The following is a 72,089-nucleotide window of genomic DNA, read 5'->3' on the forward strand; positions in this document are numbered from 1 at the left end:
AGTCAAAGATATCTGTAAAGATATGTTGAGATTATTTGTTTGACATTTTTATCTGTTGAATACAGCTAATTGTGACATGTCTCTCTAGATTACTTTATACTGATTAGTCATTTGCAGTATTGAGTGATGAAATATGTTTTGAATCATGACGTTGACCATGCCAACATATTTGTGCCAATAAGGCCCTGTCCCAAATACGTATAGACAACCAGATAGTGGACTGAGGTGAAGAGTGCTTGTCGCAAATTTAACCCCTTGTTTAATGTGATACAAGACTCTCTATACGTGTCTTTTTCACCCTGTCATGGTTTATTCAGCAAATGACGCCAAAAGCAACAATTCCTTCAACATTCGGTAACTGGATATTATTTTTATTGATTTTTAATGGATTAATGTTGTTTCCTAACATGTCTCTTTGCTGTTAGATTATTCATCCATGACATCTTGAATCTTTAACAAAGCTGGTTTCAAATTTCATTCACATTTACAATCTTATTCAGTATTTTTACACTCCTATTGAAACTCGTAAAATTTGAAAAAAACTGAAAAAAATGATTTTTTTTTTTAGTCAGACCACCATGTATCAATTCTGTACTTGTATTATAATTTGTGTCCTCACTTTCACAGAAATGGAATAATCAATAAACATATCAGGAGTTTGATTATTATGCCTGGATGTTTTCTGGCAATGATAAACAAGGTGTCACTAAAACGTTAAAGGGATAGTTCACACAAAATGAAAATTCTGTCATCATTTACTCTCATGTCATTTCTATCCTAACCTGTATGACTTTCTTTCTTCTGTGGAACACAAAAGATGATGAATAATGTTGGTAACCAAACAGTTTTGGTTCCCATTTTCTCCCATTATGTTATATACATATACATATACACATACATATACATATACAGACACACACATACATATAAATAAATACTAAACACTTGACACTTTTGAGCTTTTGAGTTTGAACAGGATCAGGGTTTTTTTTTTTTATGTGTAAAAGTTTGTAACACCACAGATGTTATTTTTAAAGCAGACTAGACCACATGTGTTTGAGGAACCTGCAATGTCCAGTCTGTTATTACTTGAATCCTTTCCCATGCAAATGAAACATATACACACACACACACACACATATACGCATCTTCCCCTCATTGAGCCATGCTTCCTTCCTATTCCCAGATGCTTTTGTATGGAGAGCCACCCAGTTATTTAAAAAGTCCATTAGGCCCTTGTTTAGAAAGCCTGAGATTAAAAATAACAAGAAACAGGCGCATGGAATATGCCAGCGTCACATGTTGTGTGCTGAAGATGTTTGGGCATTTGCACGAAATTTGAAATAAAGAAAAATAACACAAATTAAAAAATACTCACAAAGACATTTCCAACGTCTAGTTCAAAGTTATTATCTAAAAAGGTCAAATTCACTTGGAAATGGAAAGAAGACTAGTCTAAGCATATGGCCCTCCTCAAGGGACATTTTTATCGTCAAGGTTGTCATTTTAATCAGAGCTGAATTTGACAAACACCAGGACTGTTGTTTTTTCTTCGCTGTTTTCCTTTCTTTTACCACAACCCAAAAGAAATACAAAATGACATTATTTGTATAACCTTTGTCACTGACAATAACATATTTAAGAAAATGCATACATTTGGTCTCTCTGTGTGTATGCACAAGTTCGGCTTTTAAAAACAACGGGCTGCATATGTTTTTATTTCCATTTTTGGTTTTTCTAAGTCGAATCTTCTTGATGTTAGAACTAACAAAACAATGTTAGTGTTATTGCATCCTTTCCCACAATCACTGTAGAGTTCAAGTCACCTTTATTTATATAGCGCTTTATACAATAGAGCTTGTTTTAACAGTAATAAGAGGAAAATTATGCATTTCGGCTGTTTTTAGGCTCAAGTCAGTTCAGTGTTGATTCAGTTCTGATGTAAAGATCATCAATTATTAAATTAGTTCATTTCATCTATAAAGCAGTTCTATGATGTCATTGTCCAGCTCAGATCAGTTCTCATACAACCCCGGCATTACATTGTTGCATATCTCATCCCATGTACTTCTTTACACTGTTGTCGCCCACCACTCTGAGTGAAGGTCCCTCAGTTGCCTGGGATCATAGATGCTGGCAGGCTGAAAATGGGAAGCATGACATAGTCCAAGAAGCATGAAACTGTCTCACCCACGCGCTCCTGTCTGATGTAGCCCACGGAGACCATGTTCATATTGAGACTTGAAACTACCTCTAAGCTCAAACGTCTTCCTCTATTTGTGCATTGGTTTGGTCACTTTGTTAAATCCTTCTAAATGTGAGATCACCACTTGTGTACTGCTGAACAGGCTGTAATTTTTCATGTCTTTTATGCTTTTGTTAACCACAAGCTGTTATTTCTTTCTATTAAAACATGAAACACCTCATTCGTTGTCTTCGTTATGTGCGCAGGGCTTATTGCGTGGTGATTTATGCGATGAATATGTAAAGCCATGCATTAAAAGAATTCTCTCCTGATTAATCACTGTTATACTGTCATAATTCATTTGCAATAACAACTGCCAGTTTGCTTATGTTGCTGTCTGTGCTGTAATATAGAACGGTCTCATATTGCATGGCAAAGAACAGATGTGTTCCCCATTGCTGAAAACGTTATACAACAACGTCTTTCAAATTATGTCTGAAAAAGACACTGCAAATGTTGATCTTTTAAGAAAGGATTTGTTTAAAAAAAAAAAAAAATTAAGTACCAGATCCATTTTGTATGCAATTCCGTATGAAACTTGTGTATGGCACTTGCTTAGATTTTTTTTTTTTGGACATTTTCAAATAATGGTACTTGAACTTTCAAATTGACCTTTAATGCAGTGTGTAATATATATGTTTGTGAATGTAAAAAGTATCAAAGATCAAAGTGGACAACAGATCAAAATTATCCTGTTACATACCTAACACCAGCCTATAGTGTTCATTGGCTGCCCGCGAATGTCATTTACTTTGACCCGCCCTCAAACCCAGACAGCAACATAGTGTCGGCCCAGATCTGCCCCACATCTGATATGCTGTGGGCCGGATCTGGGTCGACACTATGTTGCTGTCTACTGGAAGTCTGGTTTGTGTTGTCGACATGTCTCTTTGAGACTGTGTTTTATGAGAAAATTAAAATGTTTTTTGACCTTGGATGCATGTAAACCTGTTGTTGGAGACCTCCAAAAAAACAATTAGGAACCTTTTAAAATAGCATAATAGGGACTTTAATGAACATTTTAATATTTAAAATAAATGCTGTTCTTTTGAGCTTTCTATTTATCAGAGAATCCTGAAATGTATCCACAAAAATATTAACTTTTTTAAAAATGGATAATAATACGAAACTTTTCTTGACCACCAAATCAGCATTTTAGAATGATTTCTGAAGCTTTGCCATCACAGAAATAAATACATTTTAGTAGTTATTTGAATTGTTATTTTAAATTGTAATAATATTCTACGGTATTAGTGTTTTTAATGTCTTTTTGATTAAATAAAATCTAAATTAGTGAGCATTAAAGACTTCTTTAAAAAACATTAAAACATCTTACTGACCCCAAATGTACTTACTAATAGTTAAAAAAAAATGGATTTTTAAACAATAGCTTGAATCCAAAACCTGACATTTCAAGTAATGTTGCATTTGCAATTTATTGTTTTTTCTTAATGGTAACTTTGGTGTTCACAGTTTTAAACTGGTAAAATAGGACACATATATTTAATCTATAATTTGTTGACAAAGTGTACCAAAAATCTTCAACTAATTATATATGATGACATGAGGATGTACAAATACACAGTACATGCAAAATAAAATGTGTATGTTTGATAAATTCTTTATGTTGGGACCAGCATGACTAACTGACAACAAAACAGAAAAATGATATAGTTTTGAACCTTTTCCCAAATAAACAGACATTTTTTTTAGTTCTCTTTCAGTAAAGTAACTTTACATTAAACAGTAAGCAATACAAACAATGTGCTCATTGCATGCAAACCCATTAGCCTAAATAATGAAGACAAGGCTTTTCCTATTTAATGTGCACAATTGTCTACATGTTTACACCACATTCGTTCCCCCACCAAAGTTTGTAAATGGTACTAAATCATAAACGTCTGCCATGTCATGGGTATTTGGTGCATATGGCAATCACCTGTTTACAGAGTATTGTTCGAACCCATTAAAGCAGTGTTTTTGTGTTTTTGAGAACTGTACAACACAAAGAAAAATCGCTTGTTTTTTTCTAACATGAGAACCCTCCAAAGGTTTGGCTCGATGCCGGCAGCTTGATTTGTGTACCTTGTTACAGCCCACAGCTAGATTGACAAATTCCCTCTCCCCGTCCTGGCTCTGTATTAAACACAATACATTATGGGGCAGGACTTCCCCTATTGTCTGAGCCCGGGTGTGGACCAGAGCGCTCTGTCGCCACATTGTGCTCTTTTCCTCTCCTCCAACTCTGCCTTGAGGAGCAGCTGAAGAAAGTGACTACACCAGAGAAAGACTTCTGGTCCCTTCACTTCTTATCTATGGACAATATTTGTTGTTGAGTTAAATACAGAACTCTGAACCAGGGGCGTCATGCAAGCCAAAATTCTGGGGGGGCACAATCTGAGACGTTGCAATTGTTTTCTGACGGGTGATATGGATCATGTTAGGAGGGGTCAGGGGGTTTCTCCCCCTGAAAATTTTTTAATTCTGGCTGCGAAACATTAGCCTCGTGAGACCATCCTGATCTCGCGAGCTTTCAAGGTTTCACTCGCAGATCAGTCTGGATACTTTCCGTTAAAGAAAATTTGGGAGCAGTTCACCAAACGAACGTCCAATCAGCGTTGGCTTTGAGGCGGGTTGAGGTGTGACGCAACGAGAAGCGCGTCAGTTCAGTCTAAAGAACATGTCGGCTTCAGCGGATGAAACTAGCATCAGCGTGGCTATCGAGCAAGTTTTATCGGAATTACAGAGTATTTCTTCACTGAAAGAAGAGCAAAACACTGCTCTGGAGGCTTTTCTCAGAGGAAAAGATACGCTCTGTTAGTACGTCATATGCTTCGTTGATCTGATTGGTTGATTTGGCCCGTCTATCACCAACATAGGCCAATCAGCTAACCAGTATTTTCGCCCCTTACCAAAACTACTTCAACGGAAGGTTTCCAGATGGATATGCGGAGCAAATCCATCTGGCGGAGTCAGGTTAGCGAAACATACTATTTCAATGCAGTTTGGGAGGGACAGAAATACCTTAACGGAGCTAGCAGCAACCCTCCTCTATCTGAGGACTAAGTTAAAGTATATGTGTATCTTATATGTGCATTATAAGATGTTTTGAAGGCCAAAAAAACTCCTAAAGTTGAGCTTTGACTGATAGGCTTTTCATTTTTGTCTGTCAGTGAAGAAAGTAAACATAGGGTCAACTGATAGGTTGATTTATGAATCATTTTCTCAGACGAATTTATTTACTGAAAGCTACTCGGAAAGCTAGGTAGCCTAACTAAGTTTATTAAATTCATTCACAGTACACATTCATTATTGATCTTATGCCTAATACAGGGCCGTAGACAGGGCTTTATAATCACAGAGGTCCTAAATTTGAGGTGGGTAGGGGGTTCAAATTTTTTATTTCTCTGATATGTGCATTTCAAGACGTTTGAAGGCCAAAAAAGGATAAGAAATAGCTTTAAAACCATGTCAGTGGGCAGATTATTTGTCAATACCTGCTCTCACTTCTTATCCATCACTCTTTCTTTTTCTCTCAGTCTCCTGAACTTGCCTTCCCCTCCTAAAGCTGAGCTTTTTTAATTTACTTAAGGCTACAAATTGTACTATATTAATTCTCAATATGTACACATTCATTATTAATCTTGTGCCTAACAATGAAAACGTCTTTTCCCCTCACAATGACAGTAAACTAATTATTAGCCTACATTACGAGTCATGTTACATAGGCCTATTTTCAGCTCAAAATGGCGAAATTAGACAAAAGTATATTCGTGTGCCTGATTATTTTTGTCATTCGTTTAACATTTATGAACTAAAAAAAACAGTCAAATATGAAATGTTTAGTTTAGCTACTTACATCTCGCACTTGACTGCACACTGAAGCGTCGAGTCTCACTGCTAAAATTCGCGCTCAGCTTCTGTGAACATAAAGCCCGCCTACTTTGATTTGATTGGTCATCTCAAATATTCTGACATTGACGAGCAGTGACAGACCAATGAGGCTCAGATGAACACGCACGCACACACACACACTGTCCTCTGTTTCTGACGTGCGCTCTGCTCGGCACCGCTGCGGATTGAAGATGAACAACGCGCTGAATCTGATTATAACAAGACTGAAGAAATAAAAAATTATCAGGGAGGAAAAATCTGAGGGGGCACGTGCCCCCTCACTTTGAATGAGCATGACGCCACTGCTCTGAACTGATAAGCAGCTTAAACCAAGATGAAACTGGTGGCTCTATCCGGCCAAGAGATTTGCTTTGCAACAGTCACTTCTGTGGTTATTCTTCAAACATGCAAAGAGTGAAAAGTCATTTTAATCTATGTTTTGGAATCTAATTGGAAATATCACAGTTACATTATCACAAACCCTAACCCTATATCCAGTATGTTATAATACATTACACAATAGTTTTTGTGAAGAGGGGAATATTTTTTGTGTATGTTTTCATAATCAGCATACCTGTTAACGACATGAGTGAGTAAATGACAGAATGTTCTTTTTTGTCTGAAAGCAAACTTATTTTCTCTTCTAATCTGTAGCTTGTTAATTATGTTATGTATTACAGTTTTTTCATGTTTTTGAAACAATTCTTTTATGCTCACCAGGCTGCATTTATTTGATAAAAAAAACTGTAAAAGTAGTAATATTACGAAATATTATTACAATAAAAGAAATCCTGTAATTTATACCATTATTCCAGTCTTCAGTGTCACATGATCATTCTAAAATAATTCTAATATGCTGATTTGTTGCTCAACAAACATTTGTTATTTGTGTTGATTATTATTACAACAGTTGTGCTGCTTAATATTTAAGTGGAAACTATGATTTCGGGGTGTTTTTTTTACTTTAGAACATTTGTGTGTTTGTGTGTGTGTGTCTATAGGCCTATATAAAGGTCATTCAACCAAACATGCAATGCATTACATCATACACTAGTGTGTATATATACGTGTGTATTGAGAGTGCGAATCTGTTTCTGCCCATATGTACTCGATATTTGTTTGCATGTGAACACTATTTATGTACAGTCACTGCACATCAACATTGTAATCTGTATTCAAATTTAGGGTCAAAGGGATGCTTGTGCTTCAGGGCAACAGCTCTTTCAAACTGCTGAGTTATAGTCTTGCTCCATTAGCAGAATCTGGCTAATGCAGTCTTGAAATAATACGGCGAGTCTCCTCTGGGGCAAAATCATTTTTCCTGCTCCCTCTTTCGCACACACACACATCAATGCCATACAGACTTTCGGTGGGCAAACGGAAACTGTAGCGAGTGCAACTGTGCCACATACTCAGATGCTAAAGTGCTCACCTGACAAAATTTACAGTATTTCCTCCATGGCTTCACAGATGTTCTGACACAGAATCACACGCAATCTGACGGGGCTAAAAAGCTGAAACAGAGAGGATCTCACAGCCACATTGTCAAATCTGTCATGAAGGCACAGGGTTGAAATAAACCATCAGGACCCGAGGCAAACACACCGCACTGTAATTTATGGCCGCTGAGGCGAATGCTGACTGCCTAGTCAAAGTATAGCGGGAAGGCAAAACACAAGCTGTGAAAAGCATTTATTAACTTTCACTCCCTAGACGCTTGGAGCCTGCACTTGTGACAGTGAAATGTTTTGTTAACCCCTTTTTGCAAACGAAACTGTCTGAAACGATTTTTTGCGACTTATAATTATATATATTTTACAGATATATACCAGCCATTTTCCTCTGACATGTTGAGAATGTCCCCCATACAAAATATACATTCTGTGTGATTAAATTGGAACCTTCTGGACTATGAAACAGTCCCCTCACGGCAGGCCTGGAAATCCATTTATGTGCACAGCTCACTATGTATAATTGCCACACAAGTGGAAAAAAAGGTATTTAAGTGCAAGTGCAATGCACAGGGACACTTTAGGGCAGAGAGAGAGAGAGAAAGTGAAGAAAAATAAGACAAAAATGACAAACTAAAGTCAAAACTTGAGTCATGTTGACTCCATACTACCCAGTAGAGGTACTGTATCCTATACTATTTATTTTTAATCACTATGTGGTATAAATATGTAACGTTAAAGGTTTCAAGCAGAAGTATGCTACATTCATTGCCATATGACCTCATTACTGTTTAATTCAGTGAGTATAGTGCAGTCCAAAAATTATTTTGCATTTTAAATCCAGTTTTATCTAAAATGTCTTGCCTGATTAAAAATGAATACAAAAATGTTAATATCACTTCCAGGTCACTCCTCACAAGTCAAGCCCAATGCATCATTGACAGTGTGCGTTACATACAGTTTGCGCTCCATTTTACATTTACACATTATTTCACAATTTGCATATTGCATACTGCAAATAAAGTACAAGTAGTAATGTTATGTGCTATTTTGTACTAAAGAAAACCTTTATGATGGGTATATATTTAGCCAGGTGTCTCATAAGGAATATTTCATGAATTCAAAATTTGAACAGAATGTTTTGCTTTCATTTTAACATCTATATGATACATGAATCAGTGTTGGGAAGTAGCTAACTAAGTTGCCCAGCTTCTTTAAAAACAGTGTAGATTTTACAGTAACAAGCTTTTTTAATGCTGCTTTCCCTGCACAGCAAAATCCCTCTGCTCAGAGAACATTTGGTCCCTCTCTACAGAGAGTTAAAATAACACTGAGTCAGAGTTAAAGTTAATGAGATACTTAAGTGATTCATTAAGTGATGATTGGGCATTATTGATGAACACCTGCTGTCAACTAGCAGAATCACTGAAGGAAAGAGAAACAACAAGAACAGAAAAAAGAGAAACACAAGAACAACTGACTTTTAATTTAAAAAAAATTAAATACATAATGGGGATTTTTTTTAAGACATAGACGTCAAGAATCAGCATCTGAATCTCAACAATGGTGACATGTTTCATGCCGCAATGCATCCTGGGAGCCATGAGTTTTATACTATTGTGGCTGCCAGCATGCATTGCGGCATGAAGCATGTCACAATTGTTGAGATTCATATGCTGATTCTTGATGTCTGTGTTTAAAAAAAAAATCCCATAATGTATTTTAAAAATCAAAATTCAGAATGTCCGATCTGTGGCAAGAGAGTATTGTTACTGAATATAATCTATTAACATCAAATAACCACTTTTGGACAGTGATGAGATAAATGCATTATTCTACTTTTTGTTGTTGAAAACTATATCACCTGATCATCTTTGTTTCTGGCTTTCATTTTAACAAATTACGTGTTTTGGTAAAAACTGTTACAATAACCACAAACTCACAAAAAAAACCAAGAGTCAAACTGCCCAACTAAATGGTGATCAAACATTTTCAATAAATCGTCAACATCTAAACCTCTGTTAATTCTCAATAAGACCTTCTGTAGACGTATGACAGAAATAAAGTCAATCTGGTTAGTAATAAGTGAATAAGTGAAGCTGGTGCTGTTTGTGAATTTGTTTGATCCTCCTCTGCTGAGAACTTGAGAGATTTAATGTCTTTTGTCTTCATTTGATTTCATCTAAGGCTGTGGCTGGAAGTCAGTTGTAGTTCTTGTGTTTATCTTTTTTCTGTTCTTGTTGTTTCTCTTTCCTTCAGTGATTCTGCTTGTTGACAGCAGGTGTTCATCACTAATGCCAAATCATCACTTAATTAATCACTTTCAGAGTTATTTTAACTCTCTGTAGAGATTGACCAAATGTTCTCTGAGCAGAGTTAATTTAACTCTGGGGGATTTTGCTGTGTGTTTTCAACTTAGGTGTAAAGATTGGAGTGTTTTGCCACCTTTATTAGTCGCTTAGTGTACATTCAGTGCTGTTCAGTGCTAACTCAGCTTACAGGGAATGTTCTAGATTATCTATCTATCTATCTATCTATCTATCTATCTATCTATCTATCTATCTATCTATCTATCTATCTACAGTATCTATCTGCAATGAGTTATATATTAAAAATGAAAGTTATGTATATAAAATTATATATTTTACATTAAAAGGAAAATTATAGTCTCTTGAGCTGTATTAATGTGGTACAAAAATTAAGGATCTCCATTAGTGACCCAGCTAAAAAAAATGTTCTTAGGACGTTTTACTAACATTAAGTTACACTAACATTCCCATTAAGTTATGAAAAAAATACGTTCACAGAACGTTCTGGGAACCAACAAACGTTAGCTGGGAACGTTTAAAAAACGTTAGATGAACATCCAACTAAAATGTTTCAAAATGTTTGTGAATGATAAATAAAATTTGAATGATACCATGTTGAGAACATTAATAAAGACCAGATAATTCTGAACAAACATTCTATTACTCTTTTTCAAAATGTAAAACTTTAATTGTGAGTAGCTTGTAGCTTGATAAGGTACAGTTTAAAAGTAACTTTTCAACACTGATGTGGATGTATATAAGTGAGTAATATAGTAAGAGTACCACTGCCGTGGCATGATGTCAGCCTTGGTACAACGACTCTTCCCTTCCCCCGCACTGGAAAAGCCAGTCACAGGAAATTATGTTTTTTTTTACACAGAATATTTTCCAGGCTCTTTCTCTTTGTTTCTTTTACCCTCTGTCTTTTTCCCTTTCACATTTTCTCTTTACTTCTCTAATTTATCTCTCGCTGTCTCACGTTCATTCACAAATGACTTGCCTTCAGCTGTCACTGTGTGTTTGCAGGTATTCACAAGGGTGCATGTGTTGCACCTTATGAAGTTGCCGCTATAGGCTGTGACTCGTTTAACACATATATTTTAGCTTTCTGCTGCTGGCTAGCTTGGCCAGATCTGTTGATTTAAAGCCTCTCCAGTACCAGAACTACTGCTGGGTCTCCTCCACATATTAACTGTGTGTTTTGCAGCCTCAGGGAAACCTAACAGGATCTTGAAGCAGCATGGGCTTCAGAGATGCACCCATGCAAGTGCACTGTTGCGTGGACACACCCTGCCAGCAATTGACCTTTGCCCCACTGCCTTCTGGGTAAGTCTAGAAAGACAAAGCTTTGTGAGCACACACACATACTGGGAAAAAAACAACAACAACAAATTTTGGGGGATCCAGTAGCATGTGGAAGGCCTCAGTTTGGAGAAGCATAAGATTTGGTGGATTAAGCAAGAAAAAATCCCAAAAGAAGCATGCAACATTACTGATGTTAGGCAAGTATATATATATATATATATATATATATATATATATTTAATCGAAGGTGGAAGAAAAAACATTTCATATTGATCTATGGATTTGTGCCAGTAAACTTTTGTTTAATGAATATAGCCACCATAATAATTAGTAATTAGATATATGCCTGTATCACAATAACTGCAGGATGTGCATGTAAAGTGTGCTGTATGTGGCATGGCTGTGGTTTTCTGTGATTCATGGGTTCCTTAGACACAACAGTAGTGGTCTCTTTTTCAAAACAAACACAGAAGTTAAACAAAGTAAAGATGGTGGTTGTGGCCAAGTTGGAAATATACTGTGGCTTTAAATGTTTTCCCAAGCTTGGCCAACAAGGTGATGGATCGAAAGAGGAATATTGACACGGCCAATAACGATTTATTGCTTATTTTAACATTTTTTAATAATGACTTTGATTAATACTAATCATGAGAGACAAAAACTAAAACTTAAAAAGCTTCAGGGGGAAAAAAATGTTTTAAAGCCTTAACAGTCAGTTTGATTTACTGTGGCCAACATATTTGATTTACTTTTTCTACATTAAATCAAATTGACTCTATTTACTTTCTTAGTACACATCACTGGTCTTATTGTGAATGATTAATCAGCACGAGTTATTCCAGAGAAAAAAAATGTTTGTCTTTGCAATCCTTCATCCTCCAACCACCTGTCATATAGAGTCAACTTTTCACCATTTAATCAATCCCCTGGAAGAAAATATCCAAATCCTGTCATACTTTTTTTTTCTTGTTGAATTTACTCTTTCACGTAGAAGTATGTCATGTTGCCATAAAAATGGGCTGCTAATATAATTTCATGGTGACTTTAATAATTACCTTGATATTTGAATGCGGCCTGATGTAGGAATATAGTTTACAGAACAATTACTTTGTTTACATATAACTGACTTTAAAAGCGTGCAGATCTATATTAGCGTATATTGATCTGAACAGATTAAATTGTTTTTCATTTGACACATTTTTAGCATTTAAATTGACCAAATGTAAAAAGCCTCACAATTAATTAACATTTTTGTAATCTGTTCATTGAATGAGTGATGAACATTTAGGACGAACTGACTTACTAGAATGAATCAGACTTTACAAAGCTACAGTACATATGAGATTCTAGGATGAACTAATTCACTAAAATGTATCAGACTTGAAAAACTATGAGAAAAAGAGGTCTGTTTTAAGACGCACCGAAAGAATAGAATGAATCAGACTTAGCAGCGCAACATAAGAGAGAGAGCCGGCAGTGTGGTTGTTTACCTCCGTTCGCAGTAAGGTAATAAAAATTTAACATTAAAAACTGCTGTTGCTCTAAACCACAATTTGATGAGTTTTTCTCAAAGCTACTTAAGTTATATATGTGGTTGGAGTGTCATAGTGCTGCATGCAGGATGGTAAAGAACCCCACATGGTGTTTCTTTTACGGCATGAAACAGATGTTGCGATAGTATTTTCTTCCCTATTGTGACGTATATCCAAGTGAAACAGATTCTTGAAGAAAGAAGAAATGTAGGGTGGGACTTGATTTTGTCCATCTGGAATTGATTGAATGGTTGTTGTTTGCTATTGGTCGACCTCATGTGAGTGACAGGTTGCCCCGCCCTTGCGCCAGTAAACACGTCAGAAGAGAAGAAATACGCTACAAGACGGAGGGAAGTTATTTATTTTGATTAAAGATTATGAGGGCACATGACAAATAAAAAATTTTGCACGGAAAAATTATTTATATTAAATACTAAAATTCCATAAAAACAAAAGAATTGTCCTTTTTGATTTCCTGGTGACTCATTTATTTTTGACCATCCGTTTGTGCAGAAACAGAAGACTATGGTGTTGTTGTTACTGTGAAAGAAAATGAATCACTCTGAAAGTGAGAACAAAACAACAGTGTTGAACGCTGCATGTATAAAACTAGCAAATATTTTTACCTTGAAAAAAATGTGTTTCAATTTTGTATTCAAGATTTGCTTTTATATTTACACCACTTAACATTTTAGTCATTAAATCAACATTTATTTTTCAAAAATGTTTGAAATCAACATGAATTTTAAGGTTACATTTCTAGATTTAAAAAAATATATATTAATTTCTTATGTCTCAGACAATCTTACTTTATTGAGATCCTCACACCAGCTTTAACAACCTACAATAGATTTAGTCTCCTTTTGAATGCCAAAGCGTCTTTTATTTATCTATTTATTTTTATCATGACTATAAAGCTAAATATTAAAACTGTAATCCAGACTAGATAAATCCTGCAGCAGTCCAAATCCGTCATATTGGTGAAACCTTGTAATCCCTCCGTGCAGTCCATCCTCACCTACTCAGGATGGATTTTGTCATTTGTTTAAATTATTCATCGTCGTGTCTTGCCGTGCTGAATCTCTGGAGATGGCAGGAGCTGGAATGATCGCTCTGGTGTCAAGCAAATGTGGAACGGATGCTCTGATGTTTCCTGGAAGCCGTGTGTGTACCGTAGCGTTAACACGCTCTCCTCTCTTCTCCAGCCCGCTTCCCAGGGTGCACACAGAGTCTTCGTCAGACTGTAGCGTGTGGCAGATTGGGTGGACTAATTCAGGATTAATTGCAAGCTTGTTACAACAGGGCGCCCATATGGCCTCAAGCTCACTGGAGTGGCACTTTTGTGTCAAATCACACGTTTGCTTGAGGAAAAGGGAGGTTGCTGTTGGACTGAGTTGTGTTTCACGATTCTGTCGAATCGGCAGAAACATCCAAAATCCTGCTGGCACGTTACATGGATCTCGCTGAATTTCCAGCGGCAGTTCCGCAAGATTGAAAAGGACGTGATTGAACATTATTCTCAGCCAAAGAATTGCTCACAATGGAGAGTGATAGGTTATATTGTGTCTTCAATCAGAAATCGAAGACGTTCGAGATGAGGGAATTCATGAGTATGTGAAAGGCACGGTGGAAGGCATTTAAGCCTGTTTAGAGTCAATGTCACACAGATGTTCAGGATGAGATCCGTTCCTCGGCAGTAGAAAGCAATTAGAATCAAAAGCTCCCTGAATGCTTGTTAACTCCACAGTCATAAATCCATGATCCGATTCAAATTTTAAGAAACAATGCCGTCATGATCTATATTTCACTCAAGAGGCCACTTTTGTATCAAAATGCTTCAACGATGATCAGATTTGGCTTTTAGCAAGAGAAAATTCACCTAAATGATTGCTATTCCATTGCAGTTCCTCTTTGCTCAATGCAACTTGTATTCAAAATTTTGTAATTGCCTGCAAATTATCCCGAGTTTCGTTTTACTCATTGTTTTGACAATTCTATACTTATTTTAGTCATTGTTAATTGGATGTGACATTTAACCTTGTTGGCTAAAGGCACATGCAACAGAGACAATAAAGTCGTTACTTTGCAATGACATATATTAGAAGAAGTGTGCTCCAGATGCAAACCTTTCCATTCTGTAACCTTTTACCTGTCACAACAAAGAAACTTCAAATCAGAATGGAAACTGGTAAAATACTTGAAAAAATGGTGATCATTTGCAACAGATGTTTGCATGGCGGATTCCATCTGTTAGTTTTTTCATCAAAACATACGGGGCAACTTTAGCAGGCTCTCTAATTCAATTATAAAGTGGCAAACAAAAGGTTTGCAGTGTTGTAAGAACAAATGCTCAAAGGTGTCATCTTCTTTTGTGGTCCACACACTTCCAATTAGAGCTGCTTCTATGTGGGTGTGAAATCTACTAGCAAGAGCGATTTACCGAGCAAGTGACAACAGACAAACCAGTTGGCTGCGAGGACAGAAATGAAGGTGGCAGGAGGACTGTTTGTGGTGTGTGCCGTAAGGCTCTCACAGCGGGTTTGGCTCTCACCTGTTTCCCTGCGAACATTTCACACTTCTCTGCAAAGCTAGTCTCTCTATTGAGGTTTGATCTAGGGACTTTGTTCTTCTATAGCTGTTTATATTTAATAAAAAAAAATTATAATAATTTTCGAAAGAGTGTAAGTTCTTTCTTGTGCAAAACTCACCTACCACACTGTTGAAGTTGGTCTGACATATTTCCCAGTATATTCTTTTCTGTTGTGTTCTGAATGGTTTCTAGAGCATTCCGGTGGTTTCTTGGGTGTTCTGAGGGAGTCTTGCTATAGTTAACAGCCCAAAGTAAAAAAAAAAAAAAAAAAAAAAAAACATGCTTTAGTGCATATCTTAGGAGATTTTTCAAACCAGGCTCTTAAGAGAAAAACAAAGGAAAGAAAAAAAAAACCTTCCATTTCTGCTAAATTATATTACATTGCTTCTTTTACATTTCCCAACACGTTCAAAGTGAAATTTCCAGTGAGTGGTGCTAAAAGATGATGTTTTAAATAACGTTCCACCTACACTAAATCCTATACCCTAAACCTAATCGATAGTCTTAAAGGGTTAGTTCACCCAAAAATGAAATGTTAGCCTCATGTCATCCCACACCCGTAAGACCTCCGTTCATCTTTGGAACACAAATAAATATATTTTTGATGAAATCTGAGAGCTTTATGTCCCTCCATAGACAACTACGCAACTACCACTTTGACGCTTCAAAAAGTTCATAAAGCAATTGTAAAACTAATCCATATGAATTGAGCGGTTTAGTCCAAATTTTCTGAATCAGACACGATCACTTTATATGATGAACAGATTTAATTTAGGCTTTTATTCACATCCAGTATAAACATTAATGAACTCGCACATCAGTTGTGGTAAACAGAAGCTCAAGCATGTTCGCCAATGAGGTTTGTTCTCGTGTTACGCAGCACGTTTGAGCTTCAGCAAGAACCAATGATGTTCATTCTCGTGTTACGCAGCACGTTTGAGCTTCTGCAAGAACCAATGAGGTTTGTTCTCGTGTTACGCAGCACGTTTGAGCTTCAGCAAGAACCAATGATGTTCATTCTCGTGTTACGCAGCACGTTTGAGCTTCAGCAAGAACCAATGAGGTTCGTTCTCGTGTTACGCAGCACGTTTGAGCTTCAGCAAGAACCAATGAGGTTCATTCTCGTGTTACGCAGCACGTTTGAGCTTCAGCAAGAACCAATGAGGTTTGTTTTCGTGTTACGCAGCACGTTTGAGCTTCAGCAAGAACCAATGAGGTTTGTTTTCGTGTTACGCAGCACGTTTGAGCTTCAGCAAGAACCAATGATGTTCATTCTCGTGTTACGCAGCACGTTTGAGCTTCAGCAAGAACCAATGAGGTTTGTTTTCGTGTTACGCAGCACGTTTGAGCTTCAGCAAGAACCAATGAGGTTTGTTCTCGTGTTACGCAGCACGTTTGAGCTTCAGCAAGAACCAATGATGTTCATTCTCGTGTTACGCAGCACGTTTGAGCTTCCGCAAGAACCAATGAGGTTTGTTCTCGTGTTACGCAGCACGTTTGAGCTTCAGCAAGAACCAATGATGTTCATTCTCGTGTTACGCAGCACGTTTGAGCTTCCGCAAGAACCAATGAGGTTTGTTCTCGTGTTACGCAGCACGTTTGAGCTTCAGCAAGAACCAATGAGGTTTGTTCTCGTGTTACGCAGCACGTTTGAGCTTCAGCAAGAACCAATGAGGTTTGTTCTCGTGTTACGCAGCACGTTTGAGCTTCAGCAAGAACCAATGAGGTTTGTTCTCGTGTTACGCAGCACGTTTGAGCTTCTGCAAGAACCAATGAGGTTTGTTCTCGTGTTACGCAGCACGTTTGAGCTTCTGCAAGAACCAATGAGGTTTGTTCTCGTGTTACGCAGCACGTTTGAGCTTCAGCAAGAACCAATGAGGTTTGTTCTCGTGTTACGCAGCACGTTTGAGCTTCTGCAAGAACCAATGAGGTTTGTTCTCGTGTTACGCAGCACGTTTGAGCTTCTGCAAGAACCAATGAGGTTTGTTCTCGTGTTACGCAGCACGTTTGAGCTTCCGCAAGAACCAATGAGGTTTGTTCTCGTGTTACGCAGCACGTTTGAGCTTCAGCAAGAACCAATGAGGTTTGTTCTCACACTTTAAGCAGGTTTGGTTGAGCTTCTGTTTATGTTCGCTAATCAATGTTCATATGTGAATAAAAGCTTAAATTCAATCTGTTCATCAAATAAAAGCAATACAGTCTCTTCAGAAAATTTGGACTAAACCGCTCAATTCATATGGATTACATTTACATCACATTATGAACTTTTTGAAGCATCAAATTGTTGCGTATCGGTCTATGGAGGGACAGAAAGCTTCCTTTTTTTGAAAAGGAATAAAGGATGTTGGTGTTTCACTGCCACTAGTGTTTATTTCAGCTGGAAACTTCAGTGAATTGTGTGTGGGTACGTTTTGAAGCAAAAATTTGGGTAGATTCACGTTTTTTTATTGAGCCTATGTTGAGGTTTTTTCTGTAAGCCCTATAAATTACTGCGAAAAGTAATCGCACATCCTCCAAAAAAGTGTTGAGATATTCATGTGAAGCACAAATAATGCATCACAATTTACACAGCAAGTTTTCTGCAGAAAATATATGGTATTGAGGCTCGTCTTTGCAAGCACCGCTAAATGGAGAGCAAACAAACCAGATAGATAGATAGATAGATAGATAGATAGATAGATAGATAGATAGATAGATAGATAGATAGATAGATAGATAGATAGATAGATAGATAGATAGATAGATAGATAGATAGATAGATAGATAGATAGATAGATAGATAGATAGATAGATAGATAGATAGAGGAACAAAAGTTTGATTGTTTCCTTGGCGGTCTAATTAAATATTCATCCCCTTCTGTCTCATTCTCCATAATGATCTGTAACAAAATGCAATCAGATGGCTTTTTAAACCCTGTTTTGTGAAAGGCCTGTGCGGGTTACGAGGTCAAGGTTCAGCTATGAGGGGTTGAACTCAACTAATTGTCTCCCTAGAATGAGGTCTACATCTCTTTCAAACTGCTTTCATTGAGTCACGTTTTGAATTCGGTGCTTTGACTAACTTTACAAAGACTAAATTACAGACACCGTGAATGAAAGCGGCAGATACTTAAAATGTAAAAAAAAAAAGGCCTCCAGACAGGGATGTCACATCACAGATTGAACAGAAGGGGAACTCCACACCCTTGGGCCAAAGTCTTTCTAGTGCCAAATAAACGACAGACAGCACATCTGGCTGTCAATGTGCGTTCCTTTCAGCTGAATGTTGGTTTGCTTTTACTGGGTGGTGGAACAAATGTAGAAGTATTTGCAATTTTAACACTGGTTGCTGCTTTATTACCTGCATACGCAAGGCTCCTTGAAAGAAAACCAATTTTTTGACCTTCAATCCATTGCCGTGACATGCCGGAAAGGCAATGAGATTTAATCGAGCTATTAACCCCGTGCCCTGAGCATTAAGTGTAGCTGAGGTAGAAAATGGACGTGTTTTTTAAATGTTTTCACACACTTTATTAAAACTCCATGTTGCGGGATGCACCGAGCCGTGGCAGCAATGACTAGAAAGTGAGAAATGAGATGAAGGCACAATCAAAAAGGTGACGCTGAGGCCTCGGTGGGACTGTTAGTCATCTGCTTGGGTGAGGATGGTGTGTGTGTGTGTGTGTGTGTGAGTGAGGGGGGAGGGGGGGCTTGGGGTGACAGACAGAGGAGGCGTTCCACCTTTTCTTCTCCATTACTTTAATTGTTTCCAAACCATTTGGCCTTGAACGTGCGCTAGTCTATACTCAGCACACATGCTTCAACCACACTTAACATTCCTCGGTGCACAAGCCCTTAATCTTTCCTCCACTTTCCCTGTCACTTGAACGTAAGGAGGGTGATATATGGCGTTGAGAGACACTGAAATTTCGGGTAACTTTGAAGGCATCATCCGCAGGCACTGTGTCTGCAGGTCTGAGTGATTGCTTTTGTCTTTTGTGCTCGCCAGCTTATTGCTTCCAATATAATATTGGAATATTGCATCTTGCGTGGCACTTCATAAAGAGTCTGGATATTTTTCAGCATATGACATGCAGAATTTTTTTTATGTATGGTCATGAATTAAGAATTTGTTTCCATGGCTAAATTCGTGACCATGTTTTATTAATTTGTTCCCTCGTTTTAGGTCAATTGTGGCTTTGAACAAATTCGTCCCCTTGTTTGGTCACGATTGAACTAAAAAATTAGGAAACTAAGTAGTACAACGTGGCCATGATTTACCTAAAACAAATTAATAAGTTGTGGGAACAAATTCTTAATTCATGGCCATGATATCTTATTGTTTTTTTTTTCTCCCTGAATGTCCTGTGCAGGGCTCCATATCGTCGCAAAAAAGCTACTAACGCAACAGGAAATGGAAAAAAAACACACTGTATTTTTTTTTCAATTATTAAACACCGCGTTGTCAAAGTTGATATTGGGGCTTTATATATGGTCAGATCCTTGATTGTGCAATTATATTACTAACATTTTACCAAAATCAACTTAAAATGGAGTTACGACATTTCTGAGGAATTCGGACATAGGCTACGTTTGGTCCATCATTAGAAAGACCGCATCTGAGGCAGTAAGTGCATTGCATTAGGTTTTCATCAACTTACATGTTATAAAGTTTACTGTAGCTCATCTTTTTTTCTGTCATTCGGCCAAAATCTTGTGTCGAAGACGAAGCTGGACGATGACATCACTGACACTGCTTGCGGCACTTCATTCATGATAGAGGCGGGTGGAGTTATGAGTTTTGTTGACTGGCAGTTTGAGGATCCAATGGAGTCACGAGGTTTAATCACAAGCTGTTTTTAATCATTTTCATCGGTTAAATATGTGCAAAACCCACGGGCAGATTTAAAGGGTGACCAACAGTAAAGATCTATGAAAGAAAAAGAAAAATGAGATAGGCCTACAAGATTTCCGTTGAGGGACGATTTTGTCTGTTAGAGCATTGCATTTATTTTTTCAATTGGCCCAGCAAACCGGTTACCTTGAGAACGTTGTGCACTGAACCAATATAAACTATTACAAGTTAAAAGTTCACACAAAAATTTAAATTCTGTCATCATTTGCTCAGTCATGTCGTTCTAAACCTTTGGTAAAATATCAGTCTTCTTTTGTGTTTACCAGTTATAAACCTGTATGCCATTCTCTTTTTCCATCACATAAAAAGATAACATCATTTATTTAATGACTAGTGATATCTTCTGATAATAAAAATACTATACAAACATGTTTCCGTAGCCCAATGATATACCAGAAGCCTGCTGGACATTTTGTGGAGTCTAAGTGAGCACCTCAATTTAGTCTAATACAGGTTAAGCGACCTCATGTCGTTTAAGGAATTCAAACTTGTGTACAGTAGTGCATTCACACAGAGCCTTTGTGACAGGTCTCAAATGATCTATGGCTCTCCTCCAGAGTAAAAACATACTTGAGGCCTTTCCTCCCTTTTCTTTTCTCACCCTGCATGACAGATGTGTCTCCCTTCCCCCACTAACTCCCCCTCCAGCACCCTTATTTTTCCTCACTGGTCCTTTATTTCATCCTACACGCTTTGGTGGGGAGGAAATGTGCCTGCCACATGATGATATCTTGATTTTCCCCAAAAGTTTCCCATTTCCTGTGAGTTCTGACTCACAGACATTAACAAAAAGGCACACAATCAACCACGTCTCCAAAAGTTATTCAATATGGCATAAGGCATTGTGGTCTCTGAGTAATTGTTCCTGATTTTTAACCAGCTGTAAAAGTTTGGGGCAACTAAAAAAAAGGTCTTTTGTCATTTCTAGTCCAGATGTGTGCTTTCTTCCGGATATACGACTTCAGCTGTTCTCTCTGATTTAATGAAGCATTGTGTTGCGGATGATGTATTTCAGTCATTGTTGGTTTTAAAGAGTGTGGAATTAAAACTCTCATTTCAAACTGCTTTAATTTCCTGCCAGGTTCTTCAGAATAAAATCAAGAAACATTGCTACAAATTATTGCTTGATTGATATGGGTTATTAAGTGATAGTTCCCCCGAAAGTGACAATTCTGCCATCATTTACTCACCCTCATGTTGTTCCAAAACCATAAGACTTTCATTCAACTTCGAAAGCCTAACTTAAATCCGTTCATCGTATCATGTATCTTCTTCAAAAGACTGGTCAATTCATATGGATTTCTTTTATGAGCTCTTTATGAACTTTTTGAAGTGCCACATTTTTAAACGAATGGACTTTCAATGGAGGGACAGAATTCTCTCAGGTTTCATTAACAATATGAAACAGACAACAACATTAACAACAAATAATACAATTAAATGATGGCAAATGATATGTATACTGAACTTGTTTTACGCAATATTTGAAATCGGAAAACATTTTGAAAATGACACATGGGGAAACTAACAAACGGAGCTGCATCAGATGATGCTGATTCTCTCAAATTGAACCAATATAGGCTTATTAAACAGCTTGGCTGATATATAGGCCTATCAGTACAACAAACCTTGTCTAAGAGACCTCCAGACCATGTCAGCATTTCATAATCCTGAACATAAGAAATTGAGGTCTGCATTTCAATGATTGTGGAGATGAGGAAAAGTATATTTGCACAACAACATCATAAATGTGTACATTCCAGGATGCAGGTTTTTATAAAATGACAGAAGTGTTTCTTTTGGCCGTCTGTGACAGGCAGCTGGCTTGACTTGTAGATTTACCACCCCATTGTTCTGTCCCTCCATAACAAAAACACACTGTTTCCTGTTCTGTTCTAACCATGCTTAGTATTCAGGGTGGAATATTGTTTGTAACGTACGAGGGGAGAGGAAGGGCCACAGATAATGTGCTGTGGAAGGTTAGAGGTCCTTATCTGAGTCTGTAAGAAAAAGCGCAAACGCAGTGTGAGAACATTATGTGTGTAGCCGGGATTGTGTGAGGCGGTAAAGTGTGTCTGAGGCCATGAGGTGTGAGTGCTTCTTTTGAAATGCATCACACTACACTCCCCACCGTGGGAGAGCTCTGAGTGTCCTGTGACCCAATGCGTCATTTGGAAATCAAGCCAAGCCAAGTATGTGCTTCCCATGTAGTCATCAGGGACAATGATCGGACAGTCTTGTTTCTGATTTAGGTAACACTTTAGTTTAGGGTCCGATTCTCACTATTAACTAGTTGCTTAGCATGCATATCACTAGGATATTGGTTGTTTATTAGTACTTATAAAGCACAACATCCCTTAATCCACCTAAAATCTGAACTTAACAACTACCTTACTAACTATTAATAAGCAGTTTGTTGAGGCATAAGTCATAGTTAATTGTGAGAATTGCACCCCTATCTAAAGTGTGACCCTGAATTGTTTTTTATGCTTCAAAATTGGTTGAATATCAGCAAATCTGGTATTGGTAAGTATTGATGATGCATATGAGGGCACATCTCAATAAATGTCACAAATTATACAAATCACATTTCACCCCGAAATTAAAAGAAAAAAACCCAACATGTTGCATAAAATAATGGGTATAATATAAGTGAAATGATCTATCTATCTATCTATCTATCTATCTATCTATCTATCTATCTATCTATCTATCTATCTATCTATCTTAATATTTAAACAATTTTCAAACTAAAATCCTCTAAGCTAATGATGAATGATTTACTAACAGGGATGCTTTCAGATATTGAGTCAAAGTTTGACAAGAGGCCACTTATTTTATTTGAACTTTTCATTCATTCAAACGGAGAGAGAGAGAGAGAGAGAGAGAGAGAGAGAGAGAGAGAGAGAGAGAGAGAGAGAGAGAGAGAGAGAGAGAGAGAGAGAGAGAGAGAGAGAGAGAGAGAGAGAGAGAGAGAGAGAGAGAGAGAGAGAGAGAGAGAGAGAGAGAGAGCAGCTCAAGTGACTATGGCAAATCATTTCATTCAACCTTATCAGCCATCTGGAATGTGAAATTTCCTCAATACACTATTGGTTAGAACCAACAAACAAGTTTAACAAATGCAAGATTTAAAAAAAAAAAAAAAAATCCATTATATCCAACATGTTGCTTCACGTTTGCAGAAGTAAAACCCTGAAATTTTAACAAAATTGACTGAACATTCAATGATGAAACGTAACGGACGAGCAATATTCAGATTCATAGAAAACATAACTTAGAGCGCATAATTTCAATGCTTGGCTATTGTATTTACATTACCAAGTCAACAAAGGATCTTTCTGTATGTTGATCTTTAGTTTTGTTTGTTTGCTGTTTGAATAAATGTTTGAAAAGTTATAAGCAAATGAGGATAAAAGAACCACATGCGTTTTGGACCACACCGGCTTGCACATCAACAGCATAAGGGCTACAAATGTCTGAACTGATATGTAATATGCATCCATCAGGCCAGCTTTGGGATGCAGGCAGCCAAAATGACATCGGATGGACTCAAATGCAGTACAGGAATCAAGGCCTCTTCTCGTGCATTAAAGTTCGATATTCGACATCTGGGAGTTGAGAAACATATAAACAATCAAAAACCAATAAATTAAAAAAAATCCTGTATTCTCCTAACAAAACCAGTTTTTTTGTTAGAGTATTCTCAGATTCTTCACATGAGATGTTTATTCAGCATGATTTTGCAGCACTTCTTCACTGCTTGTTCATTTGTTCGATGCTTTGAAAGTCATCCAGTTTTCCGTGTCAAGGTATAAACAGAGAGCAAATTCCCATGTGCACCAGCATCTAATCCAGAAACCAGGCCTCATGACCAACAAAGAATGAGTTCTTCTGGACTAGACAACACTTCGGCCCTTGTAGCATCCAGCCGACAGGGCTAAATCAACTGCAACAAGCAACTGATCTGAGCGGCATCAAAAGACTGATGTCCATCCTTAAAAACAACACCATTTCAGTGTCCGTAGCTTGTCCATGCTCTGTCAAACTTTGTAGTAGATGTTTGCAGGATTTTGTGGTGGCATTTCTTGGACGATGTAGACAGGGTGTCCGTAGTCACCACTGACCTTCTCGTAGTGCGGACAGTACATGCTTCCTGAGGTCCGCAATGGAAAGATGATGTCACTCGGCTCAGAGCCGTTATTGTTGCTCCCGCCACTTGCGGCGCTTCCACGTTTGGGCAGCGTGTTTAACGGCAACTGGGCAGAGCACTGCGCGGAGTGTTTCTGATGACGCCGATGAAGGAGTGCTACAAGAGCGATGATGATGATGATGAAGATGACGGCACCGGATGCAACACCAGCAAACAGGGCTACTTCCGATCCAGCAGATCCCACAGACTCTCCGCTCTTCCCTCCGGACTCACCATTCTGCATAGAGTCTGGGGAACGAGAAAGAGTTAATGATCAGATGTAGTTTATTCTTTGTTGGGTAGAAACATAATGATAGTCAAAGTGAAGTGGAAATCATTTAACATCATACGAACAAGTTAGGATGTGCAAGTCCACACTAAACTGGCAGCACTTGATTTATTTTCTTTTTTTACGCAAATCTGCATCTGTGATACAGATCCAAAAAGTGTAAGAATTTTACATCCAAATGGTTTTACTTAGTCTTTTGTCATTTTTTTAATATCTGTCATCCATTGTCATATTAAGAAAAAGGGCAAAAACTGGTCAGACACCCTTTAAAATTACTCTTTGTAGTTTAAAATGAGGAAAAGTTACCATCTAGCATATTGTACATCTGGGTCATATTTCAAATCAAAATCAAAAGAAAGATATCATTTTAGGACTAATTTTATTAAGACTTTTTGCATTGTGTCATTAATCCTCATTATTTCTATCTAATTATATTATATATAATATTTAATTATTCAAATTCGTTATATTATTCCCATTATTTAGGCAAAATATTGTTTTCGCTTTTGATTTTGGGGTTAAAGTTGAATTGCATCATTTATGATTTAATGAGATTTACCCTCATATACATGAATACCTACCAATTTTGCTGACGACGTCATTCTCTTTGCTGAAGGTGTTTTGGTCCTTATTGTCAGGGTATTTCGGAGGATGTCTTGTGGGATGATGTTTTGCTGAGATTGAATCTGTTGGACCTAAAAACAAAATAGAAAATTAAATATTTACAGCAACAAAAATTACTAGTGGAGCTAGAGCAGTGCGAAATGTTCATCGAACTGAAAAACTGATCTGAACATAATTTCGGACCACCCTTACATCTTTTTGGCTTCTAGGCATTATGCCCCAGGTTTTGAGAGAGAGAATTTAATGAATTGGCGTAAAGCTGCAAGTATCTCCCCACAAGCCCAAAGAAGGGACAGCTGGCATAGCCATAGGAAACAAGCTCACATGACATTTCAATTACACGCTGAGGCACACTAGCATGGACACCCACTAGAAGACCAGTGACATGAAAGACTGTTATGGAAGCAGTGATCTTCATCATTGCAGGTATGGAGAGAAAGGTTGTGGGTGGTACTCACTCTGTCCAACTCTCAGAACCAGCTTCATGGCTTTGGTCTTACAAACACCGCCATCATGGTTGTCCAAACCTTCAAACGTGCTGTTGGATGTGGCTGAGAGAGGGAAGAAGGAGAAATGAATTAGCCATTGATATCATTTTGTTAATCACACACACTAAAATATCACAAAATCTGTCAAGAACACGTCTGGATCATATTTTTCCTAATGAAAATTTGAATTGTGACATTATTTTCAATACAATTAAACACATTCAAATGTCATTATAATGCATCAACAATAATAATATGGTATCAAATACATCATTGCACCAGTATGTGGCGACAAGTGAGTGTTAAAAATGTATTTGTCATTGAATCATTCATTCAAGAGAATTGTTCCAAAACGCTGATTCATCCAGTAATGAAGCAAGTGAAGTCTTTAATATGAGCGAGTCATTGAATCATTCATTTAAACTGGTTAAAAAACAAATAAAATCAATTTAATTAAACATTTTTACATAGACTGCAGTAAATAACATTTTGTCAGAACCTATAGTAAATTATGCTATTTGTTTAGTTGTCTATTCAGAATCCAGGGAGAATAGTGATCTCTATTTGAAACAAAAAAAATAGTTTATATTTTTATTATATATATGATGTAATACATATTACATTTTTATTATTGCTAATTATAATATGAATATACTAACAATGAGATTATAATGAGAATTACAAAATATCAGCATGGATTAGAGTAATGACAATATGGGGAGGACATTTTTTCTTATGAAAAGTAAAAGCAATGTTGAAATAGGAACATTTCTAATGCAATAGAAATTCTAGGATTTTTTTTTTTTATGAGAGTCACCAATCCAACATTTAGTAGCTTACATTTCTGATGCTGAATATTTATAGCCACCATCCATCTTAAAAACGTTTGCATGCCACCAAATTATTCTTTCCTCTCGAGGCTCATTTCTCTTACAGTCTTGTGGATGAATTTGGCCATATAAGGTTTAGTAGCACTAAGTGAGCTAGTTTATGACCGGGTCAACTTTCCACAAGTGTACTCACAGGTGCTTTAAAATCTTTAAAGTGTTCCTTGCGGACATATGAGTCACATGTTCATCCGTCACTGTGTATGTGTATGCAGAAGGTGAAGGTTCAACTTGCTCGCACAAAGAGAAAATCACAGTTTTGCAGCACGGCAAAGCTTCTTAAAAGCTTGGGTTTGTTTGCTAGTAAATCCTTACGAAAAAGCATTAAGAGGGGCGCGCACGCACTCACGTGCATGCTAATTTAGAGAACCCTCATACTGTGAGTAATAAACCCAGTGTAATCACACAGGTTTGAACTTTACAGAAACTAAGCAAAGCCTTTTCACATCATTATCACAGAATATCAAGGATTTGCTTTGACCGTCAATCCACGGCTAGTGGAGTGGCTTGGTGGAACGATTTAAACACCATTGTGCCTGGGCACCCATGCTGTGTCCTCTGATAGCAGAGCTAAAGAATTCCATTGGGCCGTAATCTCTCTTTCCCTGCGAGGATTAAGACCAATCCCACATGAACAAATGGACTTCCCCTCCAAACTGCTTAGGGCACAGAAAGAACTGAGTGACCAGCAAGTGAAAGGGCAAGAGAGTGGGGGGGGTGAGCAGAGAAAGCAAACGAGAGAGAGAGCTAAGAGGGAAAAACAGAGGGGGAGAGAGAGAGAGAGAGCTTTTACCCAACATGTCCCAGTTCCCTGCAACCATTCCCACATTCATCTGCAGCGGCCACTCTAGATGTGACCCGACTCTTCGGCTTGAATGAAGCCCGCTCATTTCCTAACCACAACAAGCACATTCAGTGCCTCGGGCCAGCGCAGCTCAGCCAGTCACGATGCCAGCGACCGAGCAACAAAGTGGAGGTGGGAAATTAAAGTTGCGCGCACACAACCAAAAAAAAGTGTATCCAAGCAGATGTTATGGTTTCAGTAGGTTTTTTTTTAGCTTTTAGTAGACATTAAGAAGTCTAACTATCCTAGAGATCATATTTTAACCACATACACACAGTGAAACATATCCTGTCTGACTGTATGTCTAGAAAAAATGCTAATTATTTGTTGTAAGTTGCAGCAGGACATAATGACGTATTGCACTGGTTGCGCAGATATTCAATGGTTGCTCGTAATTTCTTATTTATTTGCTGATTGAGTCATAAACATATAAATGCAATTTAACAGCCTCTCTTTTTTACTTTTTAAAACTACACTGTTAAATATGTAAGAAATAGAAATGACTTTTTTTGGTGAAACTTAATGTAGTCAGGTTGATTCAGTCATATAAAATATTATTAACAAATGTCCTCATGACTTATTTTTCCAATTACTTCCACGTGAAGTAAATTTACGTTTCTTTACTGTACCAAAAGTCAATTAATTAAATTAAATATTAATTGTTTCGAAAACCTTAATGTCTCTCTAGAAACTTAAATTGATAAGAAACTAATAGTAGCTAGTATCTTGTTCACAAGAAAACAAAAAAAAACAAAAAAAAACAAATATAAATTACAGTTTGAAAGTTTGGGCTCAGTACCATTATTTAATGTTTTAATTATTTAAGTCTTTATTCACCAAAGCCAAAATACAGTAAAACAGTACTATTGTGAAATATTATTACAATTTAAAACAACTGTTTTCTATTTTCATATATATTTTAAAATGTCATTTATTCCTGTGATGGCAAACTTGCATTTTCAGCATCATTATTCCAGTCTTCAGTGTCACATGATCCGCCAGAGATCGTTTTAATATGCTGATTTACTGCTCAATATACATTTCTTATTATTATCATCAATGTTGAAAACAGTTGCGATGCTTAATATTTTCAGGATTCTTCTATGAATAGAAAGTTCAAAAGAACAGCAATTATTTGAAACACAAATCTTTTGTAACATTATAAATGTCTTTACTGTCATTTTTTTATCGATTGAATGCCTCCTTGCAGATTAAAAGTATTCATTTCTTTTTTTTTAATCGCACTGAGCCCAAACTTTTGAACAGTAGTGCATGTCAGGACTTTCCAACACGCCTAAAAAATTTTTTTTTAAAAAAGTGTTCTCTTCCTCTCATTTTGTCAACTCTCACACACATCACAGTTACATGCACACGTTCTGACATTCACATGCACACAAGGCACACACACACACACACACACACACACACACACACACACACACACACTCAAACATGGAGGTAAGTCTCTTTAGAATCATTTAGGTCAGATATCCGTGTCCCTCGGGCTGCAGGCCAAGCTGCCTTAAAAAATCACATCAAACCGATCCGTCTCATACTGGCAAAGGATTGGGGGATTTAGAGCGTGTAAATCTTAAAATCACATAAACGGCCATTAAGGAATGTGCCAACTGAAAAGGGGCTGAGATCAACACACGCTAAACTGAACGATAACCACTTTTCGAAGTGGTTGAATGATACTAATAACATCTATGTAAAGGGCCATCAACAAGACTTGCTTCACAGAGAACATCTCAGACTTGAGACATTTCCCTCCCCACATGAGAAGAGGACAAAAATAGACCTGGGAAAAACGACAAAGAATTGATGTGTGCTAGGCAAGCTAAACAATATAATGATTAATGAGCATAAATATCTTTATGTTAATGACAAAGACATCTTGTGTGGTAAACACACTTGCCAACGGATTTAACACATTTCCATTAACTATAAACTTGATTTGTTCATTATTTTTGGAGGGCTACACTAGTCAGTCGCCTTCCCAGACGAAAAGACGGAAAAGATATATTGGGAGACAATGCTGGAGGCTGAAATTCCCATGGGTGGGATCAGTTCTGCATTTGGCTCCTTCTACACAGTGTTCCAGTTGGCAATGGAGGTGAAAAACTATCATGAATCAGCACCTAAAGGGAAAATTCTTGAGTAAGAATGGAAATAAACTTACAGATGATGTGATAGTCCTTTCCTTTGAAGAACTCCAAGCCCCACAGGTTGGGGCTGAACTCTTGAAACTTGAAGGTGAACTTCACGTCCTGGTCCGGCTTGTCACAGTTGAGCAGTAACATGTCGCTTTTAGTAACACTACAGGTCTCCAATTGTTCTTTGGGAACAAGATAGACCCGGAAGTATTCAATGTTCATCTGCTCGGTGGAGCCTGCCTTGATTCTTGGACACACAATGTCCATTTTGTCTCCGATCTGAGGGTATAGCACTACACCCCTTCCTGGAACAAACCTGTAGGGAACAAGGGATGTTAAATATCTTATAGTGTTACAGAGATGGGGAAAAAAAACTTAATGATTAGCTTGACTAGAACTTTAAATGTAATGTAAAATATATCATGTTTGGACCTCTAATAAGTTAATCTGTATCAGGGGGTTTCTTCAGGTAATTCAATTAACCAAAGAATCATTGGCTTCAATAATGTTTTTTAAGGGTCAGTTCTCATAGATGGGATAGTTCACCCAAAGCAGTCCAAAAAAACAACAACATTGGCCCAAAAAGGGGTCCAATTGGGTCAGAAACAACATTGGACCCCATTGACTTTCTCTGTATGGTAAAAAAAAAAATAAAAGAACAAAAAAGAGACATTTATAAAGTTACACAAAGAAGCCATGGCTGCCCCCTCCATTCATAGTAAAACAAGCAACTGACTGAAATGGATTGAGACAAGCAATTTCCTTTGGCTAATTTTCAGAGTTCTGTCTTGAAGCAGAACGCAAATGCATATAAAGCATTTGGGACCTTGGCTTACTTACACTTTTTTTTTTACTAATGTCTGCAACTTTGTAGTCTTCCTATACCCCCCCCCCCCCCCCCCCCCCATTACATACTTCTCTATTCTGTAATGCATTTGCACAATTAACAATTGCTCACTCCTGACCGTTTGCTGGCAGTCCTTTATCTGCCCTCAATGTTTATTACAACCTTACTATAGCTCCTATTACAATATTCACTTCTGAAAATTGACCTTTCAATCATTTGCAGATTCTCAGATTAAGTTGATTTCTCATTAAACACACAAATTCCATTGCAAACAGACTTGTGTGCATTGGGTTTATCCCTTTATATTTTAAATCTACCATGACAAAGTTAGACATGGTCTCATTCTCACTAACACCCTAAGGCAGAATAAAAGAGTCACTTTCTAAGACTAGCTTCCATCCTCATAAAGTCATTAAGAAAGGGACCCTCGAGGTTCTGCTGGGGGTCCTGAGAAGACAGGAAGCTTCAGTGCCCCTCCTCCGCCCCCCTGCAGTACCAACTTCTGTGTGGATCTTGCAGAGAACAAACCGGGATGGGGGTTGAACAGTGCCTTCATCCCAGCGCACCTTTTGTCTCCAAAGCTCTGTGACAAAGATGACCCACTGAGCTACTGGAACTCATGAAAACCGATTACAACCTGCAGCAAAGCTCTGCTGCACAACGGCTTAGCATCTTAAAAGAGCGTTATCCTGCATCTAAACAAAACTGATCTATTTGAATACAGGTTCACCACTGTGAAGAAACAGCCACGATGCTACCAAGGCAACCAGTTTCACTCTTGAGCGATCAGATGGTGGAATAAAACACAAGACTTTGAACAAAATGTGAAATCTAAGTGCATGTTTGGTGAAATGTTTGCCCAAATGTCCAAACATGTTTCAGGTAAGTTGACCAATCGACCTCCCAATGGCAGGAAGAGAGTATGTGGCAGCTGAGAAAACACCAGGCTGGGTGTCTCAATCTCAGAAAGTAGTACTTAAATGCATTTCCCTTTCTTTTAACAGTGTACTGAGACTGTTTGTCCTGACGCAGGAAGGTGCGTGGGTAACAGATGCATAATTATCACAAGACTTTGGAGACACACTTCACAGTGGAAAAAAGGAGCTCAGGCAACAGATCTCTCTGTGGCAATCAGCGAGAGGTTGTAATCCACTCTTCAATTTTACATTTCTCAGCTTATAATCAGTCCTAAATTTAGGCTGTGGCTCAGCACTCTTACACGATATTAACCATGATGTAAGGTCTCCACAAGTTTGATTGCTCTAAGTGCAGATTCATTCTGCAGCTTTTCCTCAGCATATACCAGGGTGCATGGAGTTCGCAATACATGTTACAATCTCGCCATATAATTTATATAAACCATTGCATTTACCTGCAATTTTTGACAGGGTGTGCAGGCTAATTGCTTAAATTACATAAATGCATATAAATTAACATTTACAAATAGTGGTAGCGTCTATGATGTGGAAGTTCGTAAAGGATAGCCCAACTGATCTGTTTTTAAAGTTTATGCGGTGATCTCCTTTTAGCCTGCTTCTGCAAATGAATGCACTTGCATCTCAATGTTACTGCCAATAAAGCATCATTGTAACTAATACCCTGCAGTCTGGAAAGGTGGGTGGTCCAACAACAAAATGGCATGGATTACGAATATGTTTAGTGGGCTGTCTTGTGTTTAAATGACTATGACATGGTAATAAAAATCAATGGAGAAATCAACTAATCAAAACTGCAAATGAAAGTGTGATTACAGGTAGACTTTTAAAATGAAAGGTTCTTCAATGGTTCTTTGCTACACCTTCATAACCCTCAACTACCTCTTTTTAGCTGTATATTTTGTATGGACGAAGTAAAAAAAAAAAAAAAAAAAATGCAAATAAGGATTAGGATTAAGACTAAGATAAAAAAAATTAAAAAATAGTTATGTTACATTATAGGTTATTTCCTACCAGTCAGCAATGAGCATATTGATTCTTTAAAGTTCCAGTACATATTTTTGCCTTTGAATTATATGGGCATCTGTGGTTCAGTTCAACTTTCAACTGGTAACTATTCATTGAGTACTAGAACTTATTTCTGGTTAAAGGCTATTCTTGTTGTACTTGTTTATTAGACATTAGCATATGTATTCCATTTTTAGTTGTAAAAACGAGGACTATAATTGTTGCTATATAGCTACGCACTTGATTATAGAAAAAATAGGGGAACATAAAATATACAGTAACTGGACTAGACACTTCTGTCAGAAATGGTAAAGTACATTTGGGAAAATTACTAGTAGCCTAGGCTACAGTTACTCTGAAGGCAAATCATTCGCAATTTGTCCAGTTCCAAATGTTATGTGTCCCTATTGGTACAGTAAAGATATAGTAAAGTACTATCAAATGGAGAATTAGCCTACAAGTGACTGATTTAATAGATTGTTATAGAATTATAATTTATAAACCATTCACAAAGATGTTAATTCACAAAAATAATATAACCACCACCAGTAGCTAAATAGATTGTAGTTTGTGTAGAAGAATAAATGTTAAAGCTGCTTGCCATACAAACGCTTTTTTTGGGTTCTATTTGGAGCCTTTATTTAAGTGTATACTTACTTGGTGTTCGAAGTATTCCAGTATATTGATTCTAAAACTGTTGATCGAGCCAATTTTACTCGACAAGCAACCACGAAAAGACTAAATATATAAGTCCACATAGATGTATCCATTGCGATGCAAAAAGAGTTCAGCAGTCCAAATCTCGTTATAACAAGTGAGAAATCCACAGGCACTAATGTGAGGAGAATCCGATGCTGTTGGGCGCTCTTCTGCTGAAAACGCGTTTTATTTCGAAACGGAAAAAAGAACACAATTCGCTAAGACTCCTTCGCAACTGGCACTCTATAGAACAAATTTAACAAAATAGCCGGACAGCGGAAGAAAATCCATGTAATCGGGTTTTTAGACATGAATATGCATCCTTTGATGACCAGAGATTGACGTTCTTATGAATGTAGAGAAAACAGTAAAATAGTGCCGGTTACGTGGGATATCAGCAGCACAGCTCTAAAATTCTGATGTTACTGAGCTCAACTCTAAAGGCGGCATCAGTGCTTCTCCTGTTCTTCGTCTTTGCATTCAACTCTGCCAGTCTTGGAGTGCCCTCAAGACGTGCTCAGAGACTTCTTAGGACAACCCAGTGTTGCGGTTAGACCCCGCCCACATCACACTCGATTGGATGACGCTAAATGAGTGACACCTAGTCGAATTGAAGGAGAAGTCTGGCAACTGTACGACTGCTATATTAATCATTATGCTACCAACCAGAGCACAAAGTTTTCCTGAGGTGCAAAGCGGTATCAAAATGATCAGAATGCTATTGTTTTCAACACGGAGAGAGGCCGTGACCCACTAGGGGGCCTCAGTGAACTTTAAAAAAAAAAAAGCCATATGTTAAATTAAAAATAATTTAGCAATTCGTCCTATCAACGACTGTATTCTAAGTAAGCAGACTGAGACATTCTTATCCTTAGAGATATTCAAGCATGCTATGTTGTCTTTACAAAGCCATAAGGCAATTGAGCTTTAAGGTAAGTTTTAAGGAAAATAATAATATTGAATTGAAAGATAGAGATACATTTTTTTTTTAAATTGATAAAGAACTGCTGGCATACGTATTTTCATTTCTGAATACAGTGTGTGTGGCCTGGTAAACCTTACATTATGGGTAAATGTCCCAAAGATGGCGATATCTGAAATTGTCCTTGTGGGGACATTTTTTGGCCCTTATGAGGAAAACAGCTGAAATCATAGCCTACTTAGTGATGTTTTTGAAATTGTAAAAAAAAAAAAACATGTTTTTGCAGAAAGTTTTCTGTACGATAGTGTAGCCTACTGTAGGGGGATACTACAGTAACTTTGTACAGTATAAAAACCATCGATCATGTCTACGGAAAGTCCCCATAAAAAAAACAGAACGCGTGTGTGTGTGTTGCCTGTGTGTGTACATATAGGCCTACCTACACACAAACAAGATGCATAATGCACATACACTGAAAATAATAGTGTAGGCCTAAACGCACGAATGTGGCGTCGCGTTCGAAATGGAATGATTAATCTTTTTATTTTAATTTAAATCCCCACGGAAGCTTGTACTAAAGGCATTTCCCACAAACTTAACCCGCTTAGTCTCGTAAACCTCAAAAAGTCTTAAAAATCTGTAAATAGGCCTACAGTGTGAGCAATTTCTTCATCCGTTTACTGTTTAGAAAAAAAGCAGCCTTCCCCAAATTACGCACATTTTATCTTAAACATTAGTATGCCTGAGATAAATCAAAACATTTGTTCGATGGTTCGGGCAACTTTTGTTTATTGTACTTTGCGTGTTTGGACAATAATCAAAAGGAAAATCTAACAGGTAAGAGATAATTGGATGTCGAGCTGTGTTAAGGTGTGATGCGTTTGCACTTCCATCGTCTGGTCTGCGCTCGAGCGTGAATCAATTGTGTATTTGCGCTTTGGGCTTGTGCCGAAATAACAGAGGTGTCAAACAAACTATTAATTAGGCTGCGGATTTGATAGCATTTGGTGATGTGTTGACATCCTGACGTCAGTTTAGTCTTGTTGATCCCATGTCTTCCAGATTCTTTGATATCTCGAATGCTATTTTTTTTCCCTCGATGGTAGGCATTAAGCAATTAAGGGAATATTAAAGGGATAGGTCAACCAAAAATGAAAATTGTGTCATGATTTACTCAATCTATGAATGGATTAGTTTCTTCTGCTGAACACAAAATAGATTGTGAAGAATATGGGTAAGCAAACAGTTCAATGACTTCCATATGTCAATGGGGCAGAACAAATGTTTGGTTACCCATATTCAAAATATCATTCTGTGTGTGTGGTGTGTGTGTGTTCAGCAGGAGAAAGAAACTAATGTTTGGAACAACTTGAGTGAGTGAATGACAGAATATTTTTTTTTGGTTGGCTAACTATCCCTTTAATACTATTTGATTTTAGATACTTGCTATTTTTTATGTATAGTTGTGTTTAATCTAATCCTGATTAACTACACAAGTTAATACAAATATGCAAATAGATATCAGAAACACGACACATTAATGGATTTATTGGAGATTCTTGACATATCCTTGATAACTGGGTCAAATATTTAACCAGACCACAAACACAAATTATGGCCAATCAGCAACCTTTCACTCAATCACCTCTAAAAGCATCTCATCACGAACATATAAGAAGCTCAATGACATGCAACGACCAGGTACCCTTTATTACAGCATCACCTTACCTCTTGAATGTACAATTATGAATGTGCAAGTAAAAATGATAAAAGGAGGTTACTCTTGTTTTATGATGCTTCTTGGTTGGACTGGTTACCATTTAAATCATAGTGGTCTGTGCCATTCAAAATAGAGGGATGGACTTCCAGTTCAAGCTATTTCCCAACCAATCTTTCATTCTAATTACTTTATACTATGAATAAACTATTAAAAAAAATAAAAATACTTCGATCGAATCAGCCAGGAAAATCTGTTGAGGTCTTGAATTAGTGACACCGGAAACCATAACGTGCATTTGGGATAAGAGAGCAGGTCAGGCCGGTCCTTTTTTACCCTAGCCGTGGCAATGCACCAAATGTGTTTGCAGATACTACATGGAGGACAAGTGGAGGTTATCTATACAAGGAGTCAGTAATACAAAACAGACAGGTAAAACGGGGGAGGGAAACCGTAAGGAAATATGACAAACTGATTGTTCCCGTTGTTCTGAGAATTTGAAACACACCACACAAGACCTATGAAGAAGAACTTGTGCTGCAGCACAAACGCCTCACACGGAGAGGTGGTCTGGAGAAAGTCTGGAGGAATCCTGGCCACATTGTTTTCATCACTCAGTGGCCTTGAAAGAGAAAGACAGTTTAGGCCTCGACTTCCCTTTCCCCAAAATGATCTTCTGTTCTTCTTTCTGCTGTTTCTGTCGCTCTTGTTCCAACTTCATACGCTCCTCGTGTATTTTTCTCTGCTCTTCAACTATTCGTAGTTGTTCCTCTGCCTGCAGGACAGAAAAAGGTGTTTATTAGGAGATAAATATTAACAAGTGCAAAATACTGGTATTGATCGTGATATTTAAAACATTTAATATTGAAATCGTGTTAATTAGTGATGATGCAATATACCAGTATTGGCGATAACCATAATATTTCAAATTAATAGTACACATATGATGATATAAATAATCCAGCCCCAGTATCTGTTTGACATCCCACCGTACAGTAGGTGGCGGTATTGCACCTTAACACTGGGTGCCAACTGTCATAAAACACAAGTAGACAGTGTGCTACTTTCATGCAAAAGCATGTCATCAGATATGACAGACACTCTACCTGCACTCCAAAATGACTCCAAAATCACCCCAGTCTGCAGGACTTGCCAAACAACACTGAGCGCACAAGGTGGGCAATACAACCAACCAGTTTGCCCACCTCCGCCTCTGTTATCTTGCAGATTTGGCCACTGTACAGACAGTAAATTGCAATTATTTTGCTAGTCCTGAAATGGGAAATGTTACCTTAACCTGTTAACTGCTGACACCTTTCTGTGTTTTATTAAATTTACATCCCTTGGGGCTTTTAGTCCAAATGTGTGCTTATTCAGATAAAAACGTATGGATTATTGTATGTTTACTTCAAATATCTTTAGAGAGCAGTATTTTTTTTCTATTTTTACCAATTTTTAAGGACGATGTGAGCATTATGGTGCACTAAACTCTTCACATGTAATTTATGTGTCATTCATACTCAATGCTGGAGGTAGCAATCGCACAGAAAGTCCACAAGTGAGACTCATAGGAGTAATACAACCCTAATATGGACAAAGACATCCATATATCACACGCTGTAGCTGAATAAAACGCAGATAGAGACATTATGACAGATTAAACAGAGTTAACACACCATTGCAACAGTATATGGTTTATCTGTGTTCTTCAAGCCATCTCGGGTATTTTCATCAGGATCATGTATATTTAAAATGTAATGCCAATCGACATAGCCTTTATCACTGTAGAATACTATAAAGTTATATAATTTCTGCCTTGTTCTGTGATAAGAAGCAACATCAGTTCACCGAAGGAACTGGGTTGCCATTAAGTGTAATTGTTCCTTTTGTATGCAATGGTTTGATTCTTCAATAAATAAATAAAGATGAATTTGACCAATAGCATTACTTTTTTTCAAGATTTCTATAGATATCGTTATTGTGAATTCATTTGGCCACAATAATAGTGTAGTGAAAAATCTGATATCCTGACAGCCGTAATGCGAATTTAATATTGGCTGACACCAAACCGTCAACAGCATCGCCATATCTTGGAATGGTGTCAGACTATCTTGGTTTATGGTTCATGCAATATACTTTTTGCAGTTATATTTGTTAAAAAAAATAAAGATGTATAAAATACTAAAAACATTCAAGACTACACTATTCATGCATAATGCATTTATAAATACTTGTCCTATGCTTTAATTAAAAGCTTCAAGCAATTGTTCTGTGCTCTGTGACGTTCGATATAATGTACAAAAGTGCTTTACCAAGTCTGTTTAACTTCGAATATTATATAATTTGCAATATGTAGTCGTTTATGACAAACATTTCGTGAAAAATGTTTGAAAGGGACCGCATTTGTCAGTTCACTTCTAAGTGTTGCTCTTAACCTTTATGGCTTGTAACTGACAGGATCCCTTATATAAGCTCTGCTTTGTAACTAAATTGATCTCCCTTTTTCTAAAAGGCTGCTCTGTTAAGAAAGAGAACTCCATAAAACAAAACATGTCAAGTAGTGCTTATGCAACATTAATGTGCCACATGGCCACAGAGCAGGGGACATTCATTCTATATGAGAAGACAGCAAGGCCAATAGAGTGCTAGTTAGAAAGAATTCAAGGTGCTTGACACAAATAACAGTTTATTGAAAATTCTGAACATGACCCAAGTTTGTGCAGCAAGCATAACAAAGGTTTGATTGTTAAAGTGCCCCTACACGCTGATTTCAGATTTTGAAATTGAAAGTGAGGCTCCGGTGGTAAGAACCCCGGAAGTACAGATAAACAACAATGCCTTGGACTACCAACCTGAAGCTGCTGCCGCGATTTACACTATTGGATGTTAATATCCAATATAGGATATGTATATAGTTAGTTTCTGCTTCCTTTTTTACTTTCTGAATTATATATATAAAAAAAATTCACTGTATATAGTCTAAAGTATGAAAGAAATGTATGTACAGGTTTAGAATAACTCATTTCTACATTAAACACAACAATACGCCATCGCATTCGCGACTCTCCTGTGATTAAAGGCGGCACTTCCGGTTTTCTTCCCACCGGAGCCTCGCTTTCGATTTCAAAATAACGGCTGCGTGAAATCAGCGTACTATGGATTTTTTTAAATGACCTTTCATGTAGTGTGTAACACAGCTCTAAGTGAATGAAAACATCCTGCAAAGTTTTAAATCTGAAAGTGCACTGTATAAAGTTATTGTCTTTCAAAAGTAAGGGTGTATTCACACCTGCCTTGTTTGGTTCGATTGAATCGAACTCTAGTTCGTTTCCCCCCTTGGTGCGGACCTTTTGGGCAGGTGTGAATACAGCAATCGAACTCGAGTGCGGACCAAACAACCGAACCGAGACCCAGCTGAAGAGGTGGTCTCGGTACGGTTCCAAACGAACTCTGGTACGGTTCGTTTACGGTGTGAACATGAACCGACCCAATTGCAAGAAAGCACTGCGCCTTTGAGTTAACAGGCTTCCGTAGTCGGAGTTGCATTATGGGAAAGTGATCTGTTGTAGCCTACTACATTACATCTGTTGCGCGTCTTTCTGCGCGTCGTGTGTGCATCATTGGAATGCAATGAATGAATGAGTGTGTCCATCAGGACATTCACATGCAGAGTGTTCTCTTTAGTCTAATCGCGCATTGATGCAAAAAAAAAAAAAGCATTTGCAGTTCATATAATGTAACGATAGTTACAATACAAGGATGATGCTGCGTTAATTTACGTTAAGCCTTTTTTGCACTTCCTGATTTCCCTACTTGAGAATCCTTGTCCAATGAATGGACGACCTTAGCACACCTGTGGTTTTGTTTACAAATTGTGGTTCACTTGCAAAAAGAGCAGTGTGAAAGCGAACCGTACCAAAAAAAAAAAAATACACCCTAAGAGTCGACTCTTGAGTCAATGAAATGAATAGTTTTTCAAACGAGTCCTAAGCCATTTCGTTGTGACGTCAAGACGAAACATAAGCATATTGCCCGCCCACTCATTGCGCGCCCAGACACCAGGGAAAACTTGAACCTCAAACACTGCAGTTGATTCCTGTGGATACGGGATATCATCATGTCGAGAAGACGCTGTGCTCTACAATGTGAAGGTGTTTTTTCACTGCCCAAGGACGAGCATGTGAAGAATCAGTGGTTAAAATTCATCTTTACCATAATATCACAGCAGTATAATCCTAAACTTTTGCTGTGTTCCCTTTATTTTACTGACAACTACTTCTCAAATCTCAGAGTTCAATGCAGAATTCGAAAACCGCTTTCTCTTGAAAGATGGTGTTCAAATACTTAGTTTTGAGTTTTATATTGTGTAGGTCTCCTGCTAACTAGCTAACTCACATTATTACTATCTTACTAAAATACTTCTGCTGATCAGCTGTGGGCCACTATTACCTCAAACTGTCTATTAATGCAGATTATCTGTCGTTCTTCTCACTACTTTGAGGAAAGATTAAGCATGGAGCAATATTTGTTTTACCAACGTTTGTGTTACATCAGTCATTCACGCTAGAGCTCGGCTAATGTATACACTCTTATTGATACAGTTTCCACGAGTTCATCGCAATAAATTAGAAAAATACTCGGTAAATAAATAAGTACAAGTAAAATAATCGGTTTGTTGATGGAGATGCACTTGTTAATGCTGATGCTGAGGAATTACAGTTGCAACATCTCACAATGTACCTCAAACTGAGTAGTGTATCACTAAGAAATGTCCTGCTCGAGTCGTCCTTGCGATGGAGGTTCGGGTTGAATAAGTTCTTCCAGTGTTTCATCATCGGACTCGCGCTCGGATTGATATGGTAAAATCGACGTCATCGTTCGCTACTGTGTTTAGTTTACGGTGTAGGAAGCGTCAGGACAGTTGATGTTGTTATGGCAATGGCGTTTTTGTTTTCGACACGCGCGCTGTATACGGTAGACCAATCACACCAGACACAGCTGTCTGGCCAATCAGAGCAGAGTAGCTTGTGGAAAGGAGGGATTTAGAGAGATTGATTCATCTGATGAGTCGTTTAAGAATCATTGAAACATGATGTGCACATGGATATGAGAAAATGAAACCGTTTTTTGACCTTTGATGCATGTAAACCTGTTGTAGGAGACTCCAAAACAACATTAGGAAAGTTTAAAATAGCAAAATAGGGTCACTTTAAAATCAAACTAAATGGCTCCTCTGCCCTTAATTTCGCATACACTACTTCTCAAAAGTTTGGGATCGGTAAGATTGTTTTTAAATTAAGTCTCTTATTCTCACCAAGGCTGCATTTATTTGATAAAAAATGCAGTGAAAACAGTAATACTGTGGGATATTATTACAAGGTAAAATAAAATCTATTTATGTGATGGAAAAGCTGAATTTTCAGCAGTATCACTAGTCTTCAGTGTCACATGATCCTTCAGAAATCATTCTAATATGCTGATTTGGTGTGATGTTTTTTTCCCAAATTATTTGATGAACAGAAGTTTAAAAGAGCAGCCTTTATTTAAATTATAATGTTTTGCAATACTTTGTTTAAACCATTGTTTAAACTATGCAATTCAACTTTTTTATGAAATGAAACATGACAAAACCACACGTACCAGTTTAGCTTGAGCATCTGCTATCTTGCGATTGTTCTCCACCAGAATTTTCTCCAGTTCTTCACGCTTTGACTTCTCTTCCTCCTGCAAAGTCAAACCGCTTTAATGTGAGTTGCAGTGGCAGAAATCATAAATATTCCCAAAAAATAAGTGGCAAAACTTGAGTAAACATAAATTTGTAGATAATAAAGATACATTCAGCTCACCAGACATGGATAAACCTACAGTAAACTTGTCCTTCACTCACGAATAAAGTTCCTAGAGGAGTCAGGGTCATATTGGGAATACGTTTTTTTTTTTTTTTGGATAGATTTACCACCAATCAGCAAGGGAGGTTCTTTCAAACCACTGACCTGTGTTCTTGGAACTTCTCTACTTACATCTCACTCTCAGAAAAAAGGCCACACAGTGAAGTGCCGTCTGAGGAGCAGTCAGCTTTAATGATGTATAGGACCAACAGAAGCGTGAATAACTTTCATCACTTCTATTCATAAACAACTGAGAGGAGAGGGATAGTGAAGTTCAGGCGAATACCGAAGCTCATGGAACTCGCAGGAGTTGTGCATGAGCTGTTTTGTTCAAGAAAACTGTGAAACATGAAATTTAAAGATAATAAAATGGTAGAACTGTCATACTCAGTACTACTATGATGTGCGTAAGATTAGAGCTACAATTCGAGAAAAGTAAAATCATTTTCACTTAATTTTGAGAGGAATTAGGCTAAAGGCCCTGACATACTTTAAGCGAAATCGAAGAACAAACTGATCGTAATTTCTAACAAAATCAGGTAAAACGTAGTTCGTTTGGAGTTTTGAACTTTCACTCCAGCTGGTAAAAGCCTTGAAACTACAATTGGCCCATGGAAATGATGTAATAGGTAGGTGTAATCTGAGGCTCCGCTTTCTTTTATGTGGAAAATTGAAGTCAGATGTCTGCAAATAAAAACATTAAAACATTGGAGAGCTGCTTTAGAGAAGAAACTGAAGTTGTACTTCTAATTGAAAGCGACACCGACACAGTTTTTTCATGTTTGATACTGTAAAGCTGCTTGCTTTAAAGAAATCTATTGAATAAAGTGATAGATAGATAAACGTGACGTGACTTTACTGGAGTCCCGAATTGCAGAGCTGGTGCATACATATCCAGGGGTGCGTTTCCCGTACAACGACGTAACTCGATGCTTCACTACCATAGCCCGATGACTGTTTCCCGACTGGTCGTTCAACCATGTTAGTTTATGACGTCACGCACGTGGTGGGGTAATAACTTATTTTAATGAAACTGTTTGAGATCGAATTAATGCTAGATGTTTTGATATAAATTACAGACATGGCATCTGAGGAATATTTCAAATTTTTCTCAGTTATTTCGCATAGTAGAGCACGTTCACACCATAGACTGTAAAAAATATGGACAAAGCTTCTTTGACGTCACCCATAGACTTTCTGAAGAACGGTTTTGAGGCCGTTTATGGAGGGTATGGGCGACTCTGACGTGCGACCAACTAGCTCGCAGATCAGTCTATTCTTATGTGACATTTATTCATTTGGCAGACGCATTTACAGTGTTTCAAACGTCAGTTATAACCATAGGTAAAGTACCTCGGACGCTAACTTATCTGAGGCGATTTAATGCTAACTGTTGCAGTGCCACTGCCCACAAACATTGATGCTAAATAGTGCTAACTACGTGAAATAGTAGTGGAATGTCACTTACCGGGAAAAAAGGAGCGAAGTACTCCTAGTCCTACAGTGTCGGTTAGTGCAGTTTATAGCAGAGCAACCCATGTTATGTACGATATATCAGTACAAATGTTCAGAAAGGATACAGAGGTGGTATGATGTGTTGTGTCAGATCATAGCCGAGACGTCAAATTTCAGGAATTCCACTCTCGACGCAGCCCGTTATCAGCTGTCAATCAAAGTTAACCACGCCCTTATTTGTCATACATTTTATATCTAAATACGATCTAGACTAACGAGTTAGAAAAAAAATCACCCCCCTCACAGTTGTGTCAAGCACTCGGAACCTATCGAAAAATACAATAAAAGTCCATGGGACCAACCTGTAAAAACATGAATTTATGCTGTGAAAACGGACATTTTATGGGGGTCTATGGATATTTGCTCCCTTTTGGGACCTCCCTCTAGCGGATTTTCGATGTATTGCAGTTTTTCGCACTTCCGGGTAGGCTTCATGTTTCAGATTAGAATGTTGCCGCTTGGTACGCACATGCGCAGTCTTCAAAAACGGTGCTCATTTGACAAACACAAAGACGTAAATGACATGTGTATGTATTCTAAATAAAAGAAACAGGTTGTACTGAATGTCAGCTTGCTTATTTTGCTCAAGATAAGGATTTATTAAGTCCACATGTCATGCAATCTAGAAACTCTGCTTCTAACCACATCTCGAGAGCTGTCGTTCCAAACACACAACTTTGCGATGCTGTTTGCGAATGTTCGCTGGAACGATGGTTTCGGGAAACATCGACTCGTTGAACTATGCTGATAACGACTGAACTTGCGACAATAGTTGGCTACCGATGCTTTCGCGAAACGCACCCCTGGTCGCTAAGATCACATGTTTTCTTAACTGTAGCTGTTCTCTCACAGCTTTCATTTTTGTTGTGCCTTTATTTTGTTATTGTATGGAAAGTGCGCAGCATATATTTACATATTCATCTAATCGTCGCTCTCAGCAGTGTGGGCGCCGTCGGGATGTTCGCTAACACTGCAACGGTATTTCAAACTTCTTTTTACCCCTAAACGGAGAATGAAAGAGAACTTCGCTGTGAGTATATCAGAGCCTTAAGGCCTGTTTTACACCACACACTCATACAGTGTGCAAAGAAAGCAACATCAGGCTTTACACAGGTCGCTTATCCACAAATAAACTGGAGATCCAAACAGAAAATACGTGATTTCTGAGTTACTCTATCGAATATTTCCTATTGCACAGTTAATATGAATGCATAAATATTTGTTGCTTTCATGTGTGTGTGTGTGTGTGGTGTGAAACAGATCTAATTCCAACAAAACTACAGGAACCTACCCATTTAACCAGCATTCGTAAGCACATACATTCTGTGCTGCCAGTTCACATGCAAGTTACCTCCCGAGCTTTCTGAGCGGCCAGCTCCGCATGTCTCTGTTTCTCCAGCTCCTCCAGCAACTGCTTCTCCATGATGCGTTTAGCCTCCTCCACCCGTCGCAGCACTTCTCTTTCAATCTCATCCTTTCGCTTTTCTAGTTCCTCCTCCACGCGTTTGGCCACAAGTTCCTCTACGCGCCGCGCCGTCTCCTCCTCAATCAGCCGCTCCTCGATCTCCTGCTGTCGACTAGGGAAGAAGAGATTACAGTCAGTAAGGAATACAAAATGAAAATGTACTTAGTGCTAATTATGAAATGAAGCAGGACAGGTAAACATAAACAACATGAAATGCAATGCACGTGCTAGCTGCCATTGTGCATGGAAAATCAACAACTTCAAAGTGTCAGCTTTACAGCAGTGGTCCACTTCAATAGGCTTTTTAAAGGTCCAAAATTGAAACTGCTATCAATGTTGAATGGTAATTTAATGATTGAGGAAACATTTCTTTGAGTATAATAATTATGCATCTCATTTATACCTTAATATCTAGGGTTATTACTGCTTATTGGTTTTATGACAGTAATAATGAAGATTATATTGTTGTCTAACACTTCCCTAGAGGACACAAAATCAAAGTTCAAATTCACACAATAGGCTAGGCATAAAAAAAAAAAAAAAGTTTGGTTCTGGTTTGTTGTCAGTTGAGGTCATGGGTCGGTAGGGATTTTTTTTTTTTTTTTTTTTTTTTTTTTAGTGGCAGCAGCAAGGGATAGGTAGGGAAATTATTCAGGGCTCGACCTTAAGCCTTTTCATATGCTTGCCCTCCAAACAAGTAAATCTGTCATTCACTTGTCAGAGTAAAAAAGTTGCTTGTCCGGATTTTTTAAATTTTTTAAATGTATTTATTCTGAAGCAATGTTCTCATCAGTGTTCAATCAGCTTTGATATTTAAATTGGCATATTGTAATATCTGCACCTTTGAAGGGCATCCCCTCCCCCAATCTTATTAAATGCCCTATAGTGTCGTCTTATTCTAAATAATTGAATTTATTGATCAAATTTAGGAATTTAAAATGAAAGATCAAGCATACTGTTACCCTAGATAGGGCTGATCAAATTAAATAATTTACACTGAAAAATTACAATTGCATAAAATAATGTTATGAAATTGATTTAAATGTACAAATAAGAAACATCGGAAAGAAGTATACTAGGCTACTTATAAACATAACACTAAACTGCCAATAGGTGGCGGCAGGCGGCCGTATTAATGAGTGAGTCATTGATTCATTAATTCAAACGATTCGTTTAAACGGTTGATTCATTCAAGAATGAGACAGATGAAATGAATGGGTCATTGAATCTTTGACTCAACCGATTCGGTCAAAATGCTGAATCATTCAGTAATGAAAACAGGTTGAGTGTTCCTGTGCCGTGGTTCTGCTGTGATTTTTGTTTGGAACTATTTTCGCTGCAGCAACAGAACAAAAACAGCCAATATTGCATCTAAAATGTAAGTGACTTGATTTTAACTGTTTATTGAACTGTTGTAGGAAATCAATGTCACATTTTCAATCGTGATATGGTATTCAGGAAAAATAATTGAGGCTGCTTAACACATATGTTAAAATATAGAAACTCCACATTTAGATTTTTTAGAGGCAGTATGTTGTTAACCTGTGTGTGTGCTGCGCTCATGTGTGTAGATTTCTCCTCGAGAGGCTGCGCGAGCGTCAACAGCGCACCTCACCGTCAGCAGGCTAATACATTTATTATCCACAATCGATCGCAACTTACAATAAATGTAATAAAATCAGAATCATTCTCTCGGTTTAGTGATTCCCTAGTTATTTTTTTGTTTGTTATTGATGTTCTAATCAGGCTACTTGTCCGTTCGGGCAAGTAAAATTCTCTTTTACTTGTCCTTCAAAAATCCATTTGTCCCGGACAAGTTAGACGGGCTCTGGAGATACGAAGCGCGGCAGGTTAGAGCGTTTTGGATTGCATAAAATAATAAAAGAAACGAACAAATACATGGCGAAATAAGTGGTAGACAGCAGAAGAGGGTATTGGGATTTGGGATGATTTTTAATGAAACTTGGGAGGCGGATGGAGGTTACTCTGTAATGTGGTGTGTGCGTGCCTATGAATGCATGCATTTGATTTGTATGTGTGCGTATATGAATAAAAGTGTCCTTAATGACAAAAAAAATACTTGTATATGTATTATAGTTCAGTTTGACGAACGATGTGTGAACGACCATGTAGCTGCCTCGTTTGTTTTGCTGGAGGACAGGCATCTTGCATCGCGTGCTGTACAAAAACGTAAATTATAGTTCGCCTCAGTTTTTTATTTGTGTATTTAGGCTATTTAATTTTTATTATTTCTTCCCCAAGCTCATAAAATAAATTTGGGTCGCACATAAATTGACAGGGTCGGTCGGAAACCGGAACCAAACAAATTTTTTTTTTAAGCCCTATGTATTTATGCATGTATTAAATGACATGACATGCATATTATTGTGTCCAAGGGCAGTTTTCCTTTTAAAATAATTAGATAAATTCATGACATATCACTTTATTCTATCAAACCTATTTAGTTTGAATTAATTTTTTCATTTAAATAATGCTTATTTTATCATCTTAAACTCCCAAAATGTCTGAACAACAGTCTGAACAAATGAACAGACTAAGAAATCAATTTAAAATGGTGTCTTAATAATAACAAAATGAAAAACTAAATAATATGGCATCATTTTAGGTTTGTAACCTTTCCTATAAACAAATTTTATAAATATTGGTAGTTGTAAAGTTGTTCTCTGTGTGAAAACAAAATCAAGTTTTCAGAGTTTTAGTGTCAGTACTACATTAAACTAATATATATATATATATATATATATATATATATACATATATATATTGTTGAATATAATGCAATGGGGAAATATTTGTGGGTCCTGATAATGCCAAATGTCTGATGTTACCAGTAAAAAGTGGCCTACATTATTTTAAATATATCTAGTCAGTAATGGTGCAAGCCTGTTCATCTAAAATAATTCTGTATTTTCAGCTTCAGAATCATGAATATTTTTATTCTGGTGTCACCATTGTCCTGTGCATTAGGTTATCAGTAACAAGTCCAAGCCTATTCATTTCCACACCCACAATGTAATATTAAATTTAACCTTTTATCATATGTCTTGGAGTATCGCAATAATATTGTATTATGAGTTCAGAATCGTGATATGTAGCGAATCTTGACATGAGGGTATCGTTACACCCCAATTGATCCTTGTGGAAGAGTGAAAAGGTTTGTAGTTCTCTCTCAAATACTGGTAAAAAATGCTCATTTCAAGTATGGGTAGGTTGGAACACTTTCTATGTCAGGACTTTACAACTATTTGGTTGTACCGCCTGAAATTAAAACAGTAAAAAAAATGTATTCAAACACTTTGAAATGTTATCTATCAACTGAACACAATGTTTAAACACATTGTTCATGACTCAAAAAAATGCATTACATCAGTTTTGAAAATATATATTTTTTTAAACACCTTTTTTGAAGCTTTATTTGTCAATGTCAGATTCATTTAAATAACCAGCCTGGCTGATTGATGGGTGTATACTTGCATATTAGGGGAAAAAATAAGATTTTGAGAATCCAGTCACTCCACAACCCCAAAATACAATGTATTAAGGTTGTATTTTGAACATGGTTCAATGATAGTATGTCATCGTTTTTACATGCACCTCAGCTTTACCATGACATGCTTTGCAAAAGCAAGGTGTTCTAAAAGTAAATATAATTGAGATAATGTAATATGTATGGCAGTATCTTGATACAGTGGTAACTTAGTATCTGATACTTTTAAATGTGGCCTGAAAACGCACATGAAAATACTACAACGTAAACACTATTGTACTGAAATTGGTGTATGTGCATGGTACTCCCAGAATACGATGATACGTGTACAAAAAAAACACGGTAGCTTTCTTTGCTTTATGGTACCTCCACAGTACTTTTGTATCTTCGTGTGGCTCACATTATTCAGGTGATGTCTACTCTACAGCATGACTGTCATGACGGGTTTCGTTTTGGAAAGTGTGGGTAACGTTACTCACATTCTCCTCTGTCTTTCCATTTCGACTCTCTTCTCTTCTTCCTCTTTCTTCTGCTTTTCGTCTACAGCACTCCTCTTACTTATCGCCCTGCCGAAAATATCGATTCTCTCCGGCGGCGTGGCGGCTCTCTCCCTTTCCCGGCGAGCCGCGGCCGTGTTTGATTTGGAACGAGAGCGCGACTCTCTCTTCCGACTCCTTTTGGACTCTCGGGACTTCGAGCGCCTCTTCCTCTCTTTATCCCGGGACCTTGATCGAGAGCGGCTTCGCTTTTTACTGTGCTTACTGTTTTTGGAGTGCTTGGAGCGGGAAGAGCTGCGGCTCCGCGAACGACCCATTTCAAACGCCGTTAGAGTTCAGTAGCAGTAACCAGAACACTGAACACCTCTAAAGCATCGGACAGGAGTACAAGCTCCTGGTCGTCTTTCAAACAAGCCCCAAATTACACACTTAAGGAATCAGTCCCGACTGCATGACAATAATCTTGAAGACGAAACTCTTATTTGGAAATAAATTGTTTAATAAGAACGTGATTGCTTAACTGCATGGCACCATTTATCTTGTATGGTTAAAAAGCAAGATGGAGGATGGCTGTTCTCAGATCCCAGAATGCAATTTCTTATTTTTTTTTTTTTCCTACGTTGTGACGATCGGCAGTTGGTTACACCGATTACTGCCATCAACTGGCGTGGAGCGTAAACGAGAAGCCCGTTTAATTTTAGAGAATCATTTGGACGGTTCGTTCAATGAACCGATTCACCACCGAGTCATGACTCCCGGCTATTTTTTTTGTTGTAAAGTTGATAGATAGATAGATAGATAGATAGATAGATAGATAGATAGATAGATAGATAGATAGATAGATAGATAGATAGATAGATAGATAGATAGATAGATAGATAGATAGATAGATAGATAGATAGACAGATAGATAGACAGATAGACAGACAGACAGACAGACAGACAGACAGACAGACAGACAGACAGATAGATAGATAGATAGATAGATAGATAGATAGATAGATAGATAGACAGACAGACAGACAGACACATTGATACATAGATAGATAGATAGATAGATTTTTTTGAACTTGTAACATTATAACTATAATTATAATAAATAAAATAAATAAATAAAAAACTTAAATCTGGCTGCCTAAAAAACTGGCTGTGTTTTTAGGTGCAGTAGTGACTAGTGGATGTTTATTCCTACATCAACCATATCCAGCAGGTTGATTATAAGCCACCATAATTATATTAGCCTATGTGTTCTAAAATGTTTCACATGTTACAGCCATTATAATAATATTAGGATAAGACTATAGGCTTTGTTTTTATTGATAAGAAACCTAGCCTGCATAATCTTGATGCAATCTGATATATATATCATCAATTATGAATGAAAACAGCAGAATATTTAATTAATCTCAAATGCCAAAATGAAAAGGCATGTAACAGCATGCAGATGGAGAATTGTAAGATAACCTTTAATCATACACATTAAGAAAATAATAGAAGGCATTATTATTATTATTATTATTATATTAATACTACCAATACCTGGGTTTAGTTGTTCACTTCGATTAGTGCTTTGCTTGCTTTTCAAATTACATTTTTTAAAAAGACAGATTTTCATGTCTAATATGACAATCAAATTAGGTTCTCCATTCAAGAATATTGATATTAATTGCATTTGGGAAGTTTACATGCATGAGGTGCTAACTCCAACTAAATCCATGTCGAAATGCATTTTCCAAATCATAAATGCAGGCTTTTTGAGATCAAATTAATGAATAAAATAAAAAGCATACCAATATTTCTTCTTAAAGTGTGTCCCCGGCTTTAGAGATTTCTAAAACTATTGAAGGGAATTGTGTTAAAACTTGAATCATCATTTTAATTATTAATTTATTTCCCTTCTTGCATGCACTTTTCCTTAGGCTGCCTATCATTGTTTAACGTTGACAAAGCTTGATGTTTGTAAAAGACTCTCTTGGACTTACACATTAGCTATCTTCATATCACCTTTATAAAGATCAGTCATTATAAACCGATTTAATTGATTCTTTTAACATTAAAGGATTTTTCATATGATATCTTCCCCAACATGAGCTTGGTCTTTGTCAAAAACATAGCTAAAACAACACTACCCTGACACCTGCTGGTCAAATAAAGCTAGTGCAAGATGAGACTTAACTCCTCCCAAACGCTACTACGTCAGTAATCAAGTAGCCTATGAGATACATGGAGCAAAACCAAATGTTGTGTAAATACTCCAAGGTGGTAGGCTATATGTTCATTTAAGAGAGTATGTCGAAAAGGAAACTGTTTTATATTTATATAAAAATGTGTTTTACATAATTTGTCAATATATATTTTATTTAACATGATGTTGAGTAAAGCTACACACGCATAGCCAGGCTATATTAATTCATATTAATTTCCCTTAGTTGCGGTTTCTTTTATGTTGGTATGGAATGTGTGTACAATAAATATTTATTTACTTCATTTTATATCAAGCAGGGCTTAGGACTGGCACACTCTTCATGTGGACGTCACTCCTTTGACCACAAGATGGCAGCCAAGTTTCGCCAAATGCCAATGTTGAAGGACGATATCACGCTTCTCGGACATGAAGGTTCGGAAATTGAGAACTTCTGTTTGTTTTGCTTTTTGTGTCGTGTCAACCATCTTCTCTCAGCCCGATACATTTGTCGCAGTGAACCGTTTATAGCTAGGCTATTCCTCGTAAACCGTTTTCGACCGAAATCTCTCGACTTAAAAAGGCTCACTCTTTAATTAATGCTATTATATAACGTTAGGCTATGGGCTAGGCTACATGTTATTAAAAATAGATAAATAAATGACTAAGCATCCCAAATAACTTGTTGCTGTTCTTTGGCCGTTGTTTTATTCGTTTATAAGTGCTACTTACTGACCAAGTCTTCAATATCCTCGTGCCTTGATCATGTCTATTATTTCCCCCTTCTTCAACAGATCCCCCCACCCTACCGTTTATCCCAAAATAACTAGGTTACTAGATGGAGTCCAGGTACATTTTTGTTGTTGCTATAAAGTAAGTTGACAAGAGTGATGTAGAAGTAATGCATTCGCTGTGAAGCTTACACTGGCGACGTAGGCCTATCTGAGAGAAAAAGGTTTTCACGTTAAGTGATCTAATTTTTAGCAGTAAAAAGAAGGTGTTTTAAAGTTGTTGTTTTTGTTGTTATCATCACCATCATCATCATCATCATCATCATCATCATCATCATCATCATCATCATCACAGTTATGTATGATATGTGAATAGTAAGGGGGCCTGTAGTCAGGGAGTATAGGCCTACATGTTATTTAAGAAAAATGTAATTATATTTTGAGAATGACAATTATTTTTCTAACATGATATAACGTTAGTCTGTGGGGTAAAACGCCCCCAGGGGGCATCACTATCATAACCTACTGTAGTTAGTTACCATATTCTGAACAACACATCCTTATTGTTTTACCATCAAATGTAATCTAATTAGGTGCTTGAATAAAAATATTTGGAATTATAAAAAATATTTTACCTCAAGTTAGCATTAGCTAGCTAGTTAGCCAATTAGAATCAGCTATCAACATGTTTTTTTCAAATAGGCTGAATTTCAGCATGGTTACTTTCATAAATATTCATATTTATCTAACTTGCTGTTATTTTGGCTTGTCTTTTTCATTTTAAGCTAAAGCTCTGTGTACTCTGATTTTGCTGTAAATGTAGCCTATAATCAAATTGCTTTGTCAGAGTGGGGGCATTTTACCCCACCTGTAGGGCTAAACGCCCCCTTGGTACAATTTTTTTTAGTTTTCTAATAACATGAAAACTCTGGACATTTTTCATACTTGGTTTATAATTTATGTCATTGTCCCTGAAAACTAGGATAACTATTCTATCTTGACACATTTAACTTTTGTTTAAAATAAAAAAATTGCACTGTAAGGACTGTACTCTACCCTACACAGAACATCCATTGGGAGGCGTTCACGTATAATTGCAAAATATATAAAAAGAACGACACCTTTCGGCTCACATGCAGCTGGCCCGTTGTTCAATGAATTAGCTCTGTTTTTATACATAGGCCTACACAGTAAACTATAGGCCTAGATTAAAATTAAATTATTAGCATGTGAAATTGCACACACACACAAAAAAAGGAATGGAATCATAAGGACAACAACCATCATTTAACTCTGGCTTTTAGACAATAGAATAGGCTTCGTCCCTTTTATGCAGATCGCTTGTGATTAAGTCATGCCAATCTAATATTTAAATTAGTCTAGAATAATTAAAGTAATAAAGGTATTTCCACCTACACCATATGGCAACGTCATGTAAACCCCGTATGCAGCATTAATAATAGCGGCAGATTTGCTGACGTGAGCTAAAAATAATGCCGCTTAAATTTAATTCGTTTTAGCTATTGTAAACCGGTGCGTAAACTGCACTTCTTGAAACTTTGCCTTTTATTTTTATGACAAAGTAAAGCTCAAGCAACCTGTTTTGCAAAACTGAAGTTAAACAATGAAAATAACTGAATGTCCGATATACAGTAAAATCTTTGCAAATGTTAGACTAATGCATTGAAGCAGAACGAATAACAAAAGAAGATGAAGCACCATCTTTCTTCAAGAAACTCTCACCTTGTATTTGAACGTCGTATCGTGATCAAACATCTAACAGGAAGATTTAGACATTTGCTCCCCAGCCTTTTTAGGAGGAAATTAACTAAAAGTTGTTTTATCTTTATCATTATTAATATTTTTTTTTGTCTTTTTCTTTGATTTGAAGTGAAAAACCGAGAGCTTCTGCTCACATTTGCTTTGCGGGAAAACATGTCCTAAAACATCCCTTTTAGTGAAAGTGTTCACTTGAAACAGTGAATGCGACTGGCAGCGTTTCACATTGATTTATTTTGCTCGACAAGGTCTAGTTATTCTTGTAGGCAGCGGTGGATTTTTCATAGTTTAATCAAGGCAATTATGCTGTTAGCTAATTGGCTGAAACAATTCTGAAAAGCACAACTAAAGCAATCCATAAAACACACCTGGGATGAAAATGGGTTCATTTCAAAATTGGTTTCGTCAATGGAAAATTCATTGACGATTTGTGCACCTGTAATGTAATTTCGTTGCGCTTTCAGATGCGTGTGGATAAGTTTTTATATGGAATATGATTTTTGTTAACCCAATATCCTATTGTGTTGTTGTCAGGTTCTCGCTATGAGCGCCTATATTTTATGTAGCCTAGAGTAATTAAATATCCCGTGAGCTATCATTGCAACAGAGCTATTCAAGACCGGACAATATTTCAACCTGTCCATAATGAAATTAAAATAGTTACAACTTCGATTTTTACATGATTTTCGAGACATTTAGAGAAGGGCGTGTGTATTATATTCAATAATACGAGGTGCGGCCCGTTGCCACATTCATCATCCCATTACTGTACCCAATCCAGGTCCGATTCGTGAAGGGTAAAATGAATTACCGACGTTAAGTCGTCAATAAAGTCATTTCAGTAAATGGTGTCTCAGATGACTCCGGCATTATTCAACGGGCTTTATCAGCACTGGGGAAATTACGTCGCCTCTACACCTCATGTAATACGGCCCTGCTTACCTTGATAAAGCGCCCTGCCAGCGGCTAGTGACAGTGCTTTTGACCGGCTTTTATTCACTCGCTAGTGATGAACGCCAAGCTGATCAGGCGGAATGGGCGCTAATTAAAACCTATAAATTATCTTTTGCAGCCCCTCTCAAGACGTCGCATGCAGCCGAGATAAGAGCTGGAGTGCTAATTTACCGCCTGAAAAGGAGCGTGCCTCACAATGGCTACTTGGCTCAAATAGCATATTGATAGTGTCCTAATTAGAAATTTATTAAGTACCCACTCGAGCTTTTCGAATAAAGATTTCAACCCAACCAGTTTTAAATGAATAAATGCTGCATGTGGGCTACTAAAATTCCGTGTTTGCGCTTATTATTATTCTAAATGTTTTGTGTGCATGCGTTCCTGCTTGGCGTATTATTTTGCGTAGCCTAATTGGTGAAACTTTAAACCATTTAGCCTACTTGTTATTAACACGTCCTGCTTTTATGTTGTGAGTTATTCTTTTTTCGTTTTAACTAAACACGGTTGCTGCCACATTTTCTTGATGTGGCCATCCATTTGTGAATCATTTTAAGGATCATGCGAGTAAACTGTCCATTGTTTTATAAATGTAACCAAAATGCGATTCATTTATCTAGGCTAATTAACACGCTTTCATTCAAACCAAAATATTGTTTAATATGGCTGCATTCATATGACTAGACTAGGTTACACCAGCAAAAGTGTGTTGAATTATGGGTTAGGTCAGGTAGAAATCCTTAAGGTAGACTAGCAATTGCAATTGAATGACCACTTTTGACAGTGTCTGGTTAAAACGTTTCGACTGAAAAATAAGTATAGAGCTATAAAAACGGTCTAGTCTGTTGCTTTGTTATAACGATAATTTGGTGAATTATAGGCCGACCTTATCAGACTATAATATTTTGACATATAATTGCAAACTTTAATATTAGGCTAATATTATCTATCAATCTCATTTTATAGTAATTTCTGCTTCTTAACCATTATTTATTTAATTGTCTCAAAGTATAATAATCTTGGTCAAATTATAAAGGCTCACTGTTTTCTTTCACTAGCTCCGTCTATCGCCTAGACTAAGAATCCCAGAAAAAAAAGCTATTCGCGATGTTATTAGTGTCTAGTTTTGACAAAAATACTACGAGCAACTAAAATAATGAATTATCTGGCAGCAGTATCAGATATTTTCTGTCAAAAGCCAATGCCGATCCAGAAACATCCAGTCCTCATTAGAGTGGATTTCCCGTTCGCCAGCGTATTTGGTCTTGGAAATCCATCCATTTGCATAAGATTGTAAAATTCTATTGGATATTCTCTTCTTGTGACACCAAGGATGTTGGTACCCCATTGGTCCATTGCACGTGTGTCTCGCTCACGTGCTTCCGGTTAAGGAAAAAAGTATGTGAGGGGCACAGTGATTTTAGAAAGAGTTTGTTAAGCGCGAGCTGTCACACGGGGCAGCGAGTCGGGGACTGCGGAGCTTCGCGCGATGCATTGTCTGACATGAATAACGGGTGCGTTTTGACACTTGAAACGCCTTGATCGCGGAAAGCATTCCGATGCTATGACAGTCGCTCCTCTTAAGGTATTTCGTATACCTTTATTTTAACAGTATAGACTGCATTCTTGTTTGTTGCTATCCGGATACTGCTCTTTGCAACAAGTGGAATTTTGGAGTGTAGACCACGATCCAGCTTGTCATGGAGGAGCAAAAGGATCAAAATAGTCGTGATTCGACTGAATCTGAGAGCGTCTCGCTCTCACCCAATATACCATCTCCTCCGATTTTACCTCACCAGGCTGCACAGCAAGCCCACAGAACCACGAACTTTTTCATCGACAATATTCTACGGCCAGATTTCGGCTGCAAGAAAGATCTTGGGAGTAGGGACCGCGCGCAAACCTCGGGTAGGGAGAATGTTAACCCTATGGTAATAAGGCCGTCGCATAATAGCAGCCTTTGCCAGGATTCAAACTGCAGTAGTGACAGCACTTCTTCGTCCTCGTCGTCTTCGCCATCCTCAAAGCAGTCCTCGGCAAAGCTTGTCGAGGGAAATGGAACTACCACAGCAAGGTACGGGGAGAATACGACGTCGATAGTGGTGGTGAACGCTAACGGGGGAACTCCGCCGGCTAAAGAGTCTCAGCCTTTACTATGGCCTGCGTGGGTGTACTGCACCAGGTACTCGGACAGACCTTCATCTGGTAAGGCGCTAGTTTCTTAATTGCAATGCATAATTCACAAACAGCGATTGACGCTGCACGCGAAAAACTTTGTTTTCCTTTTTTTTTTTTTTTTTGGAGGTCGCACGATGAGCTTTTTTTTATGATTGGGTTCAGCGCGTTTTAATCAAACTCGTTTTACGCAGCGTCTGAAGCTGTCACTAATATTAAGCAGTCCTGGGTTGTTTTGAGGCATGAGAGAACAATAGTCACTTAGGCCGCAAACCATTTTGTTCACTTTCTGGAGAAAAAGAAAATAATGCAGAGTGCGTTCATTGTGTAGTTCAAAACATTATAGTTCTGATCGCCCTTTGAATTTCTAGCCTATTTCTGGTGAAACTTTACAATAAGGTTTCATTTGTTAACATTAGTTAAGATATTAACTAAAATGAACTAACCATGAGCAATAGGCCTACATTTGTTACTGTATGTGTTAACGTTAATAAAAACACAGCTGGTCAACGTTCATGTTAGATCACAGTGCATTAATAATGTTAACAAATACAACTTTTGTATTATAAATGTTGAAATTAACATTAATGAATAAATGCTGTAGAAGTGTAGTTCATTATTAGTTCATGTTAAGTAATTTTGTTAACTAATGAAACCTTACTCTAAAGTATTAACCTTTTTCAATACAAAATAATTGTAGCCTGCTATAAAACCATCTTACAATCATTGACAATACAGGGAATGGTGGATACGTTAATGTCAAGTAGCCTATAGCTAATGTGGAATAGGTAACACGTAGGCATATATTTAGATAATAGTAATCCGTTTTAAATTAGTCTGTCTAACCACAGTTTCCCAGCAGCATATTGTTATTCATAATAACAACAATAACGAGCATATATTTTCATAGCGCTTAATTTATCTTTGTCTGTGATCATGGGTATGTGTTAATCTGAAAGTAGTTTGTTTATAATCTCAGTACAAACAGCTTTATCTTAATAAAGGAAAGATAAGAAGAGGAAAGTGCCGAGATTTAATCAACCAAGTTTTGTGGCGTTCTTTAAATCCACCATGACGTTATGCTGCTGGCTATATTTGTAATTAATTTATGATTTCAGGATATTATTTGATATTCAATAGATATCTGCATAAGTAGCCTATTTGAATTGATATTTTGTTATAGGGCCAAAACTACTCGAATTGATTGATTTTTGTTGTCTGTTATGAATCTCCTTACATCATCACGCTGTAAATGTATTCAGTTCTTACCTTTAGGCGGTGTATTCCCATGGTTTCAGTAGGCTATATATATTTTTTAAATATTGTTTGACTTAAAAAAAAAGCCAGTTCGTTTAGATGTTACCGATGTACGATGTCACGAAGTACATTTTTAGATTGACTGCAAAATATTTTTACACTGCATACCTGCCACAAAGTCAGCTGGGTTGTTGGAAAAGATGCTTTGATTGACTTCACTGATTGACTTACTGATTGAGCGATCAGGCACTGGACTTTCACAGACGGCAAGCAGAATTTCGATCATCTGAGTGCAGTTTCCTAAAGGAAAAGCTTTGGGTTCTGATCTGTTGTTGATTGGTAATGCAGAAAATTGTTTTCTTGACGAGCATGTAATGTCACATGCGTGGTGATATTTGCTTTGCATAATATGCAAGCAGGTATTTAGCGTTCCTATTTTTTTTTTTTTATTATTATTATTATTTATTTTTTTTTTTTTATTGCACACTGTGCATGAATGGTTTTGGATGAGCTGCATTATTCATGGATATATTAAAGGTAAAAACTATTTCTAGAACAATAACAAGACAGTTGTTGCAACGGAGCAAAACGTAGGCTAAATGTAAAATTAAAAATATAATGTCGGCTTCTTTCAAGTAAAGTACAGTTATCTTAAGCAATTAACACAGCTCGTCTGCAGAGCTTATGTTTTTTTTTTATGTGCATTAGGCCTATACGTCTTTCAAGTTTAGCTTGCATTTTTGAAATGTTTGATTAAAATATAGTTTTTTTTAATAATACGCAATCGCTTGACTGTTTTATGGAGAGAAAAACAAAAACTGATTAATCTATCGATTTTCTTTTTATGTGTGACTGACAATAACAAGGTGATTTCGAACTTAACTAGACTTGCTATTGTTGTCGAAAACAGGGAGAATATAGGCCTACTTAGCCTATGTGTTGACATGTTGTCATTTTGTCTGATATGCTGGTAGTAATAATATACTATACTATACGCTGTGCATTTAATGCAACCGAAAAAAATGAATAATAACTTTTGAAAGAATAAGCAGACTCACACAAAGACTCGTTCGGCTTTCCCGCCATGTTCTCTGGGTGTAAGCTCAAGTGACAGCCGGGGACTGAGGCCTACATTCAAGCTTTCGTTGCAGGTCTACGATTTGCTTATAATTAAATATCTTATCAATTTAACAGTGCATTTCAAGGTTACAGCTATTATATTTTGTGGTATAGAAATAAAACTGACTAAACTATTTTTTCAGCGGTATTTTGTTTCACTGTTTGGCAATATGTCTACTTGTCAGCTGAGGTAACACCCCAACACTCATTATGTTTCATTGCAAACACTCATTGTTTATTCAGTAACGAAAGAGAAAGGGCTGCGTAATGAGCTGCAGTATGAATTCTTTATCGACATTTCTAAAAAAAAAAAAAAAAAAAAACGCTGCCGAAATAGCTTGTCCAATACGAAAGTGTCAAGTAGGCCCTCATGTTAACACCGCATCAATCGTTGCATTCTCTGTCAGGTGTGGGTAACCTATGTAGTGTTTACTGCTTTATGATATTTATGTCTTCGTTTTATTGTTGTTTCTACACTAGGCCCAAGGACACGAAAATTGAAAAAGAAGAAAAGCGAGAAAGAAGACAAGCGACCGAGAACCGCTTTCACGGCTGAACAGCTGCAGAGACTTAAAGCCGAGTTCCAGGCGAATCGGTACATTACGGAGCAGCGGAGACAGTCGCTGGCCCAGGAACTCAACCTCAATGAGTCACAAATAAAAATCTGGTTCCAGAATAAGAGGGCCAAAATCAAAAAGGCCACTGGCTATAAGAACGGCCTCGCTCTTCAGCTCATGGCCCAAGGACTCTACAACCATTCCACAACCACAGTTCAAGATGAAAAAGAAGATAGCGAATAAAATGGCCCGGGTCCTCTTCTTGAAAAGGCCATGGACGCTGACCCCAACAAAAGTGATTTTTCATATTTTTATGAATCAAATGAAAAGGAGATGTCTTCGAATTCTGCGAAACGAAGATATGATATTTAAACAAATTTCTGTTTATCATACAGTATATGGACATGCATCTAAATACGAACACTATGAAAATTTATATATAGCCAAAACTGTAAGATGTATATATTTAATTCCAGGTAAGGGGATGTCTATATTACTCCTTACTTGCTGTATATTTCTAACGTTTCTTCTCCTTTCCCAATGTGGTTGCTCACCGTTTCAGTAGGCCTAAGTGTCAGGCTTGTTAGAGTTTTTGTGATAGCCCTGTCTCTTAAATCCCTTATCTCACAGTTCTTCAAATGCGTGACTGAACCAACGCTTCAAGCCAAAGATTTTAATATGTTCAGATGATGTTGTCTGAAATAAAAAAGGTAGAATGTGCCATTGCTTTTTTTTCCCTAGTCTACCAACCCTTAACATAATTACACGATCTGTAGCTATTTAAACGCTACGTTGACTTGTCGTTCTCGCAAACCCCTGAGAGATTTTTGTTTAATAAATGTATCACAAAACGATGCTTTTCTACGCTACTCTAATTTGTTTGAATGAGGCAGTGTGGTTGCACTGCCAGAGAACGGTGTTTTGCGGATAACGTATTGCAATTTTTATGATTGGAGAGATTATTATATTGGGAGAATTTTTTTTTTAAAGTCAGGTTTGTTTTAGACAGAAATAACATAAGGTCTACATATCTAAATTTATTCTTAAACGCATTATTATTTATGCTTATTCTATTTATATAGGCCTAAATGTAGGCCTAACTATATGTGCCATTTTGATACATTATTAAGTATAAAAAATGGAATACAAAATTTAAGGCCATTTTTAAGGGCAGCTAATATATACAGATCGCAAACTATTTGAGCCTTGCTAGTAGTATTGCGTAGTTCTCTTCCAAAAATATGTATATATATTAGGCTATATATAATAGCCTATAGCATATATAAATATATATAATATAATATAGCCTATATTAGGCTACTAAAAAACCTATACGCTACTATTATTCCAAATGAAAGTATCTTGGAACGCATTTTGTATTATTTTAATTTAGGCAAGATAATTGGACAGCATTCATTCTTTATGACGCCAACAATCCAACTATTGACTTTTGAAAATAAAAATATGGAAAATTCTGCGCATGTCAATGGTCAACCCGGTCATAATTGTGCTCTGCGAATCTGCCAGACTTAATTAAACGTAAGACGAGGCTCTATCTGATTAATCCTCCCCCTATATGGAACGGCATCTTTAGACATGCATTTTTTTTTCACGTGAAGGCCTACGATTGCATGCATTAATCTCTGTATTTCCTGGTTTCGCTTATAGCAGGTTATCAGAATTTGCATCAACGTATCTCATGTGGTTGACCGCAAATTATTTTAATGAACTGCTTGAATGTCGATTACCTAAATAATTTTCTCATGTTGCCGTCACACATCTGACTTCTTGCGATGACAACAGCAGTGCAGAAAGCGCTCGGATAGCGGAGTGTCTTTGCGAGGCAGTGTGCAGGAGCCCGTGTATGGGGATCAAAGAACAAATTCAGAAAACTCTCCCAACGAGGTTAAAAGGTCAAGCTGAGCAGTCAAAACAAAATCATGGATGTTTAAAAATACTACATTCTCTCTGAACAGTCCGCCTATTATCTCAAGACAAAGCGCATTGAACACTGCGTTTCAAAGTAGGGCAATAAAGAATCTGTTATGACATTTTAGTTTAATAAAGGTATGCTGGCGGCCCGTATTTGGGTGAATAATAAATTTGTTTTTAAGTGAAACGTATCTTAGGCCTTGTAATGATCATTAAATGTGCAGAAAATGTAAGCAATTTGTTTACAATTTCATATAATCATTTTAACTTTAGGGTCTAACGGTGCAAATAACAAAATATATTAGCCAATAACCAGTGTAGATATAATGCATTCAATGCATGCACGTGCATATTTTTACACGCGAGTTTGACAAGTGAGATGATGACTAAAACAATACAAGAAATGACAAGAAATCAGTCTTAATGTATAATACAATGAGTCTGCTGTAAAATGTATTATAACCATAATAAAATGCGCTGTCAGGTATTGTTGGGACGAGACTTATAGACACATTTAATTATGGTTCATTCCCACAGTTACTTCTGAAGGCTTACTCAATTCTAAAATATATTATAAACAAGACTTAACAATAACAACAAAACAACAACAATCAACTGTCTAAATTTACAGGCTATGCGCTCTTTGTGGCAAAAACAAAATATCTGTCTCTTTGCTCCAGCAGGCCTCGCCTTAGACTGTTTGGACTTGGAGGCATGACTATAAACAGGCGAGTTCACATCAGAAGTGGATCATCATTTATTAGTTAAAATAAATTGTTTTGGAATATTCAGTTGCCGGTGATTCGTAAGAAAATGATTTACAGCTATTTTGTCTCCATGTTAAGATAGGCCTACTAGCTTATTTATCTAAGTTTACGAGACTGGTGTTGTGGTAGCCATGTTTTTTTTTTTTTTGACGATTGTTTAATTTGAATTTCTTGACTTTGAATTGCTTGCACGACTATAAGTTTGCCGATTTTTAACCTTCAGTTCTTGAAGCATTTATTGTGGGACGTGATATGATATATTGAAAACTAAGATACTTATTGTCATAAATGTGTTTTTATAGCAACGATGACAATATGGGAATAGACAGGCAGTGCTAGGCCTAATGTTACAGGATTCTAAAGATTTTATTATTATTAATTATAATATTTTGGAGTTCTGCATTTTTCGTAGGCTAATTGTTACAAATTTCAAAAAACAGGGAATTTATCAGCCCGATCTCATGAAAGTGCGTATCTATACCACGAATGTCATTTCTCGTGCCATTTATACGGCAAAAATGTTTTTTGCGTCTATATGATACGCAGTTTTCGCGTGCATATGATACGCACTTTATGGCGTGTAATACGCACGCACTCCCCACCCCCCTCCCCCCTAAACCTACCCAAGGGGTTTTCAGTGCGTAGCATATGCACGCAAAAAACATTTTTGGCGTATAAATGGCACGAGAAATGACATTCGTGGTATAGATACGCACTTTCATGAGACTGTGTTGGAATTTATTTACTAATTTAAATCTACTTTCTTTCACTCTTCTAATATACACTAGAATAATTACTTTCTTTAACGTAAAAAAAAAAAGTTGAATTAATAAATATTTTGCCTTTCCACGTGGAATACGAGGGTTTTGCCACCACAGGAGCCCGCAGGCGGCTTTTATTTGTAATTATTCTGCTGCTAATATAGCCCAACTGCTGCGCACAATATTCGGTGAATTTAATTAACAAACTCACATATAGCAAAGAGAACCATTTAAAAAACACCTGTACATTAATTATTAATAGCCATAAACCGATTGACATTACTTATTTAAACAGGCTAGAACGATTATTAATTTGCTTTATATGGACAAGCCAATCCCTCGTGCTTTTCTGCTCATTTAATAAAATGTTAGCCTATATGAAGGGCCTTATCATTCATTTTAAGTCGTACAATAAAGAGCGAATGAAGCCTATGTCTTTCAACTTATTAGGTCCCTTGCTAATGAAATAATAACAGCGAGATACTGAATGTGAAATTTGCATTCTATTTAGGCTACCGACCATCCAAATAAAAATCCTTGCAAGGCCCAGCTATAGACGGGTAAATATAGGCTACAATATAGATTCCCCCATTAATTTGTGTTTAATGCGTTTACCTACAATCTGGTGTTTTTAACCAATCCTATTTGCACAATTGTTTGGGGAAAAGCCTTCGGTATGCGCAGTAAGCTAGCTGTTCACATCAAAATATCGCACATTAAAATAATATTGTTCAAATATCCTTCAGTCGTTCAAACAATACGATTATATCTATAGGTGTTTGGGTCAACCTTTCAAGGCTCAAAATCAAGGGTAAAGTGCATGAACGTATAGGCTATCAACCTTAATATAATGAAGGTTGGGAACTGGGCTATAGCCTAGCCTATGTGTTATTTTAGATAGCCGTAAATGCTGTGGGCCAAATAAAGGTTCAATCCACACATCTACTGCAAGGACCATAATTATTGACATTACCTTGTTAAAATATATAGAACTCATTTAAAAACGGCACAAAACCGCTTTGCTTCCTTCAGCAGGTGCTTCGCTAAAACAAAAGGCAAAGATCGGCGCGTGCTCACTACACTCTGCCCTACAGCTACCATTCAACATCTATTTAATATATATGCAAATGAAAGCAATAAAAGACGAAACTATGGAGATTATTTAGCAAGGTAGCTGCAAACGAAACACTAGAAACTTAGCAACTTCAGACAAAGCAAATGTAAACGCCAGTCTATTTTCAATGAAAAATAGTAGGGAGGAGAGGAGGACATGATGTTTTGCAAAATGGCAAGTGGTGGACTTAAGAGAAAGCACGAGAAAATGCGAAGGCCATGGCACTGGGGTTGAAGACAGGAAAAGCTTGCACAAATTTCACAGCCTCGCTTGGTTGTCTCGGTTTGTGCCCCCGTTGACCAGAGGCGAACGCGCACCATTGATCAAAGAACAGCGGAAGAGGCCAGTGACCCTGAATAGGACTAAAGGATGCAAATATATGAGCTAAGTGATTGGTAATCCTATTAGAAAACACCGTGGGTGGGGGCCAGCGGTTCAGGGGCTATTCGCGTCTCAACACTACCAGCCCTTGATGCTTACACACGGCAGTGCTCTTGTACACACACAGCTAACATGTGTTTCTGTTGTGCGCACGCGCGCACGCATGCAGAGGCATCATCGCCAGCGCGGCCCCACTGCTTAACTCAAATATAATCCCCCAAGGAATTACTGAGCAGAAAGTGTGATAAAAAAGCATCAAATCAGTTGGACTTGCATTGGAAAAAGGATGCCTTTCTGTCGCAAACTTCTAGAATAAAGCAAAATTAGACGCAAAGTTAATTCACATGCTCTGGCAAATCTAGGCCTATACTTGATTTTTTTTTCTTCATGCATTAGGCTATAACAAAACTATTTAAATTTTAGTGTAAAAGGTGCTCTGAGGTCAAACGCCTGTTAATTCTCTCATGTTTTCAGAATAGCCTATGCCTTCGCAAAAATGCACTGTCCTATTCTAAACACCCCCCCTCCCCCTCCCCCTTCAAGTTCCACATCACTTGAGTTTTTGCTGTTGAAATGTGTGACAAATGCATACAGAGGCAATACTGGTGGGGTGATTCAACAAAGGATGGCATTGAATGTTAACCTCCCAATGCGCCAGTGTAGGCATTAGGACTACTGGGAGAGCAGCCACAAATGGGAGCAGATAAATGAACATTACATGGTGGATACAACCAAGTACCTTCATTCCCCTCCACCCACCCCTAACTGGTCAGCTGCACAGGGCCAGACACAAACACAAACACACTTCTGCAAAGGCTTTGTAAAAGAAGAGTATGGTGAGATACACATGCATCAATTGAACAAAAAAATCTGCATAACATTGTATCTGTTGCTGGCTGACTTTCTAAACACTATTCTGTTATTATCTAAACACTATTCTGTTATAAATGATTAGCCTACTGATTTTTTTTATTCCACACATTTACATAAAAGTAAGAGAACACAATACCACATTTGTATGGCAAACACAGAGACAATAGGCCTATTTGTGAAATTATTTAAATATATTCACTTATTATTGAGGCAATTAAACCCATCAGAGTCAGAAAAAATGACTTTGTTTAGGCTACTTTTTATTTATTGTCAGTAAATTTCTAAGTTTGTCCATTCATTAGTCTAAATGTCTGCGAAATGCATAAACCTCATATAGCATGCATAATTAAAATATATATATATTTATTTATATTTTTTTTCAAATGGCTATATTTTTTCAAGTAGCAATGTGTCTTACCATGGTTAGTTTAGTCAACCGGTTTAGAAGCGATGCTGATAAAACATCTAGGCTTTTCAGCTTTATAGTAGGCCTATGGCAATATTTAGGATATGTTAAATAAACTAGGCCTACTAGTGTTTCAGTGATCCACGACAGCATATTCAACCCCATCCCATTGCATGAACGGCCCTGCAGTGCTGCCGTAAAAACACTTTTCTCAAAATTCAAAATTTTCGTTTTGTCGCAAGTGGGTTAATGACAATTATGAATGTCTGAGAAGATAAAATATTTTTTTAGGTCTAGTAATCCATTTTCATAAAATGTCAAAATGTGATTTAAAAAAAAAAAAAAACTAAAACCCGTAATGACCTTGACCATCTTGAGTGTCTGAGGGTCCTGACACCTGACAACAAAATACCGTCGGCCTGTTTTGAAATCGCAAGGCCTAATATTAAAATTAATTTTAATTAAGAAATAATCCGTTTTTCGTATGAATTTCATTTTTAATTTATTTTTAAATAACTTAATAGTTTCGGACAAAAATAAGTGTCACGTCATTGACCCATATATGAAAGGAAGAAGAGTTGACAAGAATTCTAATTACAAACAGAAGGGGTCCTATCGTGGGACAGCGGTGGGTGTTCACCCCGTTCACAATGGCATCTGCTGTGCAGATTTTTCAGAGCCCATCCTGTCAAGGCGCTTTTTTATATAATGAAGGTACACGCACAAAGAGAACAAAGCGCGGGACACCTGGTATCATAATATGCGATGGGTGGTCAAGAGGCTCTTCACTCCGCGTGCATCGCACATGTGGTATTACTTTCCCGGCTCCGGCTCCGAAAGACGCAGACAGACAGACAGGGCCTTCCACGATGCGCGCTAGCATTAGCGGCTATGTTTTCACCGTCGGCCTTGCACTTCAAAAGGCGGCTAAATCGCGAAGTCTCCTTCTCGGTCTCTCATCGCTGGCTGTGTGCAGTCCCGGTGGAGAGAGGTGAGCCGGAGAACACTTCGTCATATTCAATTAGGACACGGCTGTCACAGGCCGTGATGTCATTCCCCGCGAGATTGTATGAACGATTGTCCCACCTTTGAGAAGACATGATCTGAGAAATAAGCACTACTACCACAGAGCATCAGTAGTCTAGGGTAGCCTATATTAAAAATTGGATATTAAAACAATGAGCTTCTGAATTGGCGATTCTTCAATTAGGGGAACTATTCTGTCCCCTGGAATGATTTTTAACACAAAAACACAACCATTCTTAAGCACAGGTTATTAGCTTTAATTAGCCTTTGGAAAACGTTTAATTCATTTTCATTTTAATACTATTTTGGGCTTGTCCTAACCCAAAATTGAACTTAAATTTAACCCCTCTAAAACAGTTTTGAAAAAGCATTAAACTAGGGTTTTCCAAAGTATTTATTATTTTTATTTATTTTTTTGCAAAAAGAGCCACATGTCATCACTGAAAGTTGATTAAGGATGATGACATGTGATAGGCGGCCTACATGTTTTAACACAGATGAAACATTTTAAACTCTGATTTAAAGTAGTCAAACGTAACTTTAATTGAACAATCACCCAAATATTGTCAAATGACTTGCATGGTTTAAGCATACACATGCATTTTGATAACTAGCCACCTCTTTATGCTATTTTGTATAACACAAAAATGCAACAACCTATATCTGGTCCAACCTTTACATTTATTTGTATTGGTGCCCAGCCCTAATGTATAGCAATTCAGGTTGGTTCAGTCATAATAAATAACATTTTTGATTTGAAAAAAGACAGTTTATTTAGATGTTACCACAAAGCACATTTGGTTACACTTTATTTGAAGGTGTCCTTGTTACAGTGTAATTATACATTTAAGCACTGAGTGATATTAATTAACCAAATGTACTATATTGTTAGGATTAGGATTGGTTTAGGGTTGTAACATGTGTAACAAGGACAATGTAAGATAAAGTGTTACCGCACATTTTTACGTTGCTTGACAAATTTATATCTCAATTTCTATCTCAAGTTATCTGAGCAATAAGAGCAAAACTGCACAATCCCCCCCCCCCCCCCCCCCCCATATGGTGTATAAAGATGCCTACAATTTCAAAAGCCATTTAATTTCAACCAAGTCTAAATCTCTCTTATACAACTTAGCCACTTTAATATCCTAACAGTGTATTTAATTCCTATTAAAATATGACAAGTGTCATCTCTCCATCTTTTAAATTTTCAACAAAGAAGCATGTTTTAAAAGTTGCTTGTGACTTTGTGTATTTGTGTCTGTGTCTGGTTTTTATCCATTACTGCATTTAGTTAAATTCTCAAAACTGATTTAAAGTGGTAGGCCTGTTAATGTTGTGTAGGTGTCAGTGGTGAAACACGCCTGTCAACGCGTCTGCATATGCCTGTATCATTACCCAAATAAGGTCCTGTTCAGGGACTACTTTTACCTCACCTAAAATCCATATGACGATCTGTTATGGCACCAGCCCGCTCCACAACTCCATGATTTACGGTTTTGCGTCAGCCCTTAGCCCTCCTGCACAGCGAAGTTAAATGACCCGAAAATAACATTAATATGTACCAGGGTCTGATGGAGTACCGTACAGGAGGGGTGGTCTGTGGCGTCGGCTTTCACCCGCAGGAATATAAACTCCAGGGTCGGGATGGGTCAAGGGGCGGCATCAACGATACAGCTGAAGTGCAAAGCCGACAGAAGAGAAGAGAAGTGGGAAGCCATCTTCAGGCTAAAGATGATTTCATTTGAAGTGAACCAAAGATTAATGTTGAATGAAATATCTGATGATGATAATAAAATAACCGTGTGACAAACACATAGGAATGCAATTTCTGTTCATAACTGCCTTTTGGCTGCTTTCACATTATTAACAGAGAGAGGCTTCATTTCTTGGCAAGATGATTCGTGTACGTTTTTGATAAAATAAAGAACATGATAATAGGCACATGCTTGTTTTCCTTTCTGTAAGTATCACTTCAGGATGGGAGTTCAATAGTTTTGGATGAGAGTCACAGATATAAACTAACAGAGACAGTTGTTTACCTTCATGAATGAAGTGAAAGTAAGACAAAGATAAAAGTAAAATGCAAAAAAATATTGCAAAATAATGAATGAGAAATACATCAACTAAATATTTTGGTCACACTTTAGATTAGGGTACTCACTATTAACTAACTATTATTTTAGTTAGATTAATTCAACAAGGATGCATTAAATTAATTAAAAGTGAAAGTAAAGACAAAAAAATTAAAATTTCAAATAAATGCTGAACTTTGTTCATCAAAGTAACTTTTCACATTGAAAATAATAAGAAATGTTTCTTAAGCAGCTGAAAATTCAGCTTTGCCATCACAGAAATAAATAACATTTATAATATTTATACTTTATATGTATATTATATAAAGTATATAACATCATGAAAAGTTAGTTGAATTAAGTTGTAATAATATTTAATATTATTACTTTTTTTACTGTATTCATCAAATAATTACAGCCTTTGGTGAGCAAAAGAGATTTCTTCCAAAAACATTTAAAAAAAAATGTATACCCACCCCAAACTTTTGAATGGTATAGTTTATTTATATAGCAAGTATAAGTACACTCAACTCAAAAAATTTAAGGCAATCAGTTGTACATTTCAATTGTTCTTAACTTGAAATGTTTGAGTACACTAATTCATACATTTAACTTAAAATTTCATGTAATCTCAATGTGAACACTTTTATTAGTATAAACTTAGCTAGTTTTAACAAGCTAGTTTGCTAACATACTATTTTGTTAACATCTTAACAATAGTATGCCATACAATAACACTTGCAGCAATATAAAGGTTTTATTTGCTCTCAAATCAAGCTCATGCACCACTTGTCACCATGATGGTAACTATCCTAAAACCAACATTAACAGAAATTCTTCTAAATTAGCATAACGAAACATTAATCATTACTAAATCACCCGCTTAACATTAATCTTGCACAAAAAAACATTGTATTACACTTAATTTTAGCATTTACTCTCCCTTTCGAGTGCCATCGGCAAAGCACGCTGCATATATACATCCCAGCCGTTTCAGTTAAACTTAAGTTCGTCTAAATTAAAAGAAATAATTTCATAAAACTCAAAACAATGAAACAGTTCAGTTTACTTAAAATATATCCATTCTGTGAACTTGAAATAAAAAGAAAGTGCTAAATACTCATAAAAGTTAATTTGACTGAACTAATTAGTTTCATTTAAGTTTTTCCTACTTAAACCAATTAAGTATTTTGAGCGTTATAAAAACGCCAATTAATAAAATGTTGGAAGAGCAAAAATATTTAAGTTGAACCAATATTCATGCGTGGGATTCGTTAAGAAGACATATTATATTAAGTCTGCAAAAATATATTTGAATTGAATTAAATGAAGGGATATTTTCAAATCCAGTCAACTTTAGGATGGCTAATGTTGACTGGACTAATAAACACAAATCTAGCCAATATTTGCTAAAAGTATTAAGGCCAGCTGATACAATATTTTAATGCGTAAAACAGAACATATTTGTTGTTTTGTTGTTAAAATGAACATTTATAAACATTTAATAAACATTTGATATAGGCTAATATCAAAACAATATTTATCAAATTGTCGAGGTTTCGTTTCTGCACTATGAGAGTGGATGGATCCTATACAACACTTTAATATATAAAACCTTTATTTTTTAAATCTTGAATTTAAGCCGTCTATTTTTGGTAATAAATACAATATAAAAGCGCATCGCTACATTTAGAATGGAAGGATCTGGATTATGGCTCACTTGATTTTGCGGAAGGATACAGCATTTGACTTCGCGGGTTTTACAAGGCAGTGGCTCGGCTGCGGTACTGCAGTGCCGGAGACTTTTTGTCAAAGACGGTCATACTTAACACTCAAGGTAAGTGGCTCTGAATAAATGATCGATTTTAAACATAATAACGACAAAAATGTACAACATATGTGATGGTTTTGTGTTGTTACGTCCTGAGACGGATTTAGAAATGTTTTTATAAGTTATGTCCGAGAGAAAGTTAAGTGTAACGTTATGTCAAGTTCACTCGGCACGGAATATGTTAAATTGTAGAATATGTTCAAGTTTATCGACAAAAACGTATTATGTACAACATATTCGTACAACGTAAACATATATCAGTTGTTTTTGCGTAGATATTTATAAGCGTAAGTTACATTTAAAACCGTAAAACGTTAAGCCTATGTCCGAGGGGAAGGCCGCCATTAACGTAACGTTACGTTTAACTCAGGGAACGTGGTATCTCGTTTAATTCATAAAACATGTAAAATGTACTACTATAATGTGTAATAGCTTTAATTTCAGGATGTTTTATGATATTTTTTTTTGTGTGTTTCCGTAACGTGAAGAGTTGATATGAAGAGAACGCGGTCTTTCTCTCATCATTATAGGCCAATGTTACGTTAGGCCTACTTTTATGGATGCGAGTTACTGAAATCTATGAAACGTGTAATGTTAAACACATTAATACACTATTTTAGGGTTACTTAAGCGTGATGAATTAGGTTAAGATTGTGAACTTTTGCAATTGTCCCGTGGAGAGACCGACATAAACCTGAATATCTAACGGTCCAGCTACGATAAAATGGCGCTCATTTTGAAACAGCGTTTTGACCTCGTGAGGACGGCATTTCATAAGGCCGTTATCAGTGGGTGTCTCGATAAGCTTTCTAGGTCGTGAATTAGCTGATACTATTATTTTGTGTACTCAGATTCGTGCACTGGTAAGTGATTTATATTAGTGATCATATAATCTTGGATTAGAGTTCTTAAATTTTTTGAAACGCTTTGTATTGTATAGCCAAAGTATATTTAAATGATAAATTGTACATTTAGCTGTTGAAAATTAAGTTCAAGTAGTTTTGATGAACAGTTGGTTTTATTATGTCTTATAACAATTATCTTTCCCCCTCCCATTTATTCATCCATCTTATGTGGTTCAAACCAGAGAGGCGATGATGTGGAGAGGCAGACCAGAGGGATGCAAATTGATGCTGGAGGCCTGGATTCAGTGGTGGATGTCGCTGTAGTGGTGGAGGAAGAAGTTATACTAAATGTTTCAGATGTACCAACTGCCTTTGGAGTGCTTTTCGGACTGCTTTACACTCTATTGATTAACCCAAACAGTGGAAGTACCTTTTTGAAGCAGTGCAAAAGGTATTTCTGGGTCTCGACAGTGAGAAGTGTTCTGCTCAAATTCAGTCACTGAGAACCAAACTGTTGCCCCTTCCTGTTCCAACATGACTGTGCTCCAGTGCACAAAGCAGGACCATAAAGGCATGGATGAAGAGTTTGGTGTGGAGGAACTTGACTGGCCTGCACAGAGTCCTGACCT

General features: G+C 37.1%; 3 protein-coding genes across 3 annotated transcripts; 1 reads left to right on the forward strand and 2 right to left on the reverse strand.

Moving 5' to 3' along the window:
- Positions 1 to 24,236: 24,236 nt before the first annotated feature.
- Positions 24,237 to 33,702, reverse strand: efnb2b (ephrin-B2b). The gene is made up of 5 exons (XM_056258714.1): positions 33,145 to 33,702; positions 29,724 to 30,013; positions 25,781 to 25,873; positions 25,280 to 25,393; positions 24,237 to 24,658 (listed from the first exon to the last, which is right to left on the reverse strand). The coding sequence occupies exons 1-5, from the start codon at positions 33,255 to 33,257 to the stop codon at positions 24,261 to 24,263; spliced, it is 1,008 nt and encodes a 335-aa protein (XP_056114689.1). The 5' UTR covers positions 33,258 to 33,702; the 3' UTR covers positions 24,237 to 24,260.
- A 1,925-nt stretch (positions 33,703 to 35,627) lies between these two features.
- arglu1b (arginine and glutamate rich 1b) lies at positions 35,628 to 49,287 on the reverse strand. The gene is made up of 4 exons (XM_056258715.1): positions 48,681 to 49,287; positions 44,580 to 44,805; positions 41,466 to 41,549; positions 35,628 to 36,600 (listed from the first exon to the last, which is right to left on the reverse strand). The coding sequence occupies exons 1-4, from the start codon at positions 49,013 to 49,015 to the stop codon at positions 36,436 to 36,438; spliced, it is 810 nt and encodes a 269-aa protein (XP_056114690.1). The 5' UTR covers positions 49,016 to 49,287; the 3' UTR covers positions 35,628 to 36,435.
- Positions 49,288 to 55,751: 6,464 nt separating this feature from the next.
- Positions 55,752 to 60,169, forward strand: en1b (engrailed homeobox 1b). Its single transcript, XM_056258725.1, has 2 exons — positions 55,752 to 56,546; positions 59,373 to 60,169. The coding sequence occupies exons 1-2, from the start codon at positions 56,042 to 56,044 to the stop codon at positions 59,690 to 59,692; spliced, it is 825 nt and encodes a 274-aa protein (XP_056114700.1). The 5' UTR covers positions 55,752 to 56,041; the 3' UTR covers positions 59,693 to 60,169.
- Positions 60,170 to 72,089: the final 11,920 nt, after the last annotated feature.

This window comes from Rhinichthys klamathensis, unplaced genomic scaffold, assembly GCF_029890125.1.
Source record: "Rhinichthys klamathensis goyatoka isolate OS25496 unplaced genomic scaffold, OSU_Roscu_1.1 h1tg000157l_1, whole genome shotgun sequence".
NCBI classification, from domain to species: Eukaryota; Metazoa; Chordata; class Actinopteri; order Cypriniformes; family Leuciscidae; genus Rhinichthys; species Rhinichthys klamathensis.

Coding starts and splice junctions, on each gene's coding strand:
- efnb2b (XM_056258714.1), bottom strand. CDS start 33,257: ATGGATACATCTATGTGGACTTATATATTTAGTCTTTTCGTGGTTGCT. Junction 25,874..29,723: donor AAAGGACTATCACATCATCT/GTAAGTTTATTT, acceptor TCCCTCTCTCAG/CCACATCCAACAGCACGTTT. Junction 25,394..25,780: donor GGTTCTGAGAGTTGGACAGA/GTGAGTACCACC, acceptor TTTTGTTTTTAG/GTCCAACAGATTCAATCTCA.
- en1b (XM_056258725.1), top strand. CDS start 56,042: ATGGAGGAGCAAAAGGATCAAAATAGTCGTGATTCGACTGAATCTGAG. Junction 56,547..59,372: donor CTCGGACAGACCTTCATCTG/GTAAGGCGCTAG, acceptor TTTCTACACTAG/GCCCAAGGACACGAAAATTG.
- arglu1b (XM_056258715.1), bottom strand. CDS start 49,015: ATGGGTCGTTCGCGGAGCCGCAGCTCTTCCCGCTCCAAGCACTCCAAA. Junction 44,806..48,680: donor ATGGAAAGACAGAGGAGAAT/GTGAGTAACGTT, acceptor CTTCTTCCCTAG/TCGACAGCAGGAGATCGAGG. Junction 36,601..41,465: donor CAGATGCTCAAGCTAAACTG/GTACGTGTGGTT, acceptor TCTGTCCTGCAG/GCAGAGGAACAACTACGAAT.